Source organism: Stegostoma tigrinum, chromosome 1, assembly GCF_030684315.1.
Source record: "Stegostoma tigrinum isolate sSteTig4 chromosome 1, sSteTig4.hap1, whole genome shotgun sequence".
NCBI lineage: Eukaryota > Metazoa > Chordata > Chondrichthyes > Orectolobiformes > Stegostomatidae > Stegostoma > Stegostoma tigrinum.
Genome location: NC_081354.1, coordinates 11439029 through 11511117, shown reverse-complemented (window position 1 = coordinate 11511117; position 72089 = coordinate 11439029). Strand labels below are relative to the sequence as shown.

At 43.7% G+C, this 72089-nt stretch overlaps 1 protein-coding gene across 1 annotated transcript; it reads left to right on the top strand.

The window, feature by feature from the left end:
* Nucleotides 1-25636: 25636 nt before the first annotated feature.
* Nucleotides 25637-71773, top strand: dkk2 (dickkopf WNT signaling pathway inhibitor 2). The gene is made up of 4 exons (XM_048548808.2): nt 25637-26078; nt 49610-49763; nt 62689-62838; nt 67769-71773. The coding sequence occupies exons 1-4, from the start codon at nt 25878-25880 to the stop codon at nt 68005-68007; spliced, it is 744 nt and encodes a 247-aa protein (XP_048404765.1). The 5' UTR covers nt 25637-25877; the 3' UTR covers nt 68008-71773.
* Nucleotides 71774-72089: the final 316 nt, after the last annotated feature.

Genomic DNA, 72089 nt, shown 5'->3' with positions numbered 1-72089 from the left:
AAATAGCAGGCCTCACAACTAATGGAGGGTCCGAATGCAGTGGGTAAGGTGGGAGTGGATGAAGTGCACTCCAGGACATCAACCCCATACGACCAAACTCTGTGGATGAGGAACGAACAGTATGTCCGTCATTCAAAAGGCATGAGCTCCAAAATAAAGAAACCTGTGGATCAATAAGGATGAGGACTTAAGCTTAGTTAACATTGGACATTATGGATGTTCAAACAACTGGTCAAGGAGCCCTAAGGAAGTGATCAACACCAGGATCCAGCTTCTGCAACATTGATGTTGTCTGGGAAAAAGCAAGCACCAGACTATTGCTTGGAGCAGCACAGGGCACAATCACAGAGTGAAAGTCTAGCAATTGTTTAAGTAGCAGTCCAGTGTAACAATGCAAGGAGTGTCAGATTGATCTGTGGTGATAAACCGAGGTTGGCTGACTGGTCTTCCTTGTCCTTCATGATTTACTTTTACGTCCCTTTTCACAACAATTTTTAGCACTGTTGTTGTGGGATAGCAATAACTACAGCAAGGACATTCATTCTCCCAAAACTGCACCATGCCGTTGGCGCATTTACTTTTCTGTATGTTTTCATGAAAAGATGAACACCAACCCCTTACACTTTGAATTCACCCCACAGGCCTCTACATATGTTGTACATTCCGCAGCAGTTTGACTGGGTCTGGAATTGGTTCACATTGTTGTCGAGGGTTCATTTAACACATCTGCCATTTCCTTGCTCTCTCCATGGTGTTTCAATGCAATTTATCTTTAAATATCTTCAGCGTCCTACGCACTCTGGGTTGGCTAAAAATTGGCGCCCCTAATAATTTGCACCCTTAATGCTATCAATGCCTTGCCTTTTTTTTATACAGTTACCTCTTGTCAACTATTGTATACATTGTATGTCCATTTAGATTTCTTATTCATTGCAATATTTTGTTTTATAATGCTCCTGTGGGTTTTATTGCCTTAAAGCCATTATATAAACATTGTTGCTTTTGTATTAACTTATGTATATATGATTCTATGTACTCATTCATTTTCAGATCTTTATTCTATTTTAAATAATTTTTCTTAGATAAGTAATTATTATGAATCTCTTCATTCAGTCTAGTGATCTTTCTGACAATCAATCCAACTAGCTGCTTTTATTTCTTTTTTTTAGCTTCCAGAAGGTTAACATTGAGGACGGATGCCCATTCTTAATCAAGGAGGTGTACACAGCTAGAGTTAGACAAAGGAAAGCAGGAGGAGCCTTGTACTGGAGATAAATACTGGCATTTAACAAGTGGGACAAATGGCCTGTTTCTGCACTGTGCTGTAAATTCCATTTAATCGCTCAAGATGAAAACATCATCCTCTGAGGAATTCTTCACATGGTCTTCAAACCTTCCATTCTAAAGATTTTTGACACACCTTCTGCCCTACGTCTTTATCGCCGTCTCAAACAAAGCTCCAGATAGAAAATGAAACAGAGGATGATACAATGTAAATGGTCATTTGGCCCATCGTGAATGTTCCAAATCTTTGTAATGAATGAATTAGCATTATTGTCACGTGCACTCAAATGAGTGCCTGTGAAATGTTTGTAATGTCGCTGCTTATGGTACCATCTTAGTGCAGGATACCTATGTACAGATACTTAAGTATTTGTTATAGAATTGCAAGAATAATAAATAAAAGTCCAACATAAGAATAAAAGTTTTTAAATGGACTCAAATTACAGTCCTTTCCACCAAGTCCATGCCAGCACCTAGACTCCAGACCACACTAGGCCAAGCCTCCAGCCAATGCTGGACTTCAAAACTCAAAGACCTCATTTGGGGTCTGCAAGGGCCTTGCTTCCCATCAGCACCCTCCAGTCCAGGACTGACCTCCCTGCACCAGCCTCCGATCTGGGACTCACCTCCGGGACTCACCAGTGACAGCTTTCAATCTGGGACTCACCTCCGGGACTCACCAGTGATGGTCTCTGATCTGGGGCTCACCTCCGGGACTCACCAGTGATGGCTTCGATCTGGGACTCACCTCCGGGACACACCAGTGATGGCCTCCCATCTGGGACTCACCTCCGAGACTCACCAGTGACGGCGTCTGATCTGGGACTCACCTCCGGGACTCACCAGTGATGGCTTCGATCTGGGACTCACCTCCGGGACTCACTAGTGACGGCCCTCGATCTGGGACTCACCTCCAGGACACACCAGTGACGGCCTCCCATCTGGGACTCACCTCCGGGACATTCCAGTGATGGCCTCCGATCTGGGGCTCACCTCCGGGACTCACCAGTGACGGCCTCTGATCTGGGACTCACCTCTGGGACATACCAGTGATGGCCTCCGATCTGGGACTCACCTCCAGGACACACCAGTGACGGCCTCCCATCTGGGACTCACCTCCGGGACATTCCAGTGATGGCCTCCGATCTGGGGCTCACCTCCGGGACTCACCAGTGACGGCCTCTGATCTGGGACTCACCTCTGGGACATACCAGTGATGGCCTCCGATCTGGGACTCACCTCCAGGACACACCAGTGATGGCCTCTGATCTGGGACTTGCCTCCTTCTTCCCTTTCCAGGTTCGTTTTAGAAGTTAAAAGTTTGTAAAAGAAACTGCAGAGAAGAGAATAGAGAATTGCTCTTACTTTGCCAGTCGTTGTTACTAATTGTATTGATGCTAATAGTCTTTTCCAGGCTTTAGATTGTAATTTTCCACATCAACTGCCTTGTAAAGGATGAAATTAATAGAGGTATTCCTGTATTTTGGTCTGAGGTTATTCCTACTTGTGTAGCCCATCCCTAACTAAGACCTGCCACTGATAAAGACTGCCCATGCTGAACAATCCCTTTCTCTCACCTTGAAAGGGAAGATTTAATTTACTTTGCTTTTAATTTCCGCCTTTCCATCAATTTAACATGGTCCAACATTGACTCATCTCTTCTTTGACATCTCTGCACCCATTTATAGGGATTGGCTATTGTTTGTTGCTCAAAATAAGCTCAATAACTCTTTAGTTCACTTGGTTGCATTTCCCAGCACTCAGCTTGCTGTAAAGACTTCATTCCATTCTCCCAGATACACTGCCACCATTCCATCTAAAAGCTCCCTTATTTCTGAAACATTTACCTTTTTTCTCATTTGAGGATTCCCCTTTATAATAGTTAACAGGGTTTTTGACTGTGTCCATGTTAATTTCTGTGCTTCTGCTCTCATCTCTTACCAGACTCAGCATTCTCCTCATCGCCACCTCCCACCGCACCAATTTCAAGGTTCAGTGGATCATCTTTCACCTACCTCAACCAAATCCAGCATGGTGCTACCACCACGCATTTCCTTCCCTCACTCCATGCTGCTTAATGCTTAATGTCTAATGCCATAATGCTTTCTCTATGGCTCCGTGGTCTGCACCTCATTCAAACCCAACTTTTCCTCTCCTCCTCATCCCCACCATGGCAGCTCCCCCAGCAAGCACAGGAGGTGCAGTGTTTGTTCTTTTACTTCCTTCCCTACTGCAGCCCAGGCTGAAAAACACGCCTAGTGCCTCAACAGTGATTTTTTTTTGTTTGCACTATTTTCAATTTGGTATATGCCACTTAAACAAAGACAGACAGTGCTGGTGAAACTCATCATCTGTGGAGAAAGAGAGTTAACATTTCAAGTCTAGTATGGTTTTTCTTTGGAACAGAAGGGGCTGGGAATGATGGTTTCAATGTTGTGGATAAAAGGCGAGGAGGTGTAAATGGAACAGATAGTAAGGGTTCCCAGAGGAAGAGGCAAGGGTTGTGCTAACAGTAGTCCAAGAGAGACAAAAATAAAGAATATTGACAGTATAAAATACATTCACCTCTCACCTCTGCTGAGAGATAACCCATACAAATGTGGGGGGGGAGAAGGGACTGTAACCAAAATCAGTGGCCAGCCATCTATCAGCATTGGGCTGAGGTTTAGCCGCAGCAAAGGCCCAATGGCATGGCAGTGAAAACCCATTTCAAACACAGGAAGGGGCCGTAGAGAGGAACTTCAGGAACCCCAACCTGTTAGCATTGGACTGCCTTCAGGTTATTGAATGGGAGACCTGAAGGCAGAAGGGAACCTCAGACTGTCTAGAACACAGTGGAAGACAACCATTCCCTACCCAACAAACTTCCATTTGACCAGGTCGAAAGAGAGTCTATATGCGGAGAATGAACGAGCCTTCAGATTGTCCTAATTTGTCCTATAAGCGAAAGGCCTGTTGGGTGGGAGATTTGGTAGTAATAAATCTGATTAAATCAAAAGATGTACAGCAATTATAATTATTAGAAAAAAGTGGGAGAAATATTGGATATCGTTTGGATGGATCTGAAAAGTAATTGAGTGCAATACCTACCACTCACGGTTAAGATGTCATGAGGAATTGGTGGGTCAGTAGGGTCTCATGGGAAGTAAACCCCAGACTGGGTCTTCCTAACAGCCTTTGTAATAGTGCAGAGCTCACTCTTATAACCTGTAAGTGGTTACAAAGATGTAATGAATTACAGTTTGTTTACTATACAGGACACTTCTTGTTAGATCAGAAGGCGGCTAACGTCACACACACTAGACTATTTAACACCCCGCAAAGAACCCACACATTTAGAAGGTACAGATAGCAACAGGCACAACAACTGTTGTAAGTGTCAGACCCATTTTACTCAATCAGTTCCACATCCATTGTGAGAGGTGCTGATCTAGTCCACAATTTAACAACCCCAAGCCTGGAGCCGTTTGTGGTTAGCATGAGTTTCTTTGTGCTTGTGACCATGCCTATCATTTTAATGCTGCGTTTTGATTAATGTGTTCTTGTGGTGTACACAGTAAGGAAGGAAAAATGAATCCCAGGCCGAGGTCAGCAGGCCGCACACACAGATTGAGATATTTTCCTTATAGTGTGGGAGGAGGCAACATGATTCTGAGCTGTAACATGAGGAGAGGGCAACACAAGTTTGCAGATATTTAGTGTCCATTACCAACAGCTGATGGGTACTTTTCTCTTGCCTGAAAGACTGGTGATTAATAGTTGAAACTGTGCTGGGGGGAGTGGTGCTTTGGTCACCCCATGGAGACACATGACCCGTCCAAGATAATTTTATGGTGAGCCTCTAAACTGCCGAGTAAGTCCATCCAGCTGCTTGTGGCTGGAGGCTGCTTCACTGTTCAGATTGGAATCCTACCTCAATTGTTGGATGCCAACTGGGATTCTGAAGATCAAAAGGAATAGAGATTCCATAGGGTCCTCTCTCTCTCTCTCTCTCTCTCTCTCTCTCTCTCTTTCTCTCTCACACACACATCCTGGACCAAGCAGCCGAGTTGGGAGGCAGTTGATTTCCCTCAGTAATGAATTTAGGCCCTAATTGTTTTTAATTAGCAAGGGTTTGCTGGTTGAACACAGCCTGCGATGTGGGTGCACTATTTCATGACTCAGTAAAGGTTTGCAAAATGGAGTTTTAATCCCAGAGCAAGGGTCCTTTTACCCAAAATGCCTTAGCCACCCCAAGGTAGCCTTTGGAGCCTGGGAGCGCTTTTGTTTTTCTTAAATTTTTATTCTTGCTTAGTTCCAATGCCAGTGATTTCCAACACTCTGTTTGAAAAGGCAACACTGAAGTGGAAATGCAAGAATGGTAAATTTTCGGGATAACTACCAGGGTGAGGGTGGGGCTGATGGACTTCTCAATCTCTACAGGACATGCAATCCCTACGAAGGCTAGATTTTCTGTCTATCTTTGTTGTAAATGAATGAGAGAAATTACTGAAATTACCGAAGAAGGTCCCAGCCCAAAACGTCAAGCTTTCCTGCTCCTGAGATGCTGCTTGGCCTGCTGTGTTCATCCAACTTCACACTGTGTTGTCTCAGATTCTCCAGCATCAGCAGTTCCTACTATCTCTGTAGAGTTTGCGTTTGATTGTTGGATTTTGATGTTTTTGTTTTTGTTACTGATTTATTTTGGATGAGGGATTCACAAAGGAAACACAATCATTGTAAGCAAGAAAAAAAACCCTGCATTTATATAGCACCTTTCATGACTACAGATTGTCCCAAAGTCAATTAATGAATTACTTCTGAAGCCACTGTTGCGATGCAGGAGACCCAGCAGCCAATTTGCTCAAAGCAGACTCTCAGAAGCAACCATGCAATAATAACCTGCAGGCCAAGCAGCATCAGAGGAGCAGGACAGCTTGACGTTTCGGGTCGGGACCCTTCTTCAGTAATTTCAGTAATTTCTCATTCATTTACAACAAAGATAATAGTGGGGTGGGGGTGGGGTTAGGGATGTTAATGAGGTGGAGGCAGGTATGATAATGTGGTGGGGGTAGGGACAGTAATGGGGTGGGGGCAGGCTCAGTAATGGAGTGGGGGTGGTGACAATAATGGTGGTGGGGGCAGTGTTGGGGGCAGGGCAGGGATGACAATGGGGTGGGGTGGAGTGGGGTAGGGACAGTAATGGGTGGAGGCAGGGACATTATTAGGGTAGGGGTAGGGACAGTAATGGGGTTGGGGCTGGGACGATAATGGGGTGGGGATAGGGACAGAAATGGAGCGGGGGTAGGAACGATAATGGGGTGGGGGTAGGGACAGTAATGGGTCAGGGCAGGGACATTAATGGGATGGGGGTAGGGATGATAATGGGGTGGGGGTAGAGTCGGTAATGGGATGGGGGTAGGGACAGTAATGGGTCAGGGCAGGGACATTAATGGGGTGGGGGTAGGGATGATAATGGGGTGGGGGTAGAGTCGGTAATGGGATGGGGGTAGGGACAGTAATGGGTCAGGGCAGGGACATTAATGGGGTGGGGGCAGGGATGATAATGGGGTGGGGGTAGAGATGGTAATGGGGTGGGGGTAGGGACAGTAATGGGGTGGGGTAGGGATGATAATGGGGTGGGGGTAGAGTCAGTAATGGGATGGGGGTAGGGACAGTAATGGGTCAGGGCAGGGACATTAATGGGGTGGGGGTATGGATGATAATGGGGTGGGGGTAGATTCGGTAATGGGATGGGGGTAGGGACAGTAATGGGTCAGGGCAGGGACATTAATGGGGTGGGGGCAGGGATGATAATGGGGTGGGGGTAGAGATGGTAATGGGGTGGGGGTAGGGACAGTAATGGGGTGGGGGCAGGGATGATAATGGGGTGGAGGTTAGAGATGGTAATGGGGTGGGTGTAGGGACAGTAATGGGGTGGGGTAGGGATGATAATGGGGTGGAGGTTAGAGACGGTAATGGGGTGGGGGTAGGGACAGTAATGGGGTGGGGTAGGGATGATAATGGGGTGGAGGTTAGAGACGGTAATTGGGTGGGTGTGGGGACAGTAATGGGGTGGGGTAGGGATGATAATGGGGTGGGGGTAGAGATGGTAATGGGGTGGGGGTAGGGACAGTAATGGGGTGGGGTAAGGGCGACAATGGGGTGGGGGTAGGGGTAATGAATCCAGTTGCACGGGAGTACGTGGAAGCCCTCAGCGGGCACAGCAGCTTATGGGAGGTGGGCAGCACAGGGTGAGCAGTGAGGAGGAGTGGTGGCAGGCAACTTTAAAGTAAATGTGGAGGTGCAGGGGACAGCAAGGACAGCTGTTGGTGATGTTCAACGTGATGGGACTTCACACTGGGTGGGGGAAGGGAATGGGTGGAAATTGACTTGGCGGGGAGGAGTAGTGCAAGGTCAAAAACGGGCATGGTGACTCTGGGGGGGGGGTGCGCGTACCAGGAGACCAGGTGAAGCCTGGTGTCTATGATGGCCAGTTCGCGTCGCGGTGGCCTATGTTCTCCGCCATCACTTCCCATTCTGTGGTGACGAATAAGCATGAGAAAGTGGTGGGGTTAATACTCGGGGCGGTTGGAGTATGTGTTTGGCTGTTGGGTAGAAGCATGGGTTTGCACTGAAGGAACAAAGACATGCAGCATCTATTTGCCTACCCCAGGAACATTTAATCCACAATTGCGCAGCTGCCTGTTTGCTAGGCTTGGGAAGTGAGGACGCGTAGGGGTCAAAGGCTGATCACAATCAATTTGCCTCATGCCACTGGTGGTTGTACATCTCAATGGGCTGGCACGGTGGCTCAGTGCTTAGCACTGCTGCATCATAGCACCAAGGACCGGTGACTGTCTGTGTGGAGTTTGTAACTTCTCACCGAGTCTGTGTGAGTTTCCTCCAGGTGCTCTGGTTTCCTTTCTTCCAGCACTCCAAAGATGTGCAGGTGAGGCAGATTGGCCATGGGAAATGCAGGGTTACAGGGATCGGGTCCGGGGCTGGTATGCTCCTCAGAGGGTTGGTGCAGATGTGAAAGGCCATAAGACCTCTATCTGTACTATAGGGATACTATGATTCAGTAATGCTGAGGATAATAGCAGTGACTTAAAGAAGAAGCTAATGTTGGCGAAAGGCCAACTTCCGAGGAAGCTGTGGGAGGCAAATACATGAACATCATCTGTCATGTGAATTTAATGATGTTATGTGCTGAAAGCAGTGAAAAGTTGAACGATTGATGTGGATCCAAGAAGGGAAGGGTTTGCACAATGTTGCTGTGATGTTCATTTCGATGTAACCTGCCAGTCACTCAGCTGGAGCTATAGGATTGTCTGGTTGGGGTCTTTCCAAAGTGCTGCCACACATGCATCAAGACAGTGACCAGTGCCATCTATGCAAGACCACTGCAGCTCATGTCGCTGTCCCGATGTTGAGATCACCTCCGCAGTCAGTTGGGTAGATTTGGGAAAATAGCTGGTGCCAGTGTGCCATTATTAGTACAAACATACGCTTGACACTGAGGGGGACCGTATCACGCTGCGGAGTTCATCATCACAAACAGGTTCCATTCGATTCATGTTCAGGCCATTGCTCGCGGTAGTGAATGTCCACTACCCTGGCAGCTGCCACGATACCTGCATTCTGGAGCATTCTCATGTATCTGGTGTGATTGAGGGGCTGGTTCCTCGTGAGGCTTGTTACTGGGGGGGCTAGAGCTATCCACTGTGACCATGGCTCATGACGCCATAGTGCACACACCTGACTGATGCGAAATGCTGATACAATGCTGCTCATAGAAACATACAGAAACATCGAAGATAGGAGCAGGAGTAGGCCCTTTGAGCCTGCCCTGCCATTCATTACAATCACGGCTGAACATCGAGCCCAACATCCTAATTCTGACCTCTCACCATATTGCTTGATCTCCACAAGAGCTATATCTACAACTATCTTGAAAACGCGTGACGTTTTGGCCTCAACCACTTGCAATGGTAAAGAATTCCACAGGCTCACCACTCCCTGGGTGAAGACATTTCTCCTCATTGCAGTCATAAAATGGCCCAACCCTTCTCCTTTAAATATGACCCCTGGTTGTAGACTCACCCAACGTTGCAAACATCTTTCCTGCATCTAACATTTCTATCCCTGTTAGAACCTTATTGGCTTCTATGAGATTCCCCCTCATTCCAAGAGGTGGCTGGGGGTGTGTTTAGCCTGAGGGTCACCACATCTCAGGTGAGGGGAGAGGTTGAGTAAGAGAGACCTCTGTCGTAACCTTAGCCAAAGCAGGAATTATTCCCAGAGATAGTAAGAACTGCCGATGCTGGAGTCTGAGATAACACAGTGCGGGGCTGGAGGAACACAGCAGGCCAGGCAGCATCAGAGGAGCAGGGAAGCTGACATTTTGGGTCGGGACCCTTCTTCAGAAATGGGTCCTGATCTGAAATGTCAGCCTTCCTGCTCCTCTGATGCTGCCTGGCCTGATGTGTTCATCCAGCTCTACAGTATATGCACTAACCACCCACATGACAGTATCACGCACCTGACCTCAATGGCTAGAGCCGATCTAAGTAAGGGGATTGTGAAGATTAAAGACTGTGAGGAACTGCAACGGGAAACTGCTTGCCTACCTGGTCAGTAACTCTTATTTATGAGACTTGAGTTGGGACATGCCCAGGACAGATGTTAATGGATATTTGTGGTGAATATACTTGCTGCTACATGTTGATAGATAATTGAATTAAGTTGAATAATAAATTCCTGGAAGTCAGGCACCACCTACTGTATTACATGTTGCATAACTTCAGCAATATTGGGTCGTGTACCATAGTGATGCCGTTACACAGCATTTACTAATTAAACACCCAACTTCTGAGGGCATCTTTAGCCATCCTGCTAACTAATCTTGCCAGCCAAATGAGGAGAACGATGAATGAGAAATAAACCAAGAAAAATCAGGAAGAGTGAGGCGCTGCAATGTAAAAGGTGACAATTCTAAAGGCAGTGCTGAAGGACCTGGGGTGCATGTGCAAAAGTCATCATAGGGTGGCAGGAAATGTTGAGTATAGTGCCTTCGAGAATGACGCCAGACTTTATGAATAGGGACAGACATTGAGGAGGTTCCGGGGGCCTTTACAAAGCACTGGTGTGGTCTCAACAGGAATGTTATGTTTGGTTTTGATTTGATTAATTTATTTATCGTCATGCGTGTTGTGTTACAAAGTAGAGGGAAGAGTGTCACATGCTGTCGCCACTCTCCACCGCCATCTTAAAACACACAAAAATAAACCAAAACGTAGAATATAAAGGCAGAAGAGGAAAGAAATAAAGTTACGCAGCCTCTCCTCGTGAAGTGCTCAGCCCATGCGTGCGGAGCAGCCAGCCACAAGACCCCCTTTCACCGTGCCACCGTTCACACGAGGGACCACTCTCCGATGCCACCCTCCCCTCCACCGCTGCCCTCGGCACTGTCAGTCCTCACCAAAGCAGCGGCCACCGATGCCATCGGGTTTTGTTTTTGGACCAAAGTGGCCTCCAAGGATCCGCGCTGGACGCAGAGGCCGCTGGGGACCCTCAAACGCATCGCGTTGGTCTCGCCTTGCCGCTACCGCAACCCAAGCTCTTCACAAGAGGGATGCAAAAACAAGAAAGAAAGAAAAGACCAAAAAAAAAAGCGGGCAGAGCAGATGGGCTCAGGATCCGTACTCCAGCACCAGGCTGCTGGTTTGGAAGGATGTGGGGGCAGCAGCAGATAAAAAAATCACAAGCAAAGTTCCAACAGTGAAGAGCACCAGTTCCATGAATAGATTAGAGACACTGTGACTGCTCTCTTTGGAGAGGAGAAGCTTGAGAGGAGACTTGATTAAGTTACTCAAAACCACAGGCAGAGAGAAAGGGAGAGAGAAACTGTTACCCTTGGCAGAAGGATGGACAGTGGCACCCTTTAGGGTGATTTTCTAAAGGAATGGTGACAAAAGAAGAGCAATTTTAAGCAGGTGATGGTTAGAATCTGGGCTGCACTACCTGTACGTTTGATGAATGCAGATTCAGATGTGGCTTTCAAAAGGGAATTTGATAATTATCTGAAGAGACAAAAAATTTCAGGGCTCCAGTGAAAAGGCTGAGTGAATGGGGCTGAATGAATTATTCTTGTAAAGAACTGGTATACAGCCAACAGATCGAATGGCCTCCTTCTGTGCTAAATCCATCCTATGATATGACAAGTCTTCAACAGCAGATGAGTAGCAGATCAGCAGAGAGCTAAACCTGTGGAAGAGAATAAGTGATCTCCATGTATGTTCATGCAAGTGAGTTCCCTTATGATAGATCTGACCTCTTCAAGTTGTCACTAACTGTGTTGAAATATGGGCTTTTCTGTTAAAGGTGTTGTTATTGCGTTAATTCTAGAGTTAAACTGAAGGATAAACAAGTGGAGGGTATTGACTGACTGAAGGTCTTGAGTATATATGAAAAGGAACTGCCAGGACACTCAGTGTTGGTGGGTCATAGAGAAACGCACTGTTGAATTCTATGAATACATCTACAATCAAGACAGAAGATTTGTCCAAGATAACAAAGTGTGGAGCTGGACGAACACAGCAGACCAAGCAGCATCTCAGGAGCACAAAAGCTGACGTTTCGGGCCGAGACCCTTCATCAGAGAGGGGGATGGGGAGAGGGAACTGGAATAAATAGGGAGAGAGGGGGAGGCGAACCGAAGATGGAGAAAAAAGAAGATAGGTAGAGAGGAGAGTATAGGTGAGGAGGTAGGGAGGGGATAGGTCAGTCCAGGGAAGACAGACAGGTCAAGGAGGCGGGATGAGGTGGTAGGTAGGAAATGGAGGTGCGGCTTGAGGTGCGAGGAGGGGATGGGTGAGAGGAAGAACAGGTTAGGGAGGCAGAGACAGACTGGGCTGGTTTTGTGATGCAGTGGGGGGAGGGGACGAACTGGGCTGGTTTTGGGATGCAGTGGGGAAAAGGGAGATTTTTAAGCTTGTGAAGTCCACATTGATACCGTTGGGCTGCAGGGTTCCCAAACGGAATATGAGTTGCTGTTCTTGCAACCTTCGGGTGGCATCATTGTGGCACTGCAGGAGGCCCATGATGGACATGTCATCTAAAGAATGGGAGGGGGAGTTAAAATGGTTCACGACTGGGAGGTGCAGTTGTTTGTTGCGATCTTAGCGGAGGTGTTCTACAAAGCGGTCCCCAAGCCTCCGCTTGGTTTCCCCAATGTAGAGGAAGCCACACCGGGTACAATGTATACAATATACCACATTGGCAGATGTGCAGATGAACATCTGCTTGATATGGAAGGTCATCTTGGGGCCTGGGATAGGGGTGAGGGAGGAGGTGTGGGGGCAAGTGTAGATCTTCCTGTGGTTGCAGGGGAAGGTGCCAGGTGTGGTGGGGTTGGAGGGCAGTGTGGAGCGGACAAGGGAGTCACGGAGACAGTGGTCTCTCCAGAAGGCAGACAAGGGTGGGGATGGGAAAATAGCTTGGGTGGTGGTGTCGGATTGTAGATGGCGGAAGTGTCGGAGGATGATGCGTTGTATCCAGAGGTTGGTGGGGTGGTATGTGAGAACGAGGGGTATCCTCTTGGGGCGGTTGTGGTGGGGGCGGGGTGTGAGGGATGTGTTGCAGGAAATGCGGGAGACAGGTCAAGGGCATTCTCGACCACTGCGGGGGGAAAGTTGCGGTCCTTGAAGAACTTGGACATCTGGGATGTGCGGGAGTGGATTGCCTCATCCTGGGAGCAGATGCGGCGGAGGCGGAGGAATTGGGAATAGGGGATGGAATTTTTGCAAGAAGGTGGGTGGGAGGAGGTGTATTCTAGGTAGCTGTGGGAGTCAGTGGGCTTGAAATGAACATCAGTTTCCAGCTGGTTACCTGAGATGGAGACTGAGAGGTTCAGGAAGGTGAGGGGTTTGCTGGAGATGGCCCAGGTGAACTTGAGGTTGGGGTGGAAGGTGTTGGTGAAGTGGATGAACTGTTCGAGCTCCTCTGGGGAGCAAGAGGCGGCGCCGACACAGTCATCAATGTAACAGAGGAAGAGGTGGGGTTTGGGGCCTGTGTAGGTGTGGAAGAGGGACTGTTCCACATAACCTACAAAGAGGCAGGCATAGCTTGGGCCCATGCGGGTACCCATGGCCACCCCCTAGGAAGTGGGAGGAATTGAAAGAGAAGTTGTTGAGGGCGAGGACGAGTTCAGCTGGGCGGATGAGGGTGTCAGTGGATGGGAATTGGTCGGGCTTGTGGGACAGGAAGAAGCGGAGGGCCTTGAGGCCATCTGCATGAGGAATACAGTTGTATAGGGACTGGACGTCCATGGTGAAAATGAGGTGTTGAGGGCCAGGGAATTGGAAGTCCTGGAGGAGGTGGAGGTCATGGGTGGTGTCACAGACGTAGGTAGGGAGTTCCTGGACCAAAGGGGAGAAAATAGAGTCCAGTTGGGTGGAGATGAGTTCGGTGGGGCAGGAACAGGCTGAGACAATGGGCCAACCAGGGCGGGCATGTTTGTGGATTTTGGGAAGGAGATAGAAATGGGCCGTGCGGGGTTGGGGAACAAGAGGTTGGAGGCTGTGGGTGGGAGGTCCCCTGAGGTGATGAGGTCATGGATGGTGTTGGAGATGATGGTTTGGTGCTCGGGGGTGGGGTCATGATCAAGGGGGCGGTAGGAGGAGATGTCAGAGACTTGGCGTTTGGTCTCGGCGAGGTAGAGGTCAATGCGTCATACTACCACTGTGCCTCCCTCGTCTGCAGGTTTGATGGTGAGGTTGGGGTTGGAGCGGAGGGAGCGGAGGGCTGCCCGTTCTGCGGTGGAGAGGTTGGAGTGGGTGAGAGGGGTGGAGAGATTGAGGCGGTTGATGTCTCGACGGCAGTTGGAGATGAAGAGGTCGAGGGAGGGTCGGAGGCCTGGGGGTGGTGTCCAGGAAGAGGACTTGTGTTGGAGGCGGGTGAAGGGGCCAGTAGAAGGAGGGTTAGGCTCCCGGTTAAAGAAGTAAGCATGGAGGCGAAGGCGGCGGAAAAACTGCTCAATGTCCAAACATGACTGGTATTCGTTGATGTGTGGGTGGACGGGGACAAAGGTGAGCCCCTTGATTTGATTCCAGTTTCATACATTATCAACTGGCTTAGATCTATATAATGTAATGAATGTTGAATCTGTGATCTAATGGTATTGAATTGATTTTACATTCTGAGCAATGAGTGAGAGAGTCATAAAGACTAATTAAGTTCATAATCCCCCAGATCCTGACACTATTCTTAATAAAGAAGTTAGGAGATACATTATTCCCATAGCCTAAGATGCTGCTGTCGTTATTAACATTCAAGAGGCATTAATTTATGCTCAGGCACTTTGTACATCCTTTTTTGATGAAACAGGATATGTATCAGTCCAAACTAGCAATGCATTAAATCAGACCCTGCATGTAATTAGGCACCCATTCCAAAACCCTAGCAGCACCTTCAGTTTTTGGGGTATGCCAACAAATAAAATAGGCAGCCAATGGCAGGTAGAGCAATGGAAGTCCCATACCTAAGAACAAGCCAGACAGGCTATTTGCTCCAAGCTGACAAACAGCTAACAGTAGGGGTGAGCCCCACCTTTTGACAATGGCATGCACCCATCTGTTTTGCTCATGGAGGCTCAGTGGTTCGCACTGCTGCCTCACAGCACCAGAGATTCCACTCTCAGGTGACTTTCTGTGTAGAGTTTGCATGTTCTCCCTGTGTCTGTGTGGGTCTCCTCAGGGTGCTCCAGTTTCCTCCTACAGTGCAAAAGATGTGCAGGCAGGAGGATTGGCCATGGGAGATGCAGGGAAAGGGTAGGGGAGTGGGTCTGGGTGGGATGCTCTTTGGAGGGTTGGTGTAGACTTGATGGGCCGAATGGGGATGTAGGGATTCTATGGGTATTGCTGTGTGGGGGAAAGTAGCCTTCAACATGTCGAAAGTATGACGTGGGATGTGGCAAGGACAGACTTTGTCCTCTCAAGCCTCTCCTTACATGTCAACCCAAAGGAACACCTGCTGGATAAACCTATTGTCGCTGATGTTACCTTCTCAGGATGCACAATGGTTGAATATCTTAGAGCTTTTTAAATCTTCTAATATAACTTCAGATAAACTACTGGGAAATACAGGAAAATCATTTCAGACATTTCTCTGACTTTCCACGAAAGTTAAAATCAATGATCAGGAGAACATTGAGGAGAAATTCCATGAATAAATATACAAACAGCTATTGTTTGGAAAAAAAATTGCTGTTATTAATGAACATGCCATTCCATCATTCAGACCACATTCCTCTTCCTTTCACTGTTAAAGGTGTTCACCCATTTCAAGGGAGGAAGAGTTTGCATTTATATAGCATCGTTCACATCCTTAGGCGATCCCAATGTCTCAAAGTGCTTTACGATCTGTCATTTACTTTGGCAGTGGGATGGGTGACCATCGCATTGCAGGCAGTAGCTAAAGGAAAGTACTCACTGCCTCTTTTCATGGAGAAGTAATAACATTGGCCTTGTCAGCAAAATCCACAATCTAAGAATGAGCGAATGTCGATTGTATAAACGCATCTCCAAGATCAGAAAGGAGAAGTTCCCTGAGAACAAAAATGTGTGTTGGAGGAATGGTGTGCCCAGAAGTGGGGAACATACAGAAGCTCTGGTGGTGGGGAAATGGGGAGCATCAGGGAGTCAAAGCTGTTTAATCCACACTTTTTAAAGTAAAGAGCATTTAACTTCCCATTTGGTTTTTTTTTCGGGCAGGATTGTGTTTACGTGATTGGGTAATTAGGTTCATCCACTATTTTTAACAATTCCAAGCTGTAAAAGGACCTCACAGCTGTTCAGATTTACTCAGAGCAGCCATTGCTGCTTTGGAGCGCACAACCCAAACATTTTGGGGGCTGACACCACAGGAGTTCACAACCTACAGTTTGGGGAGGCCCGATCAAGGTGTGGGTTATCATCACACATCATTCAACAGAGATGAGCTATGATGCATTAACGCTTTGTGAAAATTTTCGGGATAGCCGATTGCTACTGTTTGAACTGTCTGATGTGACCCTGTTCAAATTTTGAAGCTGTTTTTGTGCTTTTTGAGAATCTGATACTTACAATATTTAGTAACTTTTTAACTGATACCAGACTGTGTATTAGCTCATACTCTGTGGTTTTGGAAAAAGCCACATAAGTTCCGAAGAACAATTGTTTCCAGTTCTACCCCATGCAACAAGTAATAAATCTTCACTACAACAGTGAAATCACATTATTTTGCGATGTCGGAGATAGCTGAAGAAGTCTGGAGATCAGTTCTGACCTGAAACACCAACTTTGCTGCTCCTCTGATGCTGCCTGGCCTGCTGTGTTCCTCCAGCTCCACACCTTGTTATCTCTTCTTTTGCAATGTATTTTACATTATATTCTGTGATATTTTGTTCTACTAGATATTTTTTGTATTCACTGCTATTACTTATCAATTACAAGTGTTTCATGCATGAATGCATAAGTGTATAAAGCAGCAATTGATGTCTGATTGAGTGGCTTAAATTAGTGCATTGAAATACAATCAAGTCATGAGTAGAACACACTCGGTTAGACACAAGCCCCAGTTAATGCCTGCAGTTGGCCTAATAACCAGCTAACAGTGAATAGGGACCACCAAATAAAACAGTATACCTTCTGTATGCTATTAACTGACTTAAAACCTTGAGCATGGTGGTAAATTACCCTTAGCCTCATGTTTTTAAATATCCCATAAAAGAGGACTGTATTTTTTTAATTGAGCTACAACTCAGATTTATTTACTGATGCCAAAGTTGGGTGTTTCATTTGACCATTATCCTGCACATGGTGAAAGGAATTGTCACCTCAGTTTGTTCTCACTTTCTGTCACTCTCTTACATTGCACCTCAATAGGTGATTAATCGCACAGTCTTCAGAACATAATGATGCAGAACCACTTATTAGATCCCTGGAGTGCACAACAAAAGAAGGAGTGGTGTGTGTGTGTGTGTGTGTGTGTGTGTGTGTGTGTGTGTGTGTGTGTGTGTGTGTGTGTGTGTGTGTGTGTGTGTGTGCGCGCGTACGTGTGTGTGTGTGTGTGCGTACCTGTGTGTGTGTGTGTGTGTGTGTGTGTGTGTGTGTGTGTGTGTGTGTGAGACAGCATTTCTCTTTCACCAAGTGACCACAACAGAACCCTGGGTGTCCATACAAAGGCACCACACATCCTTGTTGCTGTATTGGCCTTGCCTCAAATTCAGCAATAGGTTAGATGAGAAATATATGCAGAAATAAACCTTACTGCTTTTCAAATGTGCCCAGCACATGAGATAAAGCTTTTCCTATTAAAACAAAGAAAATCCCATAAAAGAAGAGGTGATTTGGCCCTTTGCAAATGTGCTAGAATTAGTGTTTAATATTGGCCTGAGCATTTAATGCCAACCTTCACTGGTGGGTGAAATTGGATTAGTCACAAAGACACCTGAAGCAAATTGTTATTAGTTGCAAAAAGGGCTGCGTGATGGTTTGGAGTCCTGGCCTGAATCTTGCCAGGCAGACGATAAAATTTGATTTTAATAAATATCTGGAATTAAGAGTCTACCAATAACAACGAATCCATTGTCAGTAGTTGGAAATACCCATTTTGTTCACTAATGCTCATTAGGAAAGGAAACTGCCATCCTTACCTGCTAAGACCCATGCGTGACTCCAGGCACATAGAAACGTTGATGACTCTCAACTGCCCTCTGGGAAATTGGGGTTGTGCAATAAATGCTGCCTTAGCTAGTGATGTCCACATCTGCCAATGAGTAAAATACACATTTTTTCACCAATAACTTGATTTTCTCTTTAAACTTTGGATAAAAATGGCAACAACTGCAAATGAGAGTCATCTATGCACACAAGGCAGATATTATCGCAGGACTAGGTCGATGAATGACTTTTAAGTTCTTCCATTATGATAAATTAACAACTTCTCCCAACCTTTTCCTTTCTTTTGCCAGTTATTACTCATCATTTTGCCCTTGGATATACAGAGCTCTAGTCCCCGCCTCGCTGCTACAGAAAGGCTGCCAGCATCATTAATGACCCATCACACCCTGGTATTGATCTGCCACATCCTTCCATTAGGCAGAAGATACAGAAGCCTGAACACATGCACCAGCAAGTTCAGGAACAGTTTTTTCCTGGCCATCATCAGATTGATTAATGGACTCTGTAGCCTCAAATTATGCTGATCTTGCTAACGTTAATCTCACCTAGAGAACACCTTGTTCGATGTAACCTGTATGTCTCTAAGTCTTTTTGATCTGTACATCCTTTGCTTACAGTGATCTGCCTGTACCTCTCATAAACAAAGCTTTTCACTGTATTCTGCTACACATGGCAAAAAAATCAATCAATTAATCTTAGTGAATTCACCTGAAATCCCTCTATGCTATTGTAATGGAGTCTAACCTTAAAGTAAATGCATCTGGTAAGCTGGAGGGGAAAGGAATTCTGTATTGGGAGGGTTTGTTGCAATAATTAGTGGGTAATATTTTGAAAACCAACTGGAAGAAAGGGAATTAAATTTAATATTTGCTCAACTTATATGAAGTGGCCTCTTAATGATGCGTTTATCTAAACAGGGTTTACACAATAGACCAGATTTCCTTTGGCTTGCTCTATGGGGTATAGAGTTGTCTTAGCACTCATAGCAGATAAACACAATTAATGTGGCTCACTATACATCATTCTGTTATGGGTTAGTGCCCTGGTCACAGTGTCTTTCAGTCTACAATGTTGCTAATAAGTCTGAGCTTCACTTCGCTCAAGATTAAGTAATAGCCTTAACTTCACACACTACAAATTTTCTTTGGCAACTTCAGTGTTTCGAGAGAAATGACATGAATATTGAGGACTCTGTCCTCGCTGACTGATGCCTCAAAGCCAATTCATCTTTCTTTTCAATGCTCACGAACATCCTGCTATCTCCCAAAAATATTCTTATCTCAGTCACAGCTCTTCACTGTTTCCATATCACCTTTATGCATCCCCGCTGAATCAATCTGCTTCTGAAACCCTCATAAATACCTTTGATACCTTCAAATTTAATTAGTACAAAACTTTCCTGGCTGGTCTCCCATTCTGTACACCCTGTGCTACAGCTTATACAAAACTCTGCTTTCCATATGCTATTCCGTACTCAATTTCACTTAACCATTGCACCGGCCCTCAATGACCTACATTGTTTCAAGGTCTTCCTCAGCCTCCTGCTTTTGTTTAGTCTCCCTATTGCTTTGCTCCTTGTTCAGATAATCAACTCGCCTAGAATTCTCCACTTCTCTCACATTGGCCTCACTAACTTCATTGGAAGTTCAAGTCTTCTGCCCTGTGTTTTGCAGTTCTTCCTTATGCCAATTTGCACCTTCACATTATTTCCATCCTTTATGACCCTCCCTAAAACTCATCTTTTTAACTAAATTTTTGGTTCTCACATTTGATTTAACTTCAGTTTTGCTGGAAGGAGATGTGCCACCAAAGCACTTGTCTTGTATTCATCAGGACAAATGCATGAAAACCAATTCAAATGATCACAACAATGTATACTAAGGGTGGAAAGGGTACTGATTGGTTGGAAAGTTTAACTTTCTTAAGCTTTGGCTTGGCCCCCAATTTCTTTTTCTTGTGAAGTATCTTATAAGGACTACATTTATTCAAGTTGTTGAATGTTACCTCTTCAAAAGACTTACAGTGAGATAAAATACAAATACAGGGCAAGATAGATCAAGATTTTACAGCATAACCTCTCATTAGAACTGACTTTTATTTAAAAGTATACCTGAACTTTAACCTCTCTTTCATTGCCAGTGGATCTAAAGCAATTTGCATCGGAGCTCAGAGGTTTTGACTGCACATCAACAAGTGGATAGTGTAACCCAGATATCTGGTTCCAATCTAACATAAGATTCACTGAAACCAGGTTTGAAGTCATTATTAGTGGGTATTGTCACCAAACAGGATTTGGACTAAATGCAGTATGACTCCACTCTAATCACGTACTATATCTAAAGTGCGTCCAAGCGATCTTTAGTTCTGTCCCATTTCTCAGTTAAATGCTGACTTTGTAATGGCATTATGGCAGAGAAAGGTCAGTTTCTATGTAACACCTAACATTAATTTTCCACCATTTCTCTTGCAGTAATATAAGACTTAGAAGCAGGGTTTGAACTTTGAGACTACGCTGCCAATCAACAAGCACATGACTGATCTGGTTATGGATCTCAACTCAACATTCTTCTCTATCAAAAATCTATCTAACTCCTGTCTTGAATAACGCAGCTTCCACTCTTTTCTGGATGAGAGCATTCCGCAGAGAAGCGAACAACCCAGTAAAGAATGTAAGCTGTTCCATTCAGGACAGGAGTTTTAACAAGGTAGGTCTCGTATTCTTAACTGTGACCCCTTTGTTCCTATCTATCCCATAATTGGAAACATCCTCTCAGTAACTCCCTGACTGTGCTCTCACATGTTCACCTGGCCTCCAGTCTTGGATGAGATTCAATTTCATTCAGCTGAACAGTGGAAAGTCCAAAGTAATCATCTTCACCCTGCCACATAGTCTCGACATAGATTCTACATTTCAACCCATCCTTCCCCCAAAATCCCACTGGAACAGGAAATTTCAGATGGGGGGGGGGAAGGACCATCTGACCCCATTACCTGAGGAATTGGTCATAGCATTTAATGCTTCTCTGCCTCCGAGCCCCTCATGTCAACGTCTAAAGTGAGGGAGGGTAGGAAGCAGTTCTTATGTCCCATGTAATTGGCCTCTGCACAGCATCAGCTTTGCGTGTGTTTCTGTGAGTGCTTGTGTGCTTATGGGGAGGGGTGAGGGGATGTGGTGGGGGAGATGAGTGGCAAACCCTAAGCCTCCCCAGTCTCCTGTAAACCTGCAGACACATATGGAGCAAGCAAGAGGGAAAGCCACCTGAGGGAACCTTGTGTGACCACTGCTCCAGGGCCTGCAAACGGCTGAGCAGGACGCATAAAATTCTGCTTCCAATTATTATCGTAGGAATCTAGATTGTTTGTCCAGCAACTTCAGCACTGTATTACTACATTCCTGTTTTCTTGATCAAAATACTTCAAGGAGCCTTTCAATAATCTGAACAGTAAGATAATGCGTGAGTTTTTTTTAGCAAAAGGCATCTAAATCTTGCCTTGCACAGAAAGCAGCAATTAGGGATGCAACTGCATCCCTAAACCAGCCCAGTTCGTCCCCTCCCCCCACTGCACCACACAACCAGCCCAGCTCTTCCCCTCCACCCACTGCATCCCAAAACCAGTCCAACCTGTCTCTGCCTCCCTAACCTGTTCTTCCTCTCACCCATCCCTTCCTCCCACCCCAAGCCGCACCCCCATCTACCTACTAACCTCATCCCACCTCCTTGACCTGACCGTCTTCCCTGGACTGACCTATCCCCTCCCTCCCTCCCCACCTATACTCTCTCCACCTATCTTCTTTTCTCTCCATCTTCAGTCCGCCTCCCCCTCTCTCCCTATTTATTCCAGAACCCTCACCCCATCCCCCTCTCTGATGAAGGGTCTAGGCCCGAAACGTCAGCTTTTGTGCTCCTGAGATGCTGCTTGGCCTGCTGTGTTCATCCAGCCTCACATTTTGTTGTCAGCAATTACAATGTGTTGCTTTTATTTCCCTCTTCATTTTTGCTGATCACAATCTTGACTGAAGGCAGGAGAGCGCAAGTAGTTACTGCTGTGACAGTGTGACTTGCAAATATTACAAAACAATCATTTATTAAGCTACATTCCAGTACCTCAAAGAAAACAAAAATAAACTAGTTGGTGTCTGTCAATCTGTAATCTATAAGCTACGGAGGCTGAAAGTGTAGAGATTGTGTCTTTTTAATTTTCTGCATTTTTAATTGTGGACAAAAATGGGAACACAACTGTTTTAGAGTCAACTATTGCTGCATCTTGAAAGCAAGTAACCGGCTACTCATTGTAAGCACTGTTTACACAGATGCTAGTTCAAGCAGTAGTAGAAGTGCAGATGAGTTGGAGCCAAACCAGCTCAGTAGCTGATTGGTCTATAGACTTGCAACCAAGAAAATGAGAAGCTATCAGACATCTACCAACTCAGGAGATCTTTCTATTCTATGCAGTATAATTATTTTTCTTTCAGCTGTTACTGCAAGTTGTGACTTTTAACTGATAAGTTTGAGAGCATTTAAAAGTGTGAATCAGTCACCCCTTATCTTTTTAAGGCTAGTGATAACAACGGGAAAAGGAAGACCAAGAAGCAGTATTGTGATCAGCACAAGGGTCATCTCAGTAGGTCCTATGAACACGGAACTGCTTTTCAAGTCTTCCTTTTACCCGTATTTTTCCCTATTACATAGAACAGAATCCCTCACAGTGTGGAAGTAGGCCATTCAGCACATTGAATTCACACCAAAACTGAAGAGCATCTCAACCAGACCCAACCCCCAACCCAATCTCTGCATTTCCCATGGCTAAACCACCTAGCCTGCATATCTTTGGACTTTGAGAAGCAACCCATGCAGACATGGGAGAATGTGCAAACTCCACACAGTCACCCAAGGGTGGAATCAAACCCCGGTCCCTGGTGCTTGAGGCAGCAGTGCTAACCACTGAGCCACTGTGCTGCCATCTCTATGCGTGTGCACGTGCAGGGAGAGTTATTAGGGGTTAGAGTTTAAGTAGTAGAGTTATGTGTTGATGGTTCATAATTGCTTACTTGCAGCTCGAGTCTATTTACTTGTAATGAATAGTAATTCTTGTTCAATAAAGAAACTTGATTCATGTTTTCTGTCAATCCATGTCTGAAGATCAGGTAAATTGGGAAATTCTCCATATTTTACAAATCTTCAACTTTTGTGATGACTCTGGAAATAATGAAGCTTGATTTCCAGTGGACCACCACAGTGAGATGTAACACAAGCTTTACCTCACTGAAGAATGGATTTCTGGATGTGCAGCTCGAAATCACAGCCCATATCCACTTACTAAGTTTGTCTGGAGTGAAGTGTAAATCTTGCAGATTCTGACTTGGACTCAGGAATGGTACCACCAGAGCTGAGTGTTTTCTACAATCCAGATACATGGATCCTATGCTTATAATGGCAAATATCTACTATTCTTCATTAAGTAAAAAGGCAAAATACACCAAAATTCACCGGTTACCCTTTGCTTGCCTTCTTAACACTGCACCAACTGTGTACAGAGGCAGAGTTTTGAGTTTAGGACTATATTCACTGGAGTTTGGGTGAATCCTATTACTTACAGAAAGCAAGTATCTCAACAAATCTCATGAAACCTCTAAAACTATAGAATCCCTAAGTGTGGAAGCAGGCCATTTGGCCCATCGAGACCACACTGACCCTCTGAAGAGTACTCCATCCCCTACCCTATCCCTGCATTTGCCATGGTTGATCCATCCAGCCCACACATCCCTGCAGTCTATAGACAATTTGGCATGGCCAATCCACCTAACCAACACTTCTAATGGACTTCTTTGAAATGCTAACAGAACTGGACAAGTAAACGCATAAGGAATTTTCCCGATGACCAGGAGGTCACAGTCTAAGGATACAGCCTAAGAAAGTGGAAACTGGGGACTGAGTTGGATGACCAGTTGTGATCATGTTGAATGGTGTAGCAGGCTCAAAGGGCTGAATGGCCTACTGTTGCTTCTATATTCTGTTTTCACTATTAGACCAATGACTAGTACTCATCCTGTTAATGTGTTGCTTTTATTCACTTGTCGATTCCCAGTCATCTAATGTTGGACAGCACTGATTAATAACAATAGCAAAATACCTGGAGATGATGGAAATCTGAAATTAAAAACAGAAAATACAGGAAATGCAGCTTTTCCCCATAGTATAGGAATAAAAAACCAGAGGGCATAAGTTTAAGGTTATAGAGAGAGATACAAAAGGGTCCAGAGGGGCAATTCCTTTCACACAGAGGGTGGTGAGTGTTTGGAATGGGCTGCCAGAGATATCGGTGGAGGCAGATACAATTTGTCATTGAAGAAGCACGGATGGGATAGGTATAGAGGGATATAGACCAAAGGCAGGCAAATTGGACTAGATTAAATTATGAAAACTGGGTGGCATGAACAAATTGGGCCGAAGGGCCTGTTTCCAAGCAATAGACCTCGGTGATGCTAAATGCCCAGCTGATTCATCCGTGCCTGTGGACAGAGGGACATGAGTTAACGTTTTAAGTGGCCTGCATCAAAAGCAGGAGGAAGACGGAAATGCGTTGCTCCATCATCCGTCTCTCTCTCTCTCTCTCTCTAACTGTTCCCCAGAGGGAAGGTCAGTTCTACTCGGGAAAGTCTGCATTTCACTGAAATACTTTCTAAATGTCGATGAATAGTTCACTTCTCCTCGCGCACGCTCTTCCAATGCATGCTTCAGATAAAGCTTGAAAAATAGTTTTGAATTCTTGTCATGTTTGTTTTGCTTTGTTTTATGTTCTGTTGTTTGTTTTCCGATGGCTGGAGGGGTCGCGCTCAATGAACTTTGAAATGATTTGTTTCTCTCGCAGTTTGAAATTGGAATTAAACAGAGAATGGTATGTGTGTGTGTGTGAGAGAGATAGAACCACAATTCCGGGCATCATTACATCGGGTTTGTTCATCTCCCGGACAATCGGCGAATTACACATCCCCTTCTTCACTCTTGTCCCAATCAATGCCACCCCACAAACCACCCCCCCCCCCCAAAACAATCACTCCTCAGCCCAGACCACCAGACAGTCTACTTTTAAAGGGATAAATAGACTGGACTTACGGATGCAGCATCTATAGTCTGTTGACAGAACTGTAAAAGACTAAAGAATGTAAAATCCATTCAGAGCCCAGGTTGTGTCTGCAACATTGATGAAATTAAACAACTCCCGGGGGAGGGGGGGTGGTCTGTCCTTCCTGGTACCCAGGGATCAGATCAAAGGGGCAGGGAGAGACAATCAGCCCCAGAGAGGACAGAGATCCCCGCTCCTAGACACCCTCCCAATCCAACTCTCTGTGTGCAATGCAATATTGTCAGGAGGATCCCAGCAATGTTCCTGTTCCCCCAAGTTCTCAGTAATTGTAATCTCTCTCTCTCTCTCTCTGTCTGTGTTTGGTCGCGGCTCTTTGGAGAGGGAGGGTGTTATTTCGTATTGGGATGTGGAGGAGGGGGTTAGTGGGGAGGGGAGAGGCGCTTGGATGTGAACACCCCCTCCTCTCTCTCTGTTTCTGAATCTCCTGGATTTAGGGGTGGAGGTGGTGTAGGGGTTGGGGGGGCGCGGTGAGCGGGTGGGAATCAGACGGAGGTCTGTATAAATAGAAGGGCTTGGAGAAGGAGGGCACACAGACCGAGAAACGGCGAGTGCTTTTCAGGCAAATGCAGTTCAGAGAAACACCGATAGCATAAAGCAGGGGGGAAGAGAGCAGCAGCGACTATCCCCAGCCTTTGAGTGATTTTTTTTTCCTTTTTTATTTGTAAAGTTGCTCCTTAGTGATTCCAACAACACCCCCACCCCCCGACACCCCTACTCTGTCTCTACTAGCGTGTCTGCTGGAGGATGATTCCCGCCGGCTGTCTCTTTCTCTGGGCTACCTTGCTCATCCTGGGCTCCCCGAGCATTCACACCGCCAGATCCAAAATCAACTCAATCAAATCTCCGGCGAGCGAGCCAGCCGCCGACCAGGTCCATCCCCCGGTCAACCGGTCTGTCGGCTTGCAGCCCGGTAAGCTCGGGAAGAAGAACCCCATCGCTAACCAGGTGAGTGAAAGATCGAGATCATCTGCAAGACAGCACCTCTCTTCCCCTTTTGGGACTCACTGAGGTTGGCAAAAGGAGTTTTCCAGAGACTGCCTGCTATATTAATAGGACTGGAATTCAAAAATGCTGGAAATCACCTCTGTTGCTTGACCTGCTGGGCATTTCCAGCTTTTTTTTGTTGTTTTTCAAAACAGATTCCAGCATCTGCCTTAATTTGCTCCTTTATTAATGCTGCCTGTAATTTCCATCTGTCTTTCAGTGCAGACTCCAGCATCTGCAGTAGTTTGCTCCTTCATTAATAGCAGCACTGAGTAACAGGATCAAAGAGGTGGTATTGAACGTATACACGACACCTGTTGGGCCTGGGCTGGAAAGCTGTGTCCAGCTCTTGGCCCACATTTCGGGAAAGATGTGAACGCATTGGGGCGAGAACGCAGAAGCGATTCACAAGAATGGTTCCAGGAATGTGAAACTCTAGAGATGAGGACAAAAGCTGGGGCTGTTCACCCCGGACAGAAAAAGGCTGAGAGGAGATTCCAAGATCATGAGCGGCTGGATAGCGTAGGTGGGGGGAAGTTATTCCTGACGGCAGAAGGAGTGAGAAGAAGAAGCATGAGTCAAGTGAAGCAGGGGTGACGTGAGAAAGTCTTTTTCGCTCAGCCAGCGGTCATGTTGTGCGGGTACTGCCTGGGAATATGCTGGACGCAAGTTCAAATCAAGCATTTCCAGAAGGCATTGCATGGTTTTTTTTGGGATAGAAATAGTGTGCAGGTGTGCCGTGGGTAAAGCAGGACATTGGCATTAGGTCTTGATGGCCATTTGAAGAGCTGGTGCACGTACGATGTGCCAAATGGCCTCCTTCACTGCAGACACAATTCTGTGATTCTGTAGCTTGAAGCGTCCAGCAAGCTTGGTTGAAAGTCTTCAGTCACAGATCCTGAAGGCAACTGCCTTGGGGACCAGGTTACCTCTGACCAGGACCAGGAATTGAACTGCCTTCCTGCTTATTCCGCATGAGGGGACTTAGATTGATGGTGAAATCCTATTATTTCTGACCATGCACTGGTGGTGACGGATAAAGAGAATGCCATAATACCCTTTTCACCAGATTAAACACGTTATGTTTTAAATTGAGAGAAATCAGTTCTGGGGTTGCTTGAATAGAAACTGAGGATATAACTAGAATAAGGTCACTCCACAATTAGTATCAGACAAGAATCATTTAATGCCTTTAGAATGAATTTGCAAAGTCTATTTTTACTCCCAACACAATCATGTTGAAAGGTTGCAGGCTTAGAACACAGAAGGAAAGAACAGTGATTTGATGGGCAGACTGAAGATCATGAAGGGATGAGTCAGAGTGGATGGAGACATAAAAAGAAGACATAAACTCCTTTCCAGTGTTGAGACTGTGTAGAATGAGTCGAGATGAAATGTAAGGGAGGCGGGAAGACAGGGGAGACTGTCATCCAGGAAGGGTTAAGAATGCCACCAGAATCAATGACTGAAGGTGATGAAGTTGTTTGAGGTTTAACCCATTTCCCCAATTCATCTTTTGAAGGAGTCCCTGTTTAAGAGAGTGAAGACCCTTGACGCATTTATTCATTTATGAGTGCTATATAAATGCCACTTGTTGCTTTGGCCAAAGTAGCAGTGACGGGGCAGGAGAAATCTCAGTCAAAATCCATGTCACAATAGATACAGGTAGGATAAGAAGAAAAAAGATAGCTTAAAGTTGTGGAGAAAGAGGCACCTGAGATTTAGATTATTGGAAATTGTGTAGAGGATAAACACCAATGCTGACTCTTCGGATCAAAATTCTATTTCTAAGCAATTTTAAAGTAATTCTGTGTAATATTGTACAATACAAGCAATTTGACTTTTTGTACATCTAGTTTATTGGCAATTCAAAATGAAACTCCTTTAAGATTAAGGGGAAAGTTTAACATTAAACAATTGTGCACATTGTAAGGTTGGAGAGTTTTCTCAGCCATGTAATGTTGCTTCAGCTTGAATAATTCTGCTACTGACGGCACATAATGTTACGTGGTATGCGCAGCTTCTTCTTTTGGCAAATTTATTTTGGTGATTTCTCGATCTCACTTGTGGCTCTGTTGGTGATACTTTTACCTCTACATCAGAGGATTAAGTCCCAATACAGAGATTTGCTCATTTAACCTAGGCTGGCATTTCAGTGCTGCAAGACAGTGCTGTTTTGCGGATGAGATGAAAAATCTGCTCTCACAGTTGGATGTGGAAGTTCTGTGGACACCACTCAGTAAACAATAGATGAGTCTCCCGTATGGATCCAACCAATATTTGTCCTTCTTCCAACAACTGACTGTACCAAGTATGAGCTGCCGTATGCAAATTGACTGCCATATTTTCTACATTGCAACAGGGACAACATTTCAAAATACATCATTGGTTGTCATTCATGTTAAGACATCCTGAGATCGTGAAAGGTGTCTTACAAATGCCAGAGCATTTTTATTCTTTGAACCATTATTTTGGTTTGTGTAGTGTTTTTGTATGCAAGGGAGTAATATCATTGCATTTCAATGATAAAAGCTAATAACTGTAGCAAACATGTCAACTTTGCACCTCCTGTGAGACTGACGTAATGAAAATGCTTTTAATAATGAGTATTCATGTTTTCTTTGCAGTTACTTTATTGAAACTTAGAAACATAAACTGACTACTATTAGAAGTAAAGTTGGATAAATTATTCTTTTAGTTATTATGGTTTTAGCATTTGATATTAATGAGCAAACATCGAGCTCATCATTCTCCAGTTGTCTTGTTTTATCAATTCAAGTTGAACCTTGATCTTCTGAGTCATACGTTTCAAAAACTGGGATCTCTTGAGGGATGCCTGTGGTGTTTGAGGTCTTCTGGTTGTATCTCTGGAATTCTGCAGGTTTTTGTTTTGTGTTTACTAACTCGCTAGAGTGTTCACAGAGAGCATGCTTCTGTGTTCTTTCAGTTAATGCTGCCTTTTAGATGTTAGTACTGGGGTGGGTCAGGAGTGAAGCAATGTTTGTGGTGAGCGGAATCATGGGGAATTTGCCAACATTTTTCTAGGAAGAATTTGAAAATCACTGCCCTAAACACATGGCAAGCAGCAGATTACCACCCAAGCAGCGATGATGAAATTTACCCCTAGGTGTCAGCTCTAATATCAGTGGCAGCTGTGACTGAGTTGGTAACACTCTTGCCTAGGATACGAGTATACGTGTTTCGATATGCGGGCAATTAAAAATGAGTAACTTTACAAATATCGTTGGAGGTAATTGGAAAACCACTGAAGCAGTGGAGGCAATATATTCTTTACTGAAGTATATGCAAAGAAAGAACATGTATTTATAAACCATCTTTCTCAACCTACAAATGTGCCAAAACACTCACAAATAATGAGGTAATTTTTAAAATGTCACATTTGCAATGTAGGAAGCATAAAAGTCAACGTTCATACAGTGGTGACCCATAAACAGCCCTTAAATAAAGGTCCAAGTGATCTTACTATTTGTTAGTTGAGGGGCATAAATTGGCAAGAACACCGGGGAGGTCTCTCATGTTCTTCCTCAAGTTTATGCTGCAGGATCTTGACATTTGTCTAAAAGGGCAGAGAAGGCCTTGTTTTAACACCTCATCTGAAAGATGGCACCTCTGACAGTACAGAACCCTTCAGTACTGTGAGGTATATCCTGTATTAAGTGTTCAAGATTCTGGACTGGAACCTGAACTGACAATCTTCTTGCTCAGAGGCAAAATTTCTATCCAGAGCCAGGACTGACAATTACTGTCAAAAATTCAGTCAGTAAGTGGATTGATTACTTACATTGAGCATGAACATATATCAGAGGGCATTAATGTATATACAAATCTTAGTTGGTTGGAATGAACTTCACAAATCAAAGGCAACACCAGGTCTGAGAGTTAGTAAGTACTGCCAATGCTAGAGTCTGAGATAACACAGCATGGAGCAGGAGGAACACAGCAGGCCAGGCAGCATCAGAGGAGCAGGAAAGCTGATGTTTGCCCAACCTGAAATGTCAGCTTCCCTGCTCCTCTGATGCTGCCTGGCCTGCTGTGTCCCTCCAGCTCCACACTGTGTTATGAAACACCAAATATGGTGTCTTAAAGGTATATACAGCATTGTGTTTAAAACAGGATCTCATCTCTCTCTTCCCAATAAAGGAGAGAGAAGTGAAGTCAGGAGAAGCATCATATCATTGTGATATCATGCACAAGTCTCACACTGACTTTGTCACCAATCACTTGAACACAAAGCATCATCACATTTTGTTAGAGACTGGCTAGAATTTGGCAAGCAATATCTCAGGTACAACAAATTGGTGATGCTAAGATGCCAAAGCCTATAACAGCTTTCACTGTTAGAAAGGTACAATTGGTTATCTATAGCTTAAGGATAACCATTCTGCAAATGGGGGCTAAGGTGGCCTCACATCTGGTATGGGTATTGAAACAAACATGGAATGCTGGAGAAACCCAACAGATCTGGCAACATCTGCAGAGAGAAGCCAAGGTTAATGTTTCGGGTCCAGTGACCCTTCAGAAGAAGAAGACCTTTCTGAAGAAGGATCACTGAACCTGAAAAATTAAGTCAGATTTCTCTTCACAGATGCTGCCAGACCCACTGAGGTTTCCAGCAATTTCTGTTTGACTTAATGTTCGGAGGACCTGGGTTTGAATCTTGTCAAGGCATGGTGGAATTTGAATTCAGTTTAAAAAAAAAGCTTGGAATTAAGGATACACTGATGACCATGAAATAGTTGATGGGGGATAGTTCGCTAATGCCCTTCAGGGAGTGAGATCTGCCACCCTTATCTGGTCTCCAGCTTAAATGTGACTTCAGACCCACAACAACATGGTTGACTCTCAATTGCCTTCTGAAATGGCCTTAGACCATCGATTGGTACAAAGTTTCAATAAAGAAATAAAACCAGACAAAGTATCAATGTAGACACTGGCAAAGGCAATGGCAGAAACAGCCTTGTTGATCCTGCAAAGTCGTCCTCACCAACCTCTGGGGGTCTCATGCCAGAATTGGGAGAGCTGCCTCACAGACTAATCAAGCAACAGCCTGACATAGTTAAACTCACAGAGTCATACCTTATAGACAATGTCCCAGACACCATCCCTGGATATGACCTGTCCCACTGGGAGGACAAACCCAGCAGAGGTGACAGCATAGCAGTTAGGAGGGATTTGCCCTGGAAGCCCTCAACATCGACTCCAGACCCCACGAAGTCTCATGGCTTTAGGTTAAACATGAGCAAAGAAACTGTCCCCTGGGCTGATAAATTAGTACTGCTCCATGTTGAACAACAGTCGGAGGAATGACTGAGGATGGCAAGAGCACAAAATGTACTCTGGGTGGAGAGTGTGGACTTCGATGTCCACTACCAAGTGTGGCTTGGCAGCAGCACTACAGATCAAGTTGGTCAGGTCCGAAAGGACATTATTGCTAGACTAGGTCTGCGGCAGGTGGTGAGGGAGCCAACAAGAGGGGAAATGATACCTTTATCTTCACCAATATGCCAGCTGCAGTTGTGTCTTTCCATGACACTATCAATAAGAATGACCACTGCACAGTAATTGCGGAGATCAAATCCTGCCTTTACACTGAAAATAACTTCCATCGTGTTATGTAGCACTATCACTGTGCTAAATGGGTCAGATTTTGAGCAGATCTGTCAACTCAAGACTGGGCATCCATGAGGCAGGCCATCAACAGCATCAGGACTGTACTCCAGCACAATCTGCAACTTTCTGGTTCAGCATATCCCCCACTCAATCAGTATCATCAAGCCAGTGGATCAACCCTGGTTTAATGGAGAGTGCAAGAGAGCATGCCGCGAGCAGCACCAGGCACACCTAAAAATAAGGGGCCAACCTGGTGAAGCTGCCAAACAGGACTACTTGCATGCGAAACCGTATAAGCAACAAACAATTGACAGATCCCACTAAATGATCCCACATCCAATATCAGATTCGCAGGAGTCTTCAGCCAGAAGTGCCGAGTGAATGATCCAAGTTGGCCTTGACCAGTGGTCCCCACCATCACAGACACCAGTCTTCAGCCAAATCAATTCAGTTTGTTTGTTGTTAGGAAACAGTTGGAGACACTGGCTACTGCAAAGGCTATGGGCCCTGACAACATTCCGGCAATAGTACTGAAGACTTGTGCTCCAGAGCTTGCCACTTCCCTAGCCAAGCTGTGCTAGTACAGTTACAACACTGGCATTTACCCAACAGTGTGGAAACCTTCCTAAGTATGTCCTGTATGCAAAAAGCAAGACAAATCCAACCCAGCCAATTACCACTCCATCAGTCTCCTCTCGATCATCAGCAAAGTGATGGAAGGTGTCAGTAACAGTGCTACCAAGCAGCACCTGCTCAGCAATAACCTGCTCAGCAATGCCCCTTTTGGATTCCACCAGGGCCACTCAGCTCCTGACCTCATTACAGCCTTGGTTCAGACATGGACAAAAGAGCTGAATTCCAGAAGTGAGGTGAGAGTGACATCCCTTGACATCAAGGCTACATTTGACAAAGTAAGGCAACAAGGCGTCCTGGCAAAGCTGGAATCAATAGGTGATGGGGGCAAACTCTCCGATGGTTGGAGCCAGGCCTTACATGTGGGAAGATGGCCGTGGCTGTTGGATGCCAGTCATCTCAGCTCCAGGACACCTCTGCAGGCGTTCCTCAGTGAACATCTTCAGCTGCTTTATCGATAAACTTCCTTCCAACCTAGGGTCAGAAGTGGGGATGTTCACTGGTAATTGCATAATATTCAGCACCATTCATGATTTCTCAGATACCGAAGGGTGCATGTTGACATGCAACAAGATCTGGAGAATATCCAGGCGTGTGCTGACAAATGGCAAGTAAATTTGTGCCACATAAATGCCAGACAATGACCATCTCCAATAAAAGACAATATAACTACCTCCCCTTGACATTCAATGGTGTTACCATCACTGAATCCTCGACTATCAACATTGTTGGGGTTACCATTGGCCAGAAACTCAACTGGACTTGCCACATAAACACAGGGGATACAAGGGCAGGTCAGAGGCAAGGAATACTGTAGAAAGTAATTCACCTCCTGACTTCCCAGTTTGCCTACCATCTACATGGCACAAGTCATGAGTCTCATGGAATATTCTACACTTGCTTGGATGAGTGCAGCTTCAACAACACTTGAGAAGCTTGGGACAAAGCAGGATAAAGCAGCCCGCTTGATTAACACCACCTCTACAATCACCCACTCCCTCCACCTCTGACACTCAGTCGCAGCAATATGTACTAACTACAAGGTGTGCTGCAGAAGTTCACCAAAGATCCTTATACAGCATCTTCTAAACTCATGACCACTTCCATCTAGAAGGACAAGGGTACCAGACACACAGAAATGCCACACCTGCAAGTCCCTGTCCAAGCCACTCACCATCCTGACTTGGAAATATATCAATCACTATTCCTTCAATGCTGCTTGGTCAAAATCCTGGAATTCCCTCTGTAAGGGCAACCTACAGCACATTCAGATGTGCAGATCCAGAAGGCAGCTAACCACCACCTACTCAGGGGCAACTAGGGATGAAACTTACATGCTAGCCCAGCCAGCAACATTGACGTCCTATGAGTAAATAAAAAAAACTCCATGTTTTTGCACATTTGTAGCACAGCAGCCTCCCCGCTTTAAGAGATTCCTCATTCCATAGCACTATCCCACCCGCATGTACACACGCCTGTCAACCACTGAAAACAATCTGTCCCATTCCTTCATAACAATTAACATTTCTGCCCACAACTTTTCAATCTCACTGTTTGAGCAAAGGAACCCTGGTATTCCAAGCCTTTCATTATATTTTTAATTCCTCATCCTGAGCCGTGTGCGCGGGAATCTGCCCAGTGCAGAATTTGTCTAATAAATACCAATGGTTGATAAGCGAGTGGTTAGAAGTAACACTGTTGAGATCAGTCTGATGTTAGACTACATACACAAGTCAGATGTTCTCTGCTCCAGTTCAAATTAACTCATCATTTTGGTTTTATCAAACACCCAAGTTTCACTTTGCTGTGTAATATTTATGTTGCTCAGTTTAAGTTATTAGATAATTCAATATCTGTTATGTTGAATTGGTAGGAGCAGCCTGTTCCGCATTTGAATCTTATAATAAACCAATGATTTTTCAAAGAGGAACATTTTTGCAAATCTTTGTTTGCATAGTCATAAGGCTTAGCTCTGATATGATAATGTTGTGGTCCATTGGGAGATGAGTGCTGCTCTGGAAACTTGCTTTCTATAGTTGTGTGAAAAGTTGCAATAGAGAGGAACCAGACTTAATAGGAAAAAGCCATCAAGATTGAAAATTTGACATGAATGGGACAAGCTAGCAGTGAATCAAATGTAAGAAAGGCTCAGCTTGGGAACAAATCATTTAGTGAACACAAATAAAGCCAATAAACAATGGGCATCTGTGGATTAACCAGCTTTCAAATGGAACTAATAGCAAACTAATCACCATAGTATAAACAGCGATGTGTCTCCGAAAACGACATTTGAATGTCTCGTTTCACTTTCTGTGCAAAATAAGTGAGACAGGAGGAGACAGGTAGAGAAACAAATGTGACTAAAGCCAATGTTCTTAAAAACGGAAAGAAATATGAGATAATGAAGGATGTTTAAACATCTAAAAGCCATGCACTGCCGAGAGTGGGTGTAAAGGTAGGGGATGCTTATCAGCCATAACATTATCTGTGATCTTTTATTTCTTGAGCTGGAGTTAGAAAGCAGCACGTTTATATGGGCAAGGATTCCCAGTTTGATCAGTGTTCCCCTATCTCTACACCCTTCCGTTCCACCCCAGCTCAACGCAGTCACAAAGCTGCCGATTCAGTTCAGTCCTGTCACCTCTGGGATTGATGGGTTTCAACTCCTGGTCGCTAGCAACAAATTTGCTGTCTTGTATCTTGCACAGGATCAGACTTGTACCAGACAGTTTACTATGCTGGTACTTATGTGCTGTACATGGCTCTCCACGCAGCTTGCAAATATATTACTTTCCATTTATGTGAGGATGAGTACTCAGATATTTTCTATATTGTCTCTATTCAGAGATTTTATTACACACCTCTGGAGCAGGTAGGACTTGGACTCAGACCTCCTAGCCCAGAGGCAGGGGCACTAACGCTGCCCCAAGGTCTCGAAGGGGAGCATTATATATACACAGGTGCCCAAACTAATCATAGAATCTCTACACTGCAAAGGCCTTTCGGCCCAACATGTCCACACCATCCCACCCAGACCCATCCCCAGTCCCTGTAACCCTGTATTTCCTATGGCTAATTCACCTAATTTACACAACCCTGGACACTATGGCCAGTTTAACATGGCCAATCCACCTAATCCACCTGCACGCCTTTGGACTGAGGGAGGAAACCAGAGCACCCAGAGGAAACCCACAAAGACACAGGGAGAATGTGCAAACTCCACACAGACAGTCGCCTGAGAGTGGAATCGAATGTGGTCCCAGGCACTTTGAGACAGCAGTGCTAACCACTGATCCACCATGCTACCCAGAGCAGCCCACGCTATCCCCGTAGTTGTGGATTTCAGTACACAAAATTATGTACCCACATTTTCCAGCATTTCCTATCCTGTCCCAGTGCACAATTTATGGATATACTGACATGCCTGTCTCCCTACTCAATTCAACTCCTAATTTAGTGCTGAAGCTATTCAACTGCTTGGGGTTTCACAGCAAGTCCCATTCTTATCTGGTGTCCACCTACTTCCCATTTTTTTTTGGAATTTTTGCTGTAGCAATCAGGCTGATTTAATCCTTTTTGCACAAGCAGCTAAGACAATTATAGGCTCCACGAGCTTCACTTCGGCAGAAAAAAGCTACCCCAGTGAAAATCTGGGATGGAAGCTGAAATTTCCCTGGATTTATAGAGTTGTTTCTTACTGGGTGCATTTCCTAAGCAATAAGGGAGCTAAGAAGTGTAACAATAAAATATCTTTTTCATGTTAATAGGATATGGACATTATTGACACGGTCAACATTTATTGCTCATCCTTAGTTGCCCTTGAGAAGATGGTGGCGAGCTGCCTTCCTTAATAGATGAGTGTGCCATAGTGCCGTTAGGAAGGGAGTTCTGGCTGTTCAACCCAGCGACGTTGAAGGAACAGTCGTTTCGTTCAAAGTCAGGTTGGTGTGTGGCTTGTGGGAGAACTTTCAGGTGGTGGTGTATCAGCAGTAATATTAGATGCACCTATATTTCTAGGCGGTAGATGTCATGTGTTTTGTAGATGCTGCCCAGAAAAAGCTTTTGGTTAACTGCATGCATCTTTTAAATTGAACACGTTGCAGCTCCTGTGCGTCAGTGATGAGGAAATTTGAAGTTTGAGATGGTGGATGGAGTACCAATCTGAACTGAAGTGTAATTGGAGCTGGATCATTTCAAGCAAGTGAAGAGAATTCACCTCCCTGACTTATGCCTTGTAGAACAGGTTGATTTGATTTGATTTGATTTATTTATCGTGCGTATCTTGTGACAAAATACAGTGAAAAATGTTGTATAGTGTGGCTGCTCTCCGGCACCATCTTACAACAGAGAAAGATAAACTAAAACATAGAATACAAAGGCACAAAATGAAGAAATGGGGACACAGGAGGAACTTACTCAACATTGAATTCCTTACCACATCCACTTCAGAGAGGCGTAAGGTCAATGAATAAACTAGAGAAGCTGTGCAGCAGAGATGTTTGGAAGTTTTAATAGAGGTGTTTAAAATCTTAAAAGTGTTCAGATGTACAGTGTTTACAATAAAGGTCAATAACCAGGGGATACAGAGTTACGAAATCTAACAAAATTCATACACAGAACATTATATAGAATGTCTGGTTAGCATGGACAAGTTGGACCGAAGGGCCCGTTTCCATGCTGTATGTCTCTATGACTCTATATTAGCAGTGTGTTCTCTAGCACTGGGCAATGACATTGTGCTATAAAGCATCTGTTTTGTGCATGTGCTCGTTACTCCACCTGCTGGTAGCATTTACAATAAGAGCAGCATGTATACTGATATTTTTCCTACTTTATGGCATCACTGTTTAGGCCAGTATTTGTACCCATCCCAATTCCCTTGAAATGAGTGGCTTTGCTAGACCCTTTCAAAGGGCAGTTAAGAGTCAACCACATTTCTTTGTGTTTGGAGTCACACGTAGACCAGACCAGGTAAAGACGGCAGATTTCCTTCCCAAAAAGCTATCAATGAGCCAGAAGAGCTTTGAAAAACAATTGACGATAGTTAGATGGCCATCATTGCTCAGTACAGTTTCTAATTCTGTATTTAATGAAAACTCCATCAGTTGCTATTGGAACCCATTTAATCTAAGCCTTTGAATTAATAGTCTAGCGGCATTACCACTGCATCAACATCTCTCCCCTTTGGCCCATGGAATCTGTGCCAGTTAGAAACAAGCACTAAACTATTCTACTCCTATTTTCCAACACTTGGCCCATAGCCTTGTATGCCTTGGTATTGCAAGTGTACATCTAAATACTTCTTAAATGGTATAAGGATTTCTGCCTCTACCATCGTTACAGGCAGTGAGTTCCAGATTCCTACCACCATCTGTGGTAGAGGGAATATTTTCTCACATCCCCTCTAAACCTCCTTTCCTTTAACTTAAATTCGACAGCCTGGTCATTGATCCCTCCATTCGGGGAAAATTGCCCCCTCCACCAAGGGGAAAATATTTTTGTGTCTACTCTATCTAATTTTAAACATCTTCTTCATGTTAGTGATCAGTTAGAAGCTAGAATGCATTGCCTGATAGGATAGTAGCCTTCAAAGTGGAATTGGATGAGCATTGAAGGGAAGAGAGATGGGCGCTAAGGTGGAGAAGCACATTTTCTCAGGCAGCTATGGTCACTCCATTATATGGGGGTGGGGAGCAAGAATGAAACCTTGGAGAAGGTTGATGTCAGCCTTCAAAAGGCAGTGAATTATCATATATTATATACCATATATCATATATCATATCATATCATATATCCTGGCTGTCCACCATCATTGAAATTATGCAATTCTGCATTTACTGCATATTGTCTGTTGGTGATTCAGAAAGAAAGTAACTTTTGTGCAGTGAGGATTGGTGACTAATGGTGACCAAGCTGTAATGGGATTGGGTCTGTAACAGATACAACAGTTGCTACTCTAAATTCCATTTCAGAAGCAACAGTTGCCACATTTCTTTGTACCTGCGATCCCTGGTTTTGGATCAGAAATAAATTGCATCTGTTCAGTGGGTACCGGCCAGTAGAATTAAATGTAAAAGAACCAATACTCCAGAGCTGTGGGTTATCTGATGTCAGTCAAGCAGTGAGCTGGCATAATGATCATATTCTGTTAATTCTGGAAGCAGTTGTTAACTGGATGAGGGGTGACAGGCTTTTAGGTTATTAGTGTTTTGATGCTTGTAGTTTATAACTACAAGAACAAGATCAATAAGTGAAGAATATCAGTTGCACAACAAAGAGTGCAATTAAAGGTGTAAGTTTGGGAATGAACATTTGGAATTTCAGTAGATGAACAGTGCTATGATATACTGTTGTCATTATAAAGTAGGCATCAATCATGCAAAGGTATGCTCCAATGTCATCATTGGCAATCCCTGGGATTTGGAACCTGATTTAGCAGAATATTTTAAAAATGGAGAAAATGAGCTGTGAACGTGGTGATGAGTTCAAATTTGAACCATCTTAAGTTGAACTCAATAAATCATGCAATTTGTGGGCTACTGTCAGAAACAAAATGACAACAAACAGCTGCCAAATTGTTGGCTTGAATCCCAGCTGGTTCGCCAATGCCAGGAATCTGCCACCCACTGCCCAGTCTGGTGGACTCGTGACTCCAGTCCCACACTATGTGACTGACTCTGAATGACTTCAGGGCAATCGGGGAAGAATGAAAGACAGCAATATGCTGTGGTAACGCAAGCTGTAAACAAAAATATAAAAAACTGGAACAACAACAAGTCGGGTTTATATAAAACCTCTGACATGCAGAACAATCCCGAATCATTTTGCCAAAGTAAATTTGGACACTAGCCAAAGGGAAATCAAGAGAGGAAGACGATCTTTTGATCTAAAGGCAGGATTTTAAGGCAAATCTTAAAGGAGAAGTGAAGGGCATCGGGGAGTGAATTCCAGGGACTGCTCGCTAAAGCTTCAATCACTATGGCTGATGTGAAGAAATAGTATTTTCAAACTGCTCTTATAACCAATTGTCTTTTACATTTAACAAATCAGTTAAGAACTCTCCAAGCAATATCAAGGGAAAATTTTATTGCCCCTATGCTCAGGGTATTGGCTTTGTGGGTGGAATCTCCCAGAATTGCAGAAACCACTCAATTGTTATTTTGATGTTGATGAAAATCAGGCAGGAGTTGCTGAATCAGTATGATTGAATGATAGGTCCCAGGGGCTGAATGGCCTGTTGTATGAGGTGGTTAGCCTGAAAGGGTTAATAAGAAGCCTCTGGCTGGCTTTACCCTACCAAGATCTTTCTCACCAGCCTTCCTCCCTCACCGTCTGAAGCTGCTGGTTGATTGTGAGGTTCAGCCTCAAGCTTAGTGCTGTTGCCTGGTTCAACTTGCCAAATCCATGCTTGGCCTGCACCCAACAGCCCCCGATTCTAACCAGCTCAACAGCAGGTAGAGCTGGATTTTGCTGGTGATGTCCACATCTACATTTCTCACCTGAAGTCTGGTAACCCAGGTGGGAAAGCTAGAGTGTTTTATTTTATTTGCTCAGAGACCCAGTTAAATCATGGGATCACTGTGTTTGGAATGGCTTTGTTTCATACTAACTAGTCATTATCAGAGAAGCCACGGATTTCTGATTGGAGGTGATGGTCGTGTAGGAGCACGAATATTCCAAGTGATAGAGCATTTTTTTTAAAAATTTTGTTCTTGTTCTCCCATGCTCACTTCAGTAAGTTTCTCACCCATACAAGCATCGGTAAGAAACCCAGAACAGACTGCACACTGTCTCGAAGAGGAGCAGGAAAAAAGTATTTGAATTGAATTTGAATTGAATTTGCTTTATTGTCACATGTACTCACATGAGTACAAAGGCAGAAATCAAATGACACCAGCTTATAGTCCAACAAGTTTATTCAAAATCACAAGCTTTCGGAAATCACCATCCCAATATAACACTGGTACCTCAACATAGCTACAGTGAAAGATTTACACTTACGGTGTCATCTTAGGTACAGATTCTTGAGTACAAATTCTTTGGAAAAAAAATTTAAAAAATAAATAAGTAAAAAGGCTGGCATTACAAACCTACAAAAGTACAAAATCATAGTGACAAATTTGAAAAATAAAGGAATAGCAAGTTCAGAATAACAGTCCTTCAGTGATAATAGAATAAAGAGAAAACATTAAAAAGAGAATTTAAGACAAAGTCCACTTAGTCCATTTCACGGCTTTCGGGCTGAAGGATCAAACTGCTCCCCCCCACCAAACCCTCACACTCCCTGTTGGAATTCCGGGCCAGGCACACCATGATGCCAAAGAAAATGCTGCATGGAGTCACAGGCTGACTGAATGTGCTGCAAGGAGACCCAGAACAATGCCAATGGACGCAGCCACTTAGGCAACTGAAAGGACTCCCTGATCCCCAACTCCATGTGAATGGCATATTGCAGCATTGGCACGGGTGTGAGAAGTTGGTCAGGTGTCTGCCAACTCTCTCAGCCGTATTTGAGACGTGCCCAAAGGGGGAAAGCCTGGGAAGTGAGGGATAGGGACTGGGAGGGAGGGGTAGATGTCCTAAGCTTCAGAGAGAAAGACTCAGTTGTTGAACAGGAGAAATATACAAACTTCTGAAAGAGAAGCAAGCCTTATCAAAGCACCGCTGAGCATGATACTGCTTCAGATTATTGGGACAGGACACTACTAAAGAAAGGAACTATTTACCAGTGGAGCTGTTCATTTTCAACAGGAATTCAATACTATTGAAATTAGTGAGACAATTGTGAATAAGCAACTTGGACTTGTGTAGATTGCACTGTTTCCAAACAAGCTAATCAGTACATCAAATTAAACAGGAAAAGGCCTGTTAGTATAATGGTTCTAAGTCACCCTTCTGTCAAAGTCTCAGCACTGTGTGTGCTATTTCTGTTGCAATCTGCTGTGAGTACTTATCGCTGAGCATTATGAAATAAATGTAAGGAAGCTAGAACAACTCTCACCTAATGATTATTCAGGGGGTGGAGATAATCCTGATCCTGTAAAACTTCCAAGAGTTTAGAAAAGCACAGAAAAAGATAAAATAGAAACAGGAGTAGGGCATTCAGTCCTTCAAGCCTGCTGTGCTGTTCAATCACCCAATTCAGTAACCTGTCCCTGCTTTTCACCCATATCCTTTGGCCCCTAGCCCCAAGTGCTATATCCAACTCCATCTTGAAATCATACAATATTTTTCCTTGACTGCTTTCTATGTTAGTGAATTCCACAGGCTCACCACTCTCTGGGGAAGACATTTCTTCTGCAAATCAGATCTAAACTCTCTTAATTTTTATATTTTGAATTATTATATTTTATGATACTTTAACTTATTTCTATTTTGGAAAGGAAAAAAAACTTGCATCAGTACAGCACCATCCACATCCTCAGCACAGCTCAAAGCACTTCACACGACTTTTGGAATATTATAACTCCTGTTGTGAAGTGGCTAATTTGCATGCAGCAAAGTCTCATAAACAGTCATTGGTCATGAGTTTACCAGTCAATGTACTGTTGGTTCCTTACAAACACTCCCTTTCCTTATTCAAGTAAGTGGCCGAAAATTTTATGCCAGCCTCGGGTGACTGTTGGTGTGGAATTTGCACATTCTCCCTGTGTCTGTGTGGGTTTCCCCCGGGTGCTCTGGTTTCCTCCCACAGTCCAAAGATGTGCAGGCTAGGTGGTTTGGCCATGCTCAATTTTCATTCGTGTCCGGGGATGTTCAGGTTAGGTGAGTTAGCCATGGGAAATGCAGAATTATAGGGGTAGGGTAAGGAATAGGGTCAGGGTGGGATGCCCTTCAGTGGGTTGGTGTGGACTTTATGGGCCGAATGGCCTTCTTCCACGCTATAGGGATTCCATGATTCTCACCAGAACCAGCAGTTTGGACCTTAACTTATCTGCATCATAACAGACGTATTGTAGTAGTCTGGAATATCTGTTCAAGACTCAAACATTGGCGCTGAAACCTTTTGGCTTAGAGACAGGAGCACTAAACGTAACTCTAGGTGTTTCCGAATTAGTCAGTTCAAAGAAGCTTTACACGCCTCTGAAATGGGTGGAGCCTTAACCCAGGACTGCTGGCTGTTATACAAGGACACCATTACTGTGCCATAGCAGGTCCTTCTAAACAAGTTCTATTCTACCGATAGGTGCTTTACAGATGCAGGCTTCTTCTTGCAGCATTGATTTACTAAGGTGCCATATTTCTTCAAAAGGTTTAATGTATTTTTCAGCAAATCTTCAGGAGCTACTGGAAACAACCTCTATAAAAAGCATGTGGGAGTGATGTTAAAATGATTACCTAGTCATGAAATGAGAAAGAAATTAGTTTATGAGTTCTCATTGAACCTTTTAATTGAAATCCAATATTTAATTCTTTATTGCTACAATCTAACTAATCCCGAGTGTCATAGTTAGGGAGAGTCTGGGGCATGGTTTAGTTGCTAAAATGGAGCAGCATTTGACTTGACCTTTCCATATATAACTATTGCTTGGCTATTGTCTGTGGATGTGATCTGGGGAAGCTCCCTGGAGGAGTAAAAACATCTTTGAGGCAAGTGGAATCTGATGCTGAGGGACATCTCTCTAGATTGGTGATTGTTAGGTAAATTCCTGACTTTTGTCCTTGAGGAAAGGGCAGGCTATCAGAGTCAGAAAGTCTAGCCAGAACTGTGACTTACTCATTTCTTAAAATGTATGCTGTGCAATGTTTAAAGGGCAACTGAAAATGTTGGGGCATCCTGTGTCATTGACTTCCTCTCCCCACAACTTTGGGACACCACATTGTCCTCAGAGTGAATAACAAAATATTGGATTGCAAGTGCAGCAGGTAGTTAAGAAATGAGATGGAATATTGTCTTTCATTACCAGAGGGATGGAGTTTAAAAACAGGGAGGTTATTCTGTAACTGTGCAGGTTGCTGGTGAAGCCACACCTGGAGTACCGTGCACAGTATTGGTCTCCTTACGCTGAGAAAGGATGTACTGGCACTGGAGGAAGACCAGAGGAGGTTCACGAGATTGATTCTGAAGTTAAGAGGGTTGGCTCATGAGGAGAGGTTGAGCAGCCTGGGGGCCATACTCATTGGAATTTAGAAGAATGAGGAGGGCTCTTATAAAAACATATAAAGGCACAATGATGGCTTCAAATTCATTTTGTTGTTTACAACATTGGTCTCATTAGAAGAAAGCTGTTGTGAAACTATCTTACAATACAATTCTCCATTCTTATAAGTTCAAGGGCCCCGTCCCCTATCGCTGCAATCAGCTATACACCTCCCATCCTTCCAAGGACCAGAACAGCGATATATTTCTGTGTCCAGATCACTGGATCAAAAGATGGTGGGAACAAATGAAATTCCAGCAGGGAAGCATTCTGCCTGATCCTGGAAAAACACGAATAGTAAACAAGCAAGGACCAAAGTCCATCATGTTTGCCTTCAGTCATTTATATTGCAGAGGAGGAGATGGTGGTGTCACAGAAATGTTCTTCGCCTCTGGAGTTTTTATTTCAGGACAAGGGTTGAAATCCCACCATGTCACGACAAACTTCAATTCAGTTGATGAAAAGATATAGTTGATGGTAGTGTATGTGATAGTAACCATATAAAAGCTATCTGATTTGCTCCTGTCTTTTAGGGATGGAAATGTGTCATCCTTTCCCAGACTGCCCTACAGGTACCCACTTACCAAGCAAGGGCAATTAGATTTGGGCAACAAATGATGGCCTTTCCACTGATGCCCACATCCCATGGGAGAATATATTATGTAAATAAAACAGTGTTCCCAAACTCCGTCAGATAGTAAGTGTACTTTTCCTGAAGACACCTCTTTGGCTCATTGTCTGTTGGTGCCCTGAGCCAGTTTACTGTTGCCTTTCACTTCCCAGGACAAGGCAGTGAGACAGGTCCCAAGTCTACCTCAATCAAGGAATCAAGTCCACAATGTTATCTATCAAGACTTCCAATGTTATCTATCTAGACTTCCAAAAGGCCTTTGATACAGTGCCTCACGGGATGCTGCTGAGCAAGGTGAGGGCCCATGGTGTTCAAGGTGAGCTACTGGCTTGGATTGAGGATTGGCTGTCTGACAGAAAGCAGAGAGTTGAGATAAAAGTCTCTTTTTCGGAATGGCAACCGGTGACGAGTGGTGTCCCGCAGGGTTCAGTGTTGGGGTCACAGCTGTTCACCTTATATATTAATGATCTGGATGAAGGGACTGGGGGCATTCTGGCAAAGTTTTCCGATGATACAAAGATAGGTGGACAGGCAGGTAGTACTGAGGAGGTGGGGAAGCTGCAGAAAGATTTAGACAGTTTAGGAGAGTGGCCCAGGAAATGGCTGATGAAATTCAATGTGAGAAAATGTGAGGTTTTGCACTTTGGAAAAAAGAATACAGGCATGGACTATTTTCTAAACGGTGAGAAAATTCGCAAATCAGAAGTGCAAAGGGATCTGGGAGTGTTGGTCCAGGATTCTCTAAAGGTTAACTTGCAGGTAGAGTCCGTAATTAAGAAAGCGAATGCAATGTTGTCGTTTTTCTCAAGAGGGTTGGAATATAAAAGCAGTGATGTGCTTCTGAGGCTTTATAAGGCTCTAGTTAGGCCCCATTTAGAATACTGTGTCCAATTTTGGGCCCCACACCTCAGTAAGGACATACTAGCCCTGGAGCGTGCCCAGTGGAGATTCACACGGATGATCCCTGGAATGGTAGGTTTAACATATGATGAACAGCTAAGGATCCTGGGATTGTACTCAGTAGAGTTTAGAAGGTTGAGGGGAGATCTAATAGAAAGTTACAAGATAATGTATGGTTTAGAAGGGGTGGACGCTAGGAAGTTGTTTCCGGTAAGTGGGGAGACTAGGACCCGTGGGCACAGCCTTAAAATTAGAGGGGGTAGATTTAAAACTGAAATGAGACGACATTTCTTCAGTGGTGGGCTTGTGGAATTCATTGCCACGGAGTGCAGTGGAAGCCAGGACGTTGGATGCCTTCGAGGCAGAGATCGACAAATTCTTGATCTCAGAAGGAATCAAGGGCTCTGGGGAGAGTGAAGGGAAGTGGTGTTGAAATGCCCATCAGCCATGATTTAAATGGCGGAGTGGACTTGATGGGCCAAATGGCTTTACTTCCACTCCTATGTCTTATGGTCTTATATTACACTGTACCAGTTAAGGCATCCAGACCCCTTTCCATCTGCTATCATAATGTTTAATCAAAAAGATTATAAAATAGCACTAATCAATAATTCAAAAAAAAACTAAAGCAAGTGGTAACCAAGGGTTTAAGGTCATCCAGTGATCCTCAGTCTGATGTATATTTTGATATTTATTTCAATGTTACATTCACTTGCCTGGATAAATTGACCTCCAAAATAATCAGGAAGCTGACCACCAACAAAGGAACCTGCTTGATTGTAACCCCAACCTGCAATCATAATCAAACAGTCCCTCTACCAATGGAGCATAGTGGCAGTGTGTGTTAATCATCCAGAAGACGCACAATAGCAAATCTCCAAAGCTCCTTCAACAGCCACCTTGCAAACCCAGGTATCTACTAACTAATTAAATGAGCACAGCAGATACATGGAAACACCACTAGCTGCACATTTCCCTCCCAGCCACTCGCCATCCTGACTTGGAAATATATTGCCATTCCTTCCCTGTCACTGCTTCAAAAATCACTCCCGAACAGCACTGTGTATGGCAATAGCTCAAGCAAATAGCAGAAATGCAATTAGAGACTGGCAACAACTAATGGCTTTGCCAGCAATGCCCACATCCCTTGAACAAATGCAAAACAAAAAAGTGTTTTCAAACCTTAGGCTTATATTTAGCATTGCATCAAAAAAATTTTTGATTAAAAATGACAAAAAAAATGAACAAAAGAATTGCAGAAATTTTCAGGACTGCAGTAATGGGATATGTAAAACCATGAGGATGAATAGTAGACCATAAGAAATTGGTACAGGAGTAAGCTGTTCCGCACCTTGTGCCCATTCTGTCATTCAACAGGATCATGGCTGACCTGATATTCCCCGTGTCCACTTTCCTGCCTTGCCCCCATAACCCTTGATTCCCATATGGATGAGGAATCTATTTATCTCAGCCTTAAATATATACAAGGACTCTGCCCCCACAAACCTCTGTTGTAAGGAGTTCTAAAAATTCACACCCTCTGAGAGAAGAAATTCCTCCTCGTCTCAGTCTTAAAATGGCACCTTTTTATTCTGAGATGATGCCTTCTGATCCTAGACCCTCCTATGAGAGGCAATATCCTCTCCGCATATGCCCTATCAAATCCTTTAAGAATCCTATATGCTTGAATGAGACCATCTCTCATTCTTCTAAACTCCTGTGAGTAGGGTCCCAACTTGTTTTGTCTTTGTTCTTTGCAATCCCTCCAGACCAGGGATCATCCTAGAGAACATTCTCTGAACTGCCTTTAATGAAATGATATCTTTCTGTAAATAAAGGGACCAAAATTGTTCATGGTACTGCAGATGTGGTCTCCCCTACACCTTGTACAGTCGCAGTAAGGCTTCCCTCCTCTTATACTCCAACCCCCTTGAGACCAGAGCCCACATTCCATTAGCCTTCCTGACTACCTGCTGCACCCGTGCTCCACCTTTCTCAGTTCCATGCACAAGTATCCCCAAATCCCTCTGTGTTGCAGCTTTCTGCAGGTTTTCTCCATTTGAGTAAGACTCTCTATTCTTTTGTTCTCCCTTCGGAAATGAACAAACCTAACATTTTTCCATATTACACCCTACTTGGCAACTTTTTGCCCACTTACTTAATCTAACAATACCTCTCTGTAAACTGTTTGTATCCTCTTTGTAACTTGCCTTTCCAGCTATTTTGGAGACGTCTGCAAATTTGGCAGCAGAATATTTGCTTCTTTCCTCCAAGCCATTTAAACATTTCAACACACTCTGAAAGTCCCCAAAGAATGACTAATCATTTTTTTTCAAAAATTTTTAATAGTTTTTTTAAGGTAGCTGTTCGATATCAAATGAAGTGGAGAGACACAAAATATTTATTTTTTCAGGTCTTTTGGAAATTGGGAACATTTAGACCAGAAAGTGCCAGTAGAATAGTTTGCTCAGGGAGGTGGCAAATGTAAAAGCAGGAAAGGCATTTAGATTGGCAGGGTGCCAGTTTACCTGAACTCTATCATCATGGGGATTCTGCTGGAATTAAGTTCTAGTCAGGAAAGCCCATGGCTGACCTACCTGCCCTGGTGCCAAATGGACTCTTGATCTAAGGCAATCCATGCTCCAGTGCGAGTCTGGTCATTGGCACTTGGGACCCAGTTGATATCCAACAAACCTGCCCTTGCTCCTGAATCCACAGTCCTCCCTGTCCACCCTGAATCCTGGATTCCTCTCCACCCCAATCCCACCATATTATTTAAACGGACCGTTCATGATCCTGGAGATCTGTCAAACATTTTTCTTGCAGTTACCATAGTCTCCCACTTGTGGCGCTGCTGAGCACATGAACTGCTAGCCTCTGATTGGCCAGCAGCTCTTGGCGGGCAAGACTTGTACCTCTGGGGTCTTGATTCCAGGGGATTGTCCCGCTGGTGGCCTGGCTATTGCCTGATTGATTTGTGGTTGGGTGGGCCTTCAGATAAAGGAGGCAGTGCTCCGGCTACCAAGTGAGAGCCCTCCGCCGCCCCATGCAATGGGATTCCATCTCACCAGAATAGAATCCCAACAGTGTGGAAGCAGATCTTCGAGTCCACATCAATCCTCTGAACAGCATCTGACCCAGACCCACCTGCCCCCCACCCAACCTTATCCCTTCAACCCTGCATTACCCTTGGCTAACCCACCCAGCCTCCACAGCTCTGGACTTTATGGGCAGGTTAGCATTACCAATCCACCTAACCTGCACATCTTTGGACTATGAGGAGGCAACTGGAATACCGAGAGGAAAGCCATGTAGACATGAAGAGAATGTGCAAACTCCACACAGATAGTTGCCCCAGGGTGGAGTTGAACAGGATCCCTGGCATTGTGAGGCAGAAGTGCTAACCACTGAGCCACTGTGCAGCATAATTCACTCCAGATTTCAAAGCAATATATTCTGTCCATAGTTTTACATAACCTTTCATGTTCATGTTTATGATGAAAACTGGCTACGTTCTTTCCAAAGACTATTGACCAACTTCAAAAGAAAAGACTACCTAGCCATCCAAGATAACAAAGTGTGGAGTTGGATGAACACAGCAGGCCAAGCAGCATCTTAGGAGCACACCTGGCCATCCAACTCAGTTTTGTTCATGGGGTGTTTCTGTGCACAATGGATTTTCATGTCTCCTACAGTTATAGAAGTGGCAGCATTTTGAAAAGTACTTCACTTCCGTAAATCTCTTTGGGTTGTCCCGTGTTCTTCCGTGATGCTATCTCAATGCCAATTCCTTCAGTGTGAAATTGTCACATTGTAATTACACTACCCCACCAGCAGTGGTGCCACAGAACAACCATTGATAACCAGGTCTCAATAATGCAGTGACATGTTTACATTGACGTTTTTATAATAAAAGTTGACAGGAAGTTTATTCAGTTATGTGCCGTTGTAATATAATAGATAGTTTGGGAACGCATAATTATTTGCTCGTGATACAGAGCACTTGAGCTTCTGTCACAACCTGCACCTATTGTTGAAAAATGGTTAACTCGGAGCGGGTGAATTATCTTTAACTGTGTTGTTGCCATGGTACAGACAAATTACAGGTTCTTGTCATGGGCAACCACTGCTACATTGCTGCCACTTTAATTACCTTCCTTTCTTTGCGCTGTCACACCCAGCAGTGAGCAGGAAGCAGAGTGTCCTGATGGTTACTTTGTGAAGCGAGATGACATTGTTTGAGGGGCATGATGTGCTGACTGAGATAAGAAGAGGATATCTGTGTGAAAATGATTTCAGACTAAAGCTAGCTTTTCAGAGGCGCTCGATAATGTGAGGCAGCTCACCGAACGCAGCCAGTATTTGCAACCCAAAGCACACTAAAACCCGATACTTTTCCCTTCGGGGCATAAGTACTCAGTAGGTTTTACACGATCATCCCTTCCCTGTTCCCTGCCCTAAACAGCCTCCCCTCAATCTGAAGGATTGTCTCAGGCTCACCCACAGCTTTATAAAAAAAGGCTTATAGGTGTGTGTTTATTTTTTGCATGTTTCAGAACCTGGCATGCAGCAGTGATAAAGAGTGTGGACCCAGTGGGTATTGTCACCATTCGCACCATCAAGGCCACCCATCGTGCATGTCTTGCAGGAGGAGGAAGAAACGATGCCATAGAGACTCGATGTGCTGCCCTGGAAACTACTGCAATAACGGTACGTTAGCTTTTTCCTCACTGGGTCAAGAGAAAGAAGAACTTAAACTGGACAGGCACTTGATGTTAGATGTTAATCTTAACCGAGCAGGAAATGAAGAGTTAAGTTGATCATTAAGGGGAGGGGGGTGTACAAAGTGAGTGCCCTTCCTTCAAAAGAAATCAGCTATGTTCTGTCTCATCAAAAATTGAGCTGGGACTAGTCACTGAAGTACTGTGCCTACCAGAGCAGGTCATTGGCTTGGAATCCTGCAGTGAGCAACTCACCTCCTGACTCCCCAAAACCTGTCCACTGTCTACAAAGAACAAGTCAGCATTGTGATGGAATACTCCTCACTGACTGCAGCTCCAGCTAAACTCTACAGGCTTGACACTATTCAGGGTAAAGCAGCCCACTTGTTTGGCACCACATCCACAAACATCCATTCCCTCCACTACTGATGCTCAGTAGTAGCAGTGTGTACTATCGTCAAGATGCACTGCAGAAATTTGTCAAAAATCCTTGGACAGCACCTTCCAGACTCACAACCACTATCATTTAGAAGGACAAGCACAGCAGATGCATGGGAACACCATCAGCTGCAAGTTCCCCACCAAGCCACACACCATCCTAACCTGGAACTTACCAGTCATGCACTGCCACTGGGTCAAAATCCTGGAACCCCTTCTCCAACAATATTGTGGGTCTACCTACAGTACTTCAAGAAGGCAGCTCACCACCGCCTTCTCAAGGCAACTATAGGTGGGCAATAAATGCTGGTTCGTTAAGTGACACCCACATCCTGTGAATTAATATAAAAAATAACCTATGGCTCAGTTAGCTCCACATTAGAAGGTTGATGATTCCAGTCTCACTCCAGGGACTCGAATTCACAATCCAGGCTAATCCATCAGTGCAGCAGCGACAAGGGTTCTCCCCTTTGGATGAGATGCTAATTGAACCTCCCTCTTTGGTAGCCATGGTGCATCCCACACCACCATTCAGAGAGGAGAAGGACTGTTTTCCCTAGAGTCCTGGGTAATACCTATTCATAAACTAGGTTCGCTAAAGCAGAATATCTGGCCATTACTATTGTTTAAGGGTGTATGGGAATCAAAGAGTTAATACTGAGGAGTGCATTAAACACATAAAGTGGGAGAAACAGCTTCACATCTTGAAGGAGTAAGATCTAAATCAAGGTTTCCTCCAGCCTCAGTAATAATGTCTATTATACCAGTACATCTGAGCAGTATCATGCAATAAAATGTATCTTTGTTAAAGACAAGAGTGCTTTGTCATTGCACTAACAAACTGTTTTACTGTACCCACACTAGACCAGGCAGACCTTGTATATCTTGACCAAAAAAGAGGATAGGAGCAGTAAACCTACCAAGTGAATTTGATCCTATGATGAGTGCGGAACGTCTTATGACAATGATCTCATCATCGGTAGGGCCTTGCTGTGTGAAAATTGGCTGGTGAGGATGAATGTCTGGGAAAGGAGCTGTAGTAAGGGGAGCAGGAATAGAGGGGACTTTGGCTATCAGCCCGACAGCTTTATTACAGAATCAGTAGGAGTACTCCTGTTCCCATTAACTCCTATTCAGATTCATTTTTATAAAAGAGTTATCCTTTTCTTTCCAGTGGCAGGTTCTAGCCTTCTCTTTAATATCTGCTTTAGCCTGCTGGTAGTCAAGGTAATCCTGATCTACTGCATTCAGGGCAACCCAGTTTTATATCTGGGTCCTAAATCGAGCCTGAAGTTCCTTATTAGAGACACCTCCCCAGCTCCTGAATCAATTGGGAACATTGTTTGCAAGTGGGAGGTTTGCTTTAAATTTGGATCTTTCTGTTCCTGTTTCTTGCCCAGCAAACAAGTAAGCAATGTTAAATTTTGCCTTCAAAGTACTCTGTACAGCTTCTTGCACCTGTTAGAATACATATCTTCTAATGAAACTTACAGGCAGAAAATTCTCATTTTCACATAAAGTGTTTTGCTGAGCAAAATGCATGCTCCTTCTGGCTCAGAATCACTTTTCACACATTATCTTCCAGCTTACACCTCATTAGTAATGTAACTAGGCTCCAGTGTGTCTTTTGGGGTATTTTGTAGCTCATGAGTGGAAGCAGTCATTGTCGCTGGGACCTTACGGTGTTGAATTCACCGGCACCATATTTAAATCCCAGCTACGCACACCAGTTCAGTTGCTGCAAGCCAGGAACTGCCCCTCACGCTGTACAGATCAAGCCCCTACATTCAGCAAATGGCCCAGAGGAAAGAAGAGCTCGCTGTCTGCATCATGGACAGGGACCTGGTCGCGATGGTGGATGTGGTGGAGGAGTGGAGGGCAGTCCGTTACCCTATGGACCCCCACAGACAGCCACACTACCAGACCCAGCCTGAGTACAGATTGGAACCCAGGTCAGTGCAATATCCTAGGGGTGACAGGATGTCAGGCAGGATAGGAGGAGAGTCAATGATCTTCTGTGCTCCACAAGAATAGCTGTCACCATCTACTCAGTAAGATCTCACACTCGCAGAGCCATCAGTCACTCTAATTCAGGTACTGCAGCTGCCTCCCACAAGACTCATGGACTACAACTCTCTCTATTGTATTCGTTCACTTAATGCTTCTTGCCCATCTCATCCTCCTTAAGTTCTAAATCTCGCTGCCCTCTGAGTTAACAATGTAATGCAAGCCTCATAGGCTGGTGGCCTGTGACTAAGCGTGGAAGATCCGTGTGCGTTTAGAAAGCATTGTGAGCCACACAGGGGTTGACAATGAGTACTAAGAAAGCAAGCTAAGACCCATGAGATGAGTCCTGTGTAGATGCATGAGATAAGTGTGTGTTCCTATGTGCAAAGTGACCAAGAAGAAATAAGCTAGTCTTTGGCGTCTCTGAGCCATAAAGAGCTGATGGAGTGAAGTGGTGTGAGAGTTGGTTGGAGAGCAAGCGTGGTGATGTGGTGAGGTTGGTGGTTTGCTGACTTGTGTGGACGAAGGAAGGCAGCTGTGGAGCTGTTATAGAGAAGAAGTCGAGATGTTGACTGGGATGAGCTTTCAGTGAGCTGCAGCTTCTAGCTACCTGCTCCAATTTATTGGTTGGGAATTTTGCACCTTCCAGTTTCTTGGGAAAGAGAGGGGAATTGGAAGAGATCTGTAAATAAGGTGAGTTGGAGCTCTAATGAGAAGGACATGCATTAATATAAGATAGCCGCCATTCAATAGTGAGATTCTGAAGTGGCCATTTGAGGCTTATGGGGAAAGGTGCAGAATTCTCATGTTGTCATTTGGACGTTCTGTCTGTATTTTTCCACTTTTTGCACCATTGCCCGTGGCACACCAGGCAGGGGCAAATTCCACTCATAAAGTATGTGGAGAGCTGCAAAATCAACATCAAAGAGATTATTTTTCGAATAGTAAGAAGGACAAGGACCCTGGATTTACTTGAGCTAGAAACTGTTTAGCAAGAGGCACATCTCCCCCAGCAATAAATGACCCAATGTGAATGGAGAAGGCTGTTTGAATAAATCACACCCATTTCCAAAACACACGGCGTTCATGTCTTAAAATTTTATTTGCCGCAGTATGCTGGCTCGTTCTGGGCAAATTCCTCATTGGAACAACAGTTGAAATGTACTGAATAAAAACCGAAAGAACTGCGGGTGCTGTAAATCAGGAAGAAAAACAAAACTACTGGAAAAGCTCAGCAGGTCTGGCAGCATCTGTGTTGAAAAAACAGAGTTAACATTTTGGGTCCGGTGACCCTTCCTCAGAACTTAAGTTTAAACATACTGTTTTAAACAGATAGTGAAGGAAGACACCATTTTATTGCAATTCTCTGTTGCACTGGGTAGTTCTTTGCAGCAGTTCACATAATTCCTGGCTTCGAATGGTGAAAGACACAGTTGACTGGGCACGAGAGACCGTGGTCACCTGTCCTGTCTAATGGAGTTGTGACAGCTGGGTTTTTAGCCTGGCAGCTGTGCATTCACATTGGTGGCTCATCAAAGGAGTCCGTTGAATGATGCGATCACAGCTGTAGCCTGGCACTTTACTTTTATAGTCTTGCCAGAAACCACACTGCCCAAAGTACACCATATGAATTTGTTGTCAAGTGTCAGGCACTGCAAAAATATTGTCGCCTCACAATTCCTGGCTTTTCAAGGCTTCCTCAAGCTTTGATTAATGAGACATGGGTTCCAGCTGACACTGAAGTGTTAGGTATAGGGGCTACTCAGGTAATTTCCCTCCCTCATTCTCAACAAGCATCTGCTGGATGTGAGTTGTGACATTTCTGTCGATAGTGACAACTTCACTCTTTATTTAATGGTAACCATTCTGTTTACTACAGGTTGATATAGAAGGATGGCCTTGTTGATTCTCTGTATCCAGTAAGGGGTACATGCTCGAAGATAGCACCACAGAAAATCCGTGATCTCCTATTGCAGTCCTGCCTCTAATTCTTTGAGGTCAGGTCACTGTTTGGAAAAAAAAATAAATCTTTCACTCATTCTGAAGACAAACATCTTATCACCCCTCAACATTAACAAGATCCAGCCTATAGAAACACAGGAACAGGAATAGGCCATTCAGCCCATTGTGCCTACCCTGCAATTGAGAGCAATCTTGGTTGATTGAACCCTTTAATGCTTTTTACACATCCCATCTCCAAAACCCTGTCATGCCTTAAGTAACCAGAACCAGATAAGTCTCAACCTTAAACATACTCAAAGACTGAGCTTCCACTTACCTCTGCGGTAGAAAATTCTAAACAGTAAAATAATTTCTCCTCATTTCAGACCAAAGTGGCATCCCCTTGATAATCAGGCCTCTGGTTCTAGGCTCTGCAACCAGGTGAAACATCTTAGCTGCGCCTCCCCCATTCTGTCCCTTTCAGTATTTCTTTAACTTTCAATGAGATCACCTCTCATTCTTCAAAACTCCAGAGAATGCAGGTCTAATTTGCCCAATTTCTCTTCATAGACAGTCGCACCATTCTGGGAACAAGTCTGCTGAACTGTTCCTCTACCAAGAGAGACTTTTAATGATGTTGAACATGCCCCCACTACCCTTCTACATCCTGCAGCAGCATTGCCAATTCAACTGAAAAAAGCCTGGACGCTGTAATCAGATCTGATCTGTGTTAACAACTGGGGGAAAGCTCTGACGAAGGATCATACAGACTTGAAAGGTTAACTTCAGGGAAGGAAATCTGTTGTTCCTAACAGGCCTGGCCAACATGACCCTCCAGACCCGCATCAATGTGGTTGACTCTAAACTGCCCTCTGAAATGGTCCCAGCAAAACACTCAGTTCAAGCAGCAGTTTTCAGATGGGCAATAAATGCTGGCTCAGCCAATAATGCTGCATGAATGAAAAAGAAGTTCTGTGGTACTTACTCCCAGTTTGTGTTGTAGTCCACAGTTTGCCACTTTATTGTTGAAGCATTGGAAAAAACTACCTTCTGCCGACTCTTAACCTCATGCAGTTTCTGCAAATCTTCTGTATCCACAAAAACCACCAGGTTTTGATTCATAACTCATTAGTCTTTGCTGTTGCTATTGTTTCCAGTTCCACCTTGCTTCTATCTGCCTAACACACAGCAGGGGCAAAGTAGAAAGAAACTTGCCTCAAGTCAAGCAATATCATTATCAATCAAATAGCAGTTATAACATTATGCAGATTAGTAACGCTTTAGTAATGCTTTGGTGCAGCTGTACAGTATGAACTGGAACTCATTCCTTAGTGGCAGATGGGTTTTGCTTGGAACTTGACATATTATTTTAACTTTTGCATGCCATTCTTTCCTTCATATTCGCACTCTGGTCACTGAGTCCGGAGGTTAAGCCCTACTTCACAGCTTTGAGAGATGGGGCATACACTTGGGATGAGAGACAATACTCAGGCTGTGAATATCAGCAGAACCATAACTGTAACAACCAGAAATAAGCACCGAAAACTCTACTGCGACTCATGAGTAAGAGAAACAAACCAGAGCTGTGAAGGATTGGGAAAAGCTGCGTTAGGAGTGGTTTAGATGAGGATCTTTCAACTGCTCTGCTATGAGAGGAATCAAGATTGTATGTACTGAAGACACATGAGCTGAACAAAGCTGATGAACTTTGAGAGAGTAATTGGATGATGGGTGGACAGAATGATTCATATGGGGTAGATTAATGTTCAAAGGGGAATAGGTGCCAGGAAATTCCTGAGTGCATTTAAAGAAAACAAGGCAGAAAATAAATGACCAAACAATTGCACAGACGGAGCAGACTAGAAACCCGCGACATAGGAACCCATGTGTCAGAGCCTATCAGAGGTTTCACTAATATATTTGGCACTGATAGATTAATCACACGTGTTATGTGTAGCAGGGTTCCATCCAGAAAGCTGACCAATGGAATTACCATAGACCAAATAAAACAAACCATAAATTAGGCCAGGACTTTTTATATGATGGAAAAGCTTGGCAATTAAAAATAGAGTGGGAGTAGCTATAATTCTTATGAAGGTTGCTAGCACTGAATGCTGTGCACAGCCTTTTTCACGTTGGACAGTTGCTGCTTTGGGCAGGGGCCTGTACCATAAAAGGTAAGAGATGGAGAAACCCTTAAAAACAAACGGAGTAAGTGTGCGTGGCAGTGAGAATTATTTACCTGTGAAAATTAGGAGCAGAAATATGATATTCACCCCCTCAAGCCTGCCCCTCTATTCTACAAAATCATCGCTCATTTCTCCCAGGCCTCAACTCTTCAATATTTTAATAACCTATCTCCCTCCTCTTTCAATGCTTCCAGTGATCTTGCCTCCACAACTGTCTGGGGTTCGAGAACTTCAGACATTCACTATCCACTGTGAGAGGAAATTTCCTTGCATCTCAAATTTAAATGAATGTCCCCACATTCTGTAACTATGCCCCCAAGTTTAAGGTGACCCCACTCGTGGAAAAATTTTCTCAACGTCTATCCTGTCAAACCCCCTCACAGCCTTGCATTTTTCAATAAGATCATACTTCATTCTTCTAAACTCTAATGAATCAAGGTCAAGTCTCTTTAGCTGTTCCCGATAAGTCAACCCCTTCATCCCAGGAATCAGCCTCAGTGGCTCAGTGGTTCGTACTACTACCTCACAACACCAGGGACCCGGGTTCAATTCCAGCTTCAGGCAACTGTCTACGTGGAACTTGCACATTCTCTCTGTGTCTGTGTGGGTTTCCTCTGGGTGCTCCTGTTTCCTCCCACAGTCCAAAGATGTTCAAGTTCGGTGGATTGGCCATGCTAAATTGTGGAGGTTAAGTGGGATTAGCTATGGAAAATGTAGGGTTACAGGGATAGTGTAGGGGGCCAGGTCTGAGTCAGATGCTCTTAAGTGGGTGGGTGCAGCCTCAGTGGGCTGAATGGCCAGCTTGCATACTATGGGGATTTGGGCGAATCTGTTTGGCACTACAACCATTACCAGTGTATGCTTTTTTAAATACAGGAACCAAAACTGTGCACAGTACTCCAGGTGCTGCCTCATAAACAACCTGTAAAGAGGCTGCTATTTTTATACTATAACAATAAAGGCCAAAATTTCATTTGCTTGTTTAATTATTTGCCCTTCCTGCATGCTAACATTTTATGTTACATGCCAAAGAACATGTGGATCCCTCTGCACTGCAGCTTTATGGAGTCTCCATCCATTTAAATAAAAGTCTGGTTTTTGATCCTTCCCACCAAAGTACACAATCTCTCACACTTTCCTACATTACACCCCAGCTGGCAAGTTTTTGCTCACTCGCTCAACTAAACTAAAACCCCTTGCAGATTCCTTACGTCCACAGCATAACCCATTATATATTTTTACATCATCAGCAAATTTGCAAACATCACACTCTCCTCCCTCCTCAAAATCATTAATATAGACAGTAAACAATTGAAGCTCTGGGACTGATCCTAATAGCATTCCACTAGTTATGTTTCTACAATCTGAAAAAGATCATTTAATCCCAACTGTCTGTCTTCTGTGTGATAACCAACCAACAAGGTGGGAATGAAAGTACGCTTCAAATTCTCTGTGGCAATTGTGTTTCACTCACACCTCCTCCAATTCCCCAAAGTCAAATTTGACCTCAGGTAGCTGAAAAGGCAACACATCTGATTCCAGGCTTGTCCAAAGCAATCTAATGCACACCAGGTTGGACCATAGTATTTGAGATTCAGTGCAAATCCCTACAACCGGTTCAGGATTCTGTATTTTGAGGGAGCAGAGAGCTGCCCAGAAACTCAAAACTGCAGAGAGAGGTCTGTTTGGAAGACAAAAAGTAAAGCCAGGATAGGGGCTTTGGGTTTGAGATTCAGAATGTTGATGTTAAGCTTACTTTAAAGAAGTGTGAGAGTATGTTAGGTTTATCTTCTGTTTCTTCTACTCAAATCCATTCATTAGGAAAACATAGAAATGAATGGTAGGGGAATAATAACACAAAATTGTAGTAAGTCAACAGTCTATGGACGTCATGTTGAGGTTGTACAGAATGTTAATGAGGCAACTTCTGGAATACTGTGTGCAGTTCTAGTCGTCCTGTTATGGGAAGGATATTACTAAACTGGAGCGGGTTCAGAAAAAACTTACCAGGATGTTGCTGGGACTGGAGGGATTGAGTTATAAAAATAGATTGAGGCTTACTTCACTGGAGCAAAGGTGGTTAGGGGGAGACCTTATAGGGGTTTGTAAAATCGCGAGGGGCATTGATAAGGTGAGCTGCGAGATTCTTTTTCCGAGTGCAGGGGAGTTCAAAACTAGAGGGCATACATTTCAGGTGACAGAAGAAAGATTTAAAAGGACATGGGGCAACTTTTTCACACAGTGAGTGGTTTGTGTGTGGAATGATCTGCCAGAGGAGGCATTGGATGCAAGTACACTTACAACATTTAGAAGACATTTAGACAAGTACATGAATAGGAAATGTTTGGAGGGACAGGGGCCAAGCACAGGTAGGGGTGGGTGTAGTTTAGTTTGGGAACATGGTCTGCATGGACTAGTTGGACCAAAGGCTCCGTTTCTATGCTGTATGGCTCTGTGGTCAGATTTCCATTGTCATTGTTTGTTCTGGTATTATCTCCTCAGACCAATGACCCTTAATGAGCTTTTAATCACAGAGTGATTGCAGAGCCTGTTCTTCAAATGAGCTTTTGTTGTTTAATTACTCTTCTCCCAGATTTAGGAGTTCATGAGAGCAACACTATGAGCAAATCTTTCTCAGAAGGGGATAAAAACTGTAACACATGCCCCGACCCATTTTATATAACTTGAAGCGGAACTCCTGTATCACCAGTACATTCATTTTAAAATATTGCTGGTTTGTTATTGTTTTGTTTTCTTCTGGGAAAACACAGTACCAGTGCCAAAACTGCCCCGCTTTTTAATTTACATTTTAGTCATTGCAACCATGTTGCCTTGCGACTTCATATCATTTCTAAGCAATATCATCGAAGAGATGACAATCAGCGCGCTGCTCACCACAGACTGTCCCGATCTTCTTCATCTTTTTAGTCTAGAAGTAGCAAGTCAGAAATTGTGTGATCCCATAGGACATGAGCTTCGACCTAAACTATGGACTGGAATCAAGGACTGTGTCATTTTGTGCTCTGGGAAACCATTTGGAATTGTCAACATTGCAATGTAGAATGGGACCATTTGTCCCTTTGAGACGGTCTTAGAGCTAATTCTTCAACTTGCATTCTTTATGCTAAAGCAGGGTCCTGTGCCGCGTTGCATGCCATTTTGATCACGTTCCTAAAGAAACATCTGGGCCTTTTTATTTTCTGCACCATTTTGCGGAATGTGAAGTGAACAGAAGCTGTGGATATGTTTTATTAAAAGGATATTTATTTTTATTTCGTGGCCATATTGATAGGTGAACCAACTTAATACATCAAGCCTCTGAAGTAGTTTTGCATGTATCTTTAGAACTGAGTTTTTCGGAGCAAGAGTCCCATCAGGCAGAAGATGCATGTGTTTGAAAACACATACCAACAGATTTAAGAACAGCTTCATCCCCGCTGTTAACAGATATATAAATGGGCCTCTCACATGTTAGAGTTGATCTTTCTCTACAACTTCTCAGTAGCTGTAACACTATATTCTGCATTCTGTTCTATAACCCGGTTATACTTATGTAATGTATGTTTTGTCTGGACAGCACCCAAAACAACACTTTTCACTGTATCTCCTTACATGTGACAATAATAAATCAAATCAAAATCCAAAAATACAGTATGTGTTTAATGATATATACCTCTGGGGTCATTATTGTTCAGGCCAGTTGTGTAGGATTCTAGACAGACACCCTCAAGCTGATGCCTCAGGACTCGTGACTCCCACCTAATTGCCCCATTCTACTTAACTTATTTAAAGAACCTAACTGTAACTAAAACTCACTGTCTATGACTGGATCCTTAGCTTTCTGGCCCATGGGTTGCAAACAGATAACAACACTTCCTCCACAATAACACTCAACACTGGAGCCCCCAGGGATGCATCCTCAGCCCCCTACTGTACTGCCTGCACCTTATGACTGTGTTGCCAAATTCCAAAAAACGCCATCTACCAGCCCGCTGACAATAGCACCATAGTGTGGCAGATATCTAAGAATGACAAGTCAAAATACAGAAGGGAGATAGAGGGCTTGGTGACTTGGTGCCATGAAAACAATCCGACTGTCATCGTCGACAAAATTAAAGAATTGATCATCAACTTCAGAAAGAAAGGAGGAGAATTCTCCCCCGTACACATTAACAGAACTGAGTTGGGGAGAGTGAAGAGCATCAAGTTCCTCAGAGTAACAATAACCGATGACCTGTCCTGGATTTCCCACATAAGTGCGACACTCAAGAAAGCAGAACGATGCCTCCTCTTCCTTATGTGGCTCAGGAAATTTGGCATGTCCGTAAGGTCCCTCACTACTTTCTACAGATGCACCATTGAAAGCATGCTGTCCTGGTACAAAATGGCCCAGTACGGCAACTGCTCTGCCCAGGACCGTAAGAAACTACAGAAGGTGGTGAGCACAGCCCAGACCATCACAGAAGCCAACCTTCCATCCATGGACTCTATCTACATGGCTCGCTGCTGTGGAAAGGCAGCCAACATCGTCAAAGACCCATCACGCCCTGGTAATGATCTCCTACAACAACTTCTATCAGGCAGAAAACATAGAAGCCTGAACACACACACAGGCAGGTTCAGGAACAGCTTCTTTCTGGCTGTTATCAGACTGTTGATTTGATTCTAGCCTCAAATAATGTAGCCTGCAATGTACCTGTAGGCTTCTAAGTCTTTTTTATCTGTACATCCTTTGATTGCTTTGATCTGCCTGTACCACTCGTAAGCAAAACTTTTCACTGTATTTCGGTACAAGTGACAATAAAATCAAAATTAAAAGGTAAAGCAAGAACTTCCATTGAGTTAGTGCCTTTCACAAACACAGGACCTTCCAGCCAACCGAATGTTTGTGGAATAATGTAGCCTATTATTGCAATTTAGGAATTGGTGGCAATCAAATTGAACACAGCAAGATCTAACAAACAGCAATGCAATCCATTTTAGTGACATTTTTGTGTAATTAATGTTGGCTAGGTCTCCATGGAGACCTTGTCTTCTCCTTTGGATTGAATGGGATGATGAGCACTTGCTCTAACATCTCATCATAAAAATGTCACTCCTTCAGTGTTGACCAGAGAGGCAACCCAAAGCATATACTTACAGTTCCAGAATGGAGCTTACAAGCTTCTGACTCTGAGGTGAAAACCATCCCATTAAAGCTACAGAAGATAGTACTGCCTGCAATTCTGACATAACCCACAATGGAGCTTTGACACTGTCAGGACTGTAGGAACAGCCAATCATTTTGGCTGGTTGTTTGATAAGTTAAGACATCCTCCTAGTGCAGAGCAGAAGTCCCAAAATTCATCATATTAGCCCAACCTCGATGCATTATGGCTGCAGGACAGGCCTGTTATTGCTGACTTTTCTTCTTGGTGAGCTGTCAGCCTGCCCTCTTCACCCCCAGTGATTTTCTGTGCCATGCTGCCTTATTACAATCACCTTTTCTTTTATTAGATTTCCCATTACCGACAACCCTTTGTCTTTTCCTGCCTTCCATCCTATCACAGACCTTTCCTTTGGTTCTTTCCTTGCCTCCCATTCCCAATCTGTACTGGATTACAAATCGCCAAATCTGCAACTCCTTCCAGTTGTGATAGAAAATCTGCAACATTAGCTCTGTTTTAGCATGTGTGTCATAACATGGCCAGACAGGTTGGCTGCTAATCTGCGACCCTTTCTAATGCTTTGTTGACAGGCACTAAGAGAGGAAAACTTTCCTGGTTAGCCAGAACTGAGTGGTAGGTGGAGTGCAAAAGCCTCCCAATGATAGAAGTCTTCACATGCAAGTTCTTGCCTTGAGTGCCATGCTCCTCTGAGGGATTAACGACATGTGTGCGCACACACAGACACACAGACACAGACACAGACACACACACACACACACACACACACACAAATGGACACACACACACACACACACACACACACACACACACACACACACACACCCCTGCAGAAATAACATCGAGACACAGAAACACAGATACATACATATACTCCCACACAAATGTATTTAAACACACAAACATAAAGATACACGTGAAGATATCCAAATAGACAGAAACATGGGAATATTAGCAATCTACCATGCAGTGGATATAAGGAATTAAATATTATTTTTGCCCTGAAGGCATAAGAGACTGAAAGTCATTTCTGTGCAAATGGGGCAAATTAAAGCTTAATCTTGTCCGTGCAATGCTGCCCTACTCCACCATGACCCAATTAATTGCTGCAAATCCTTAACTGTGTGTGTGTAATGCCTGGTTTCGATGCAGCTATTTTTATCCCTTTATTCAGGTATCTGTGTACCACTTCTCGACGGCACCAGTCGCAGAACCCTCCCTGGCGACATACAAGAGCACACCAAGAAGGGAACCCACCATGGATCCAAGGGCTCGTATTGGCAGATTGTGGGAAACACACAGGCGAAACCGTCACGTGAGAAAGGTTAGTGGCATTATCACCCTTCAGTAGAATCAGCAAAGTGTGGAAAAATGTCACACCTTGCCCCATGCAGCAATTATGAGAATGTGGAGTGCGAATTACTTCAGTCAGACCTGGGACCCAATACCAGGTGCATTGTACTACACATAAGATACTCATATGTTCCCTACAGAGTGGAAGCCAGCCCTTTGGCCCATCAAGTCCACACCAACCCTCTGAAGAACTTCCCACCCAGATCCACCCCCCACCCTATCCCTGTAACCTTGCATTTCCATGGCTAATCCACCTAACCTACACGTCCCTGGACACTATGGTCAATTTAGCATGTCCTATCCACGTAACCTGCACACCTTTGGATCAAATCATGCTGTATTACATAGTGCCACTTAGTGTATATACTGGCTGAGGCACTCTGAAGTAAATTGAGGGGGAAGAGAATAAAGGATGGTAGTAATATTTTTCATATGTATATTTATCGCTGCCCATGTGGTCCTCGAAGTTCACAACAACAACTTCTGGAGGACAATGTAGGTGCCTGACGCTGAATCTGGCCAAAGATAATTGTGGGTTTTGCAATGGTTTTCAGTCAATCCGGAGCCTTTTTCTTCAACCCCATTATCTATACTTGGCAGGTTTCTCTGTACATTGCTAATATAGTTGCTGTTCTCCTATTGCTAAGTTAAGTTGCAACAGTCACGCAGTGGGCCATTAGTGGCTTCCATGAATGACAATGAGTGAAATAGCAAGGATGTTTGGCTTTGTGACATGCTTGTTAAAACTCCAAGGGAACCTCAGAAGAAGCCACTTGTTCCTCCCAATCTTGTCAAATGTGTTCAGATGTTAGAAAAATTCAGAGTCAAGCTTTTGCAGGCATTGTTAAAGAATAATTCATTTAGGCTCCTGGTTTCCAATTTTTTTTATTCACATACTGAAGCTTTAAAGTTAAATCTGGCAAATAAAAGACGTTCTCAGCTATTGCTGATCATTTCCTAAAGAAGGAAGGACTATCATCAATATAGACTGATCGATTCACTGATTTGCATTGTTAGGTTATACTGTTTGCATTGGTCAGCAGCACATTTAGAACATAGAACATAGAACATAGAACAGTACAGCACAGAACAGGCCCTTCAGCCCACAATGTTGTGCCGACCATTGATCCTCATGGATGCACCCTCAAATTTCTGTGACCATATGCATGTCCAGCAGTCTCTTAAATGACCCCAATGACCTTGCTTCCACAACTGCTGCTGGCAACGCATTCCATGCTCTCACAACTCTCTGCGTAAAGAACCTGCCTCTGACATCCCCTCTATACTTTCCACCAACCAGCTTAAAACTATGACCCCTCGTGCTAGCCATTTCTGCCCTGGGAAATAGTCTCTGGCTATCGACTCTATCTATGCCTCTCATTATCTTGTATACCTCAATTAGGTCCCCTCTCCTCCTCCTTTTCTCCAATGAAAAGAGACCGAGCTCAGTCAACCTCTCTTCATAAGATAAGCCCTCCAGTCCAGGCAGCATCCTGGTAAACCTCCTCTGAACCCTCTCCAAAGCATCCACATCTTTCCTATAATAGGGCGCCCAGAACTGGACGCAGTATTCCAAGTGCGGTCTAACCAAAGTTTTATAGAGCTGCAACAAGATCTCACGACTCTTAAACTCAATCCCCCTGTTAATGAAAGCCAAAACACCATATGCTTTCTTAACAACCCTGTCCACTTGGGTGGCCATTTTAAGGGATCTATGTATCTGCACACCAAGATCCCTCTGTTCCTCCACGCTGCCAAGAATCCTATCCTTAATCCTGTACTCAGCTTTCAAATTCGACCTTCCAAAATGCATCACCTCGCATTTATCCAGGTTGAACTCCATCTGCCACCTCTCAGCCCATCTCTGCATCCTGTCAATGTCCCGCTGCAGCCTACAACAGCCCTCTACACTGTCAACGACACCTCCGACCTTTGTGTCGTCTGCAAACTTGCTGACCCATCCTTCAATTCCCTCGTCCAAGTCATTAATAAAAATTACAAACAGTAGAGGCCCAAGGACAGAGCCCTGTGGAACCCCACTCACCACTGACTTCCAGGCAGAATATTTTCCTTCTACTACCACTCGCTGTCTTCTGTTGGCCAGCCAATTCTGTATCCAAGCAGCTAAGTTCCCCTGTATCCCATTCCTCCTGACCTTCTGAATGAGCCTTCCATGGGGAACCTTATCAAATCAAATGCCTTACTGAAGTCCATAAAGTTTGTGTTGAGAAGTGTTGCTGGAGGACAGTTTATTAGGCTCAACCAAACCTGCTCCAACTTCAACCTCCTATTTGACCCTCAGCTGAGTTTCTGATCCATATTCTTTCATTCATAAGGACCAACTCCTTTCAAGTTTGTAACACCATGCACTCCTGTGATTGTAACACCCACCCTTGTCTTTCTCGACTCCATTTCAATGTTCTTCTTTTCGTAAACATTTGTGCAGCCTAAGTCTGGTCCATTCCCAGGTGAGTTGACAGAGCCTCATTCTAGCCTGTCTCACCTGGTCTACATTGCCTGCCAGACCCTCAATGCCTTCAATTTAAAGTTCATTTTTGTCTTCTAAATCCCTCCGTATTCATGGAATTCCCTCCCAGTTTACAATCATTCATAAGCTTTATATTCCTATGATAGTTCCATCTTGGAAATGTCATTTCCATCACTTCTACTACTTTTGACTGTGTTTTTGACTTTTCTACTCTCTCCAGTTCCCTTCTAACACATTCTTGCCTCTCCATCAAAGGCAGACACTTTTAAACCACTTATTCGACCAAGCTTTAATCACCCCCAACTAATTACTGCTCTTTTTGACCCTTTATTGATGCGATCAAGTTCTTTAGTGCTTTAATAATCCTACTTAAAGATAATGCGAGCCAGTTGAGATTTTGTCCTAGTTTGTCCCCCAGCCTAAGGAAAAGACCTTTGCTATTCATCATATCTATGTTCCTCATGATTTTATAAACATTAACAATCTGACGAAGGGTCTAGGCCCGAAACGTCAGCTTTAGTGCTCCTAAGATGCTGCTTGGCCTGTTGTGTTCATCCAGCTCCACACTTTGTTAGCTCGGATTCGTCAGCATTTGCAGTTCCCATTATCTCTGAAGGTCATCCCTCAACCTCCTATGCTGCAGTGAAAAAAAACTCCCAGCCTCTACAGTCCATTTTTATAACTCAAACCCTTCATTCCTAGCAACATCCCGATAAATCTTTTATGAACCCTCTCCAATTTAATAAAATCCTTCCTAAAGCAGGGTGACCAGAGCTGTATACCACACTCCAGAAGAAAGTCTCTTCAACATCCTGCACAACCTCAACATGGAGTCCGAAATCCAATACTCAAAGATCTGAGCATTGAAGACAAGTGTACTAAACATGTTCTTAACCATCCTGTCCACCTGTGACACAAATTTCAAAGAATTATCTACCTGAACCTTGGACTCTCTGTTCTACAACACTACCCAGGGCCTTACCATTAATTGTATAAGCCCTGCCCTTGTTTGTTTGACCAAAATACAACTTCTTACATTTATCTGAATAAACTCCATCTGCCACTCCTCAGCCTATTTGCCCAATTGATCAACATCTCTTTGTAATCTTGGATAACCTTCTTCATTGTACACTATACCACCAATTTTGGTGTCATCAGCAAACTTACTAACTGTGCCTCCTATATACTCATCCAAACCTTTTATATAAATGACAAACAACAGTAGATCCAGTACCAATCTCTGCAGAATGCCGCTGGTCACAGTCCAGAAAACAACCCTCCACCACCATGCTCTGTCTCCTACCTTCAAGCCAATTCTGTATCCTGTTGGCAAGCTCACTCTGAATCCCAAGTGATCTAACTTTATTGGTCTACTGTGCAGAATCCTGTCAAAGGCTTTACTAAAGCCCATATCAATAACATCTACTGCTCTGTACTCATCAATCCTTTTGGTTACTTCCTAAGAAAACTAAATCAAGTTTATGAGACACAGTTTCTTTCACACAAAGCCGTGCTGAATACCCTAATCATTCCTTGCCTCTCCAAATGCATGTTAACCCTACATTTCAGAATCACCTTGAACAACGTATCCACCACCGATGTCAGGCTCACAGGTCTATAGTTCCCAGGTTTCTCCATGCAGCATTTCTAGAATAAAGGCACAACATCAGTCACCCTCCAGTCTTCTGGTATCTCACCAAGGTGTTTCTGGATACCTGGAGAATCGCAAATGTTATATTATTGTTTAAAAGCGGCTGTAAGGATAGAGCAGTCTTGTGAGCATGATAACCTGGGAGAAAGTTAACAGTCATTTGGCCAAGCATAGATCAATTCAAGAAAACCAGAGCAGATTGGTTAAAGGCAAATCATATTCAGTGAAGGCCATTGAGGTTTTTGATGAAGTAACAAAGGGTAATGCAGTTGACATGGGATGTGTGGACTTCCAAAAGACTATGCAAAGCAATATCAAATGTAATAAAGATCTCTTATCTGCCACAGAATAGTTTTATTGTCACTATCCCTTTCGACCTGACTCCCCTGGGTTGACCACATTTCAGATGAGGTAGATATTCTGAGATCAGACAGAAATCTCGCCAGACCTAACCACCAATGAATCCCCTCCACTCTTCCAAGGATTGGCAGCATTGTCGTCACATACTTGCTCCTAAGTTTCGGAGTTGTGTCCTTAAACCACTTATCCTGTCCTTCAAGCTCAAGCTTTTTGACCACTGGCCAGCCAGCCCTGTCCATGTCCCACAAGCCCGTTAAAACAAATACTATTGGGTCCAACCCTACAGATATCACCTCCTGACTCTTTGTTGCTTATTGTCTGTTCGTATAAATGACTACACTTTGCTTTTCCAATATTAAAGGTACCAAGTAAGTGCAAGCTGGTTGTTTTCATGTTGTGCAGGTCATGAAGGGGACTCGTGTTTGCGCTCGTCAGACTGCGCAGAGGGATTCTGCTGCGCTCGCCACTTTTGGACCAAGATCTGTAAACCAGTCCTACGCCAAGGAGAAGTATGCACAAAGCAGAAAAGGAAGGGTTCACACGGTTTGGAGCTTTTCCAGCGCTGTGACTGTGCAAAAGGACTTGCCTGTAAAATCTGGAAAGAGGCCAAATCAAGGTTGCACATCTGCCAGAAAATCTGAGTATGTTGGGATTCCACTGTGGCCCTGAGACTGTGAAGTAAGGTGCTTTTGTTGGAGCACATTGTGTAAATAATACAGGATTTGTTAAAGTGCCATTTCTCTCACAAGAGTTCATTCACGCTTATAGTAAAAGAACACAGAGGACCAGGTCTGAAGACCACAGCACACCCATTCTGACCATTATATGATAGTCCAGCACATCCAAATTAATTGAAGACCATCACTAACCTTAGTGGGGAGTGTCAAGCTGTAATCTTTGATTTACTATTCAATTTATAAAATGTATGAAAAAACATAATACTCAGGATGTAGGCATTGCGGAAGAGATGGGCAGTTATTACTCCTCCCTAGTTGCTCCTTGAGCTGATAGTAGTTTTGAACAGCTTCAGTCAGTGGTGAAGGTGCTCTCATTGTTGAGGCTGTTTCAGGCTTTCAGTCCATATAATTATAACACAAAGAACGTCTCTGCAAATGTCTTTCTGTGCTTTTGGCTTGTTGGTTCTGCACTGTCATTTTGAATGAGTTCTTCTAGTGGCCAGTACAAGGCCATATACATTGACCTTCACAAGGCCTTCCTCAGACAGAGTTGTTCAACCTTCTTCGGTAACAATCATAGCTCCTTTGATCTGTACCTCAAATTTAATTTTTTTAGGAAACTGGAGAAGATCATAAGAACATAAGAAATAGGAGCAGGAGTCGGCCATCCGGCCCATCAAGCCTGCTCCACCATTCAATAAGATCATGGCTGATCGTTTCATGGCCTCAGCTTTGTCAACCTGCCCACTCACTATACCCTTAATTCCTTTACTATTCCAAAATCTATTTATCTTTGCCTTAAAAACATTCAACAAGGTAACCTCAAGTGCTTGAGATAACAAGGTGTAGAGCTGGATGAATACAGCAGGCCAAGCAGCATCAGAGGAGCAGGAAAGCTGATGTTTCGGGCCTAGGCCCTCTCCGCCTCAAATGCTTCACAGGGCAGTAAAATTCCACAAGTGATCTTTCTCCTTAGAGTAGAAAAGGTTAAGGGATTATTTAATAGAGATTCTCAAATTTAAGAAGCAGACGAGGTGGGGAGAAATTATTTCCACTATCAACAACCAGAAGATACAGATGGAGGTAATTGATAAAAGAACAAGGGAGGAGATGAGGAGAAATTGTTTTACACAGTTAGTTGTTATGATCTGGAATGCATTTTCTGAAAGGATTTTGAAAGAAGATTCAATAATAACTTCAAAAGGTAACTGAATACATAATTGAAAAGGAAAGTCTTGCAGGACTATGAGGAACACAGAGCATGAGTTGATCTATTAGAATAGTTTTTTCAAAGCTTCTGTGCCATGTAATTCTGTTTATACTGACCTGTTTTCCAATTCTTACCTCTTGTTCAATGTAAATGATTCAACTAACATGGGGCACATGTTAAAAATCATATCAAGCCTTTTGAAGCACTTACGTTACCTGGAGGCAGAATGGTTTGAAAGAGAAGTGACAAGGGAGGTTAGTAGGGTTAGTCTATCAAAAGGCCTCAATCATCCTGTGCTCCTGCGGGTTCTATTTGATCTCAATATTTTCAATTCAACAGAGCAGCAACATAATTTGCACTCATGTTGATATCTTCATCTTGAAACCTTAGAGATTTTGACCTGATAGTTTCAAATAGGCAAAACCATTACAAGCAGAATAATGCAGAACAAAATGACAAATGGAGGAAATAAAAAACATTTTTTTCTTCAGTAGTAGAACTGGGATCCTACCAAAGAGGAAACCCATTAAGCACCACCCCAAATTTTCTTTTACATTGTTGGCTAGGGTGTAAAAATGAACTGCCAATTTGCTGGGAGACCCATGCAACATTAGTAATTTTGCCTGCAAGTTATCTTAATAGGTGCTTTCCACATAAAAGTGCCAACATATGATGGAAGTACATATCAAGAATTTGTGCAATTCCTATACCAAAATTAATGAATGCAAGATCAGAGCCCATGTGTCTGAAGTGCACATCACTGGCATGTGCTGGGAATAGAAATCTCCCTTAATGATGTTCACATGAGATCAGATAACTAAGTTAGATTTCACAGGTACAGCCACATGCTCACACCTGCTAATGTTTAATGTAACTTCACCCCTGCAGTAGCCAGTGAATATGAAACTTTTTTTGATGCAACAGGAGGAATTGTTACAAAGTTTACAGTTAGAGGCAGTGGATAAAAGTTTAAGAGTCGGGTTTACCAAAGAAAGAAAACACAGATGTCAGTTGCGATTTATGGTCTAAAAATACCAATTAAGATAGAAATGAACACAGGATGTGTTATGAAAGGAGAGAAGCAGAAAATGAAACCTCTAAGTGGCGGCTAAACCTTTTAACTGTAAATTTGTATAGGATTTTATGTACAGTATTGTAAGCCAAAACTTGGGATCTTCTTGAAGAAAAAAAATCAAGCCAGTTCCTTTCTCAGCAGCGCATCCTCAATTCAGGCTTGCTGGCATTGGGAATGAATGCAGCTTTTTTTTTGTTTAAGAGTTCCCTACAAATATCAAAATATATTGTTAATAGGAGGACACCCTGAGGGTTTAAAGCACATAAAGGGTGCAATGAAGTATGTATTATTGATGAAAAATGCTTATTACAAAATAAGGTTATTTTAGTCTTCCCTTCTTGCTCACTCCAACGCATAACAATAGAGAGACTGGAAGAATGAATAGTGAAATAATATTGGAAAGCATGTTGTAGAGAGTAATGGGAGTGTTTACTGGAAAATCATCTCATTAGAAGAGTTCACATTGTTTATTAATCACTTGAATTTTGTTCTTATTGTTTATCTATCTTCATCTGTATCCCTTGATGAGATAACTTTCATTGTAACCATTTCAGCAGTTAGTTTTCTAATAGCTACAGCAACGCTGTTGATGATGTAATGACTAACTTTATGATTAAAGGACATCAGCTGCAGCATGTTACTGAGAAATGGCACTGTGTAGATGTAATACAGATATCCACAGGCTAAACTGGTGCAGGCATGGGTTTCCAAGCTGGTTTGGGACCTGGATGTGCACAGACTAGATTTGCACCTTCAAGAGAACCTGGAACCATCTCTACTGCATTCCACTGACTGTACATTATTTTGAGTAAAGTATGCAAGGTATTCCTCCCTCTCGCTCCTTTCTAAAGGAAAATTGGCTCATTACAAGTGAGGAAGATTTAGGAAATGATAAACACTAGCTTGATTTCACTAATGTTACAGTGGTCAGGGATGTAGAATTGCAGATGAATAAATTTTGCTTACACAAGCAAAGGTTTCAGAGAGGGTGAATCAGGGGATGAAGTACCAAGTGCATGTTTTAATAAAGCTTTTAGTTTTTTAATCACTTTGCGGTCGTAATTAATTATGGTTTGCTGAGCAAAGTCAAAAGAAAATTGTTATCCCATTGCCCGGGTTCATAATTGCTTAAAAAGTAGCCATTATAATCTGAGAATATTCTTAAAGTTTTGCACTTACTTTCTTAACCAGTCATCACAGAATTCAGAGAATTGAGAAAAATCGCAATATTTACCGAATTCTATCATCAAAGAACATTGAAACAATTTAAGCAAACCATATTGCTGTAGAATTCTTACTTTCATTGTCAGTGTTGCTTTCAAGAGCTGTTAATATCATTCAACAGGAATTGATTATATTCAATTATTGTATTTTTCCAAATTTTAGAATGAGTAAAGGTTTTTTGTATAGAACAGTTCTACATGTATTCAGAATGATTTATTTTACGTGATAATTCATAATTTTTTAAATAAAGCAAATCATGATTGTTTATCAACAATGCTTTTTACTTAACAGTTGCATTTCTTTAGTTGCTATTTAAATGAACTCTTATATCTCAATGTATCTAAAGTCCTACTGGACCATAGGGCTGCTCTCCCATTAAAGAGACAGATGACCAGCAGTGGCCCACCACACCTCAGGTAAGGTTGAGAAGGTGTGATCTTCATCAAAACCTAAGCCAGTGTGGGAATTGAACCTACACTGTTGACATTGCTAACCAGCATTCAGCCAAATGACCGAACCAATGCCTCCTTCTTAATG

Coding starts and splice junctions, on each gene's coding strand:
- dkk2 (XM_048548808.2), top strand. CDS start 25,878: ATGATTCCCGCCGGCTGTCTCTTTCTCTGGGCTACCTTGCTCATCCTG. Junction 26,079..49,609: donor AGAACCCCATCGCTAACCAG/GTGAGTGAAAGA, acceptor TGCATGTTTCAG/AACCTGGCATGCAGCAGTGA. Junction 62,839..67,768: donor GAAACCGTCACGTGAGAAAG/GTTAGTGGCATT, acceptor CATGTTGTGCAG/GTCATGAAGGGGACTCGTGT.